General features: G+C 39.4%; 1 protein-coding gene across 4 annotated transcripts; it reads right to left on the bottom strand.

Annotated features, from left to right (window-relative positions):
• Positions 1 to 20,200: 20,200 nt before the first annotated feature.
• On the bottom strand, positions 20,201 to 38,787 carry agtr1b (angiotensin II receptor, type 1b). Of its 4 annotated transcripts, XM_081352529.1 has the most exons (12): positions 38,583 to 38,744; positions 26,394 to 26,547; positions 26,213 to 26,288; positions 25,231 to 25,355; positions 24,950 to 25,049; positions 24,740 to 24,841; positions 23,942 to 24,046; positions 23,751 to 23,861; positions 23,370 to 23,460; positions 22,736 to 22,938; positions 22,519 to 22,603; positions 20,201 to 21,203 (listed from the first exon to the last, which is right to left on the bottom strand). In XM_081352529.1, the coding sequence occupies exons 2-12, from the start codon at positions 26,456 to 26,458 to the stop codon at positions 21,016 to 21,018; spliced, it is 1,251 nt and encodes a 416-aa protein (XP_081208655.1). In that variant the 5' UTR covers positions 26,459 to 26,547; positions 38,583 to 38,744; the 3' UTR covers positions 20,201 to 21,015. The 4 variants fall into 4 exon arrangements, with proteins under 4 accessions (XP_081208655.1, XP_081208658.1, XP_081208656.1 ...); XM_081352532.1 differs by lacking the exons at positions 20,201 to 21,203; positions 22,519 to 22,603; positions 22,736 to 22,938; ... (6 more) ...; positions 26,213 to 26,288; positions 26,394 to 26,547 and adding exons at positions 28,964 to 30,559; positions 32,707 to 33,131 and having other exon boundaries at positions 38,583 to 38,787; XM_081352531.1 differs by lacking the exons at positions 20,201 to 21,203; positions 22,519 to 22,603; positions 22,736 to 22,938; ... (6 more) ...; positions 26,213 to 26,288; positions 26,394 to 26,547 and adding exons at positions 28,966 to 30,559; positions 33,061 to 33,131.
• Positions 38,788 to 72,089: the final 33,302 nt, after the last annotated feature.

Genomic DNA, 72,089 nt, shown 5'->3' on the forward strand with positions numbered 1-72,089 from the left:
AGTATAATTATAATATTTGCATTATGATTTACCGTAAAGACAAATATGTCTGTTTTTAAGACCATATTGTGACATTTTCATGTCAATTAAGCACATTTCAAGCAGACTGAAATATATACATACTTAAAAAATTGTATTTAAAAAAATTATATTTATTTTCTAAAGTAACAAACAAATGGCTTACTTATAGTTGCCTTTGCAGTATTGAGACCTAAAAATGACACACTTCATCATATTTAAATGTGACATTACTGTGCAGTATCTAAAATATACAGTATATGTTTCCATCTCATAATCTATTCTAATCCTTAACGTAAGCATTGTAGGCATGATACTGGTGTGTGTGTGTGATGGGATAAATGGGCCTATAGACAAAACCGTCTCTGTCACTGCGCCCTTGTTGGGCCCGTCAGTGTATGGCAGGGTTAACGGGCAAGTTAATGCAATGATGGCTCCCATTCGTCCCTCCATTTCCCCAACAGCTGCGCTTGATAAACCTAAGAAAACGGTAACACATGCGAGCTATTTAGTGGGCGGCACCCAACAAAGGAAGCTTTTAATATAAGGACATCCAGCGGGGCGTGTAATTGTCAGTGAATGCAGGAGCCGGGACTGTGTGTACATGCATGATTTGGGGATACTTGTGTGTGAGCAGTTTATACCCCCCCCCCCCCCCCCCAATTACGGGAAATCAACAAGCACCTCCCTTGGTCACACAATGTGCCGGGATGAGGTTGGATGGTGGACTGGCTCGAAATCAGACACAGAATTAGAAAGGGCAGTCTAGCGGATAGACGACCTTGTGATATTTTGGTTGGTAGACTTACAGGCAGTTTGGTTGGTCTTATGCAGACTTCTGTTTTAATTTGTGGCCATCCAACTGTAAACAAAGAAAGACCACATATGCATAGATCATAAAAAAAAAAAAAAAAAAAAAAAAATATATATATATATATATATATATATATATATATATATCATAAATAAATATATAGATATAAATAAATATATCATGCTTAGTTTAGTGTCAGAATGATGAAGTGAATTAACGCTTATATTGTAATGCCTGTTCTCAATAACAAATGCCTGTGCTTTAGTCTTGAAACTAAGCCAATCCATGGCAGGTCAAATAAAGGAAAATAAAAGACTTTGACCGAAAACACTTTGCTTTAAGTCTCTTTTGGCCTGTCGAAGAAAACACTGAGCAGAACATAATGATTAAAGAAAAGAATTCAAAATGAAAAATAATAACAGAGGATTAAAATAGAGCGGGTAAAAATATACGTTGGGGAAACACTACGCGCTACAGTACAAGAGACATGTAATTTTAAACGGAGGCTATGCCTATGTAAGTAATTATAGCTCTCAAATAGACAAAATGAAATGATAAAATACCACCTATGCCCGTCAAAAAAGTCTTGCTACATTTAAAAGAGTAATATGTTTGGGCACAAACGCATGCAAGTGGCCATTTTTAGACTTTCTGGGAAAGCATGAAAATTAATTAACTCTCTCACTGCCGAATTTGTACAAAGCAACAGATTGAAAAATACTTACGGTATAGAAGCTTGTTTCTGTCAAGGAATACAATACAAGGAATACATTTTTTTTTTTTTTATCTCATAATTCCGACTTTTTTCTCAGAATTACGAGTTTATACAGGATCTCACAATTCTGAGACAAAAAGAGAGAATTGTGAATTAAAAACTAAGGAATAAATGCTGAGAAATAAAGACCAAATAAAAAGGATAATTGCACTTTTTTCTCAGAATTGTGAGATATAGAAAGAGTCAGAATTGTCGTTGCAGAAACAAACTTCCATATTACGGAATAGTTCACTCAAAAAAAAACAAAAAAAAAAACAACATTTTGATACACGTTTATTTTTTGTCTATACAATGCCAGTCAATGTGGTCCATTTTGGGTCCAAAACAATTGAAAACATTTTCAAACTTCTTTTGTCTTTGAAATGGCACAAGAGTGACTAAATTATGACAGAATGATCATGTTTAGGTGAACTATCCCATTAACCAGCAAGACTTCCTTGGTCAACCAACTTCACCAGAAACATCATGTTCAATCGGCTTCTCCAGCTACGACTTGCTGGTTCATCATCTAGACCAACACTTAATAGTTCATGCCAATGAGAATATTACGTTAAGATAAGTTTGTCATAGATAGTGATCATGATCTATAGCATGAGATCAAATATGCCCCTAAATGGTCTATAATCTGTTCTCATGTTCTTTGAAAGATGGGTCAAATAAGCCCCAGCTGCGCTTGAAAATGGTGCCATAACAAGGTTAGAAGAAGATGACAGATGTCCCAAAGTGACACATGATTGAGAGCAGTGCCCAAGCCCTAGTATCAGATCAAACCGAGCTTTGATAAACCTTCTGTGATGAATTGACTGTCAACTTGAAGTCAGGGCAGTCGAATTTCCTTTAATCACGATTCTGACATTGCTATTGTAAGTACAGTGCAAGTGGCATGATGTAGGCCTGTCTTATAGACAGTGATGAAACTTAGTAATGCTGGATGACAGTTTTGTCCCATTTAGACCACTCAAATGAATCATGTTACACCCATGTCAGATTTACAAAAGTAGACAATTTATGCTTAGCATTTTAGTGGTGTAATAAATTCTCTTTGCTAAAAAAAATGAACATCATATACTTAATGTGCAATTATTTTGTGGAGTCACATATAATTACACACTGCTAAGACAAGCATCACTATTATTTTTGCTCATATTTAATTGTATACCCATAATTTGACCCATAACTAATCAATGTTCATGCTACGTACATGAATAACTAAAATTATGTGTTTTTGGTGTTGTTTTTTTTAGGATAGGTGTGCCTTGAGGAAGTGACTAAACCTAATAGGCTACATTTCTTGCAAGTATTATGTACAGATGAGCATCACTTATATTTCATTTAGAAAATGGAAAAATGTAGCTAATTAAGTAATTGATTACAGTTATTGCAAAGTTTTACCACACATAAGATGATATTTAATCAATCAATCTAAAGATACCTAGTTCATGAAACTCTAGATGGTGCAGGTTGATGGGTCTTTAACTTATTTGGTCGCAATTGCATCGTCATCTACATAGCACAGCTGTTTAGTTGATGTTGCATCAATGGCCAATGAGCTATGACTCAATATTCAAATACTGGAAGTGTCTGCTGCACACTTTCAGAAACCCTCCATCATCACCTGTATAGATCTGCTACAGGGGTTACGAATGTATGTTACTGTGCAGCAGCAGCAGCATGTCTTACATGCTCACAGCAATGTCTGATAATGTATTGGCAGTAGCAAGTCTCTGTACTTGCGCTGTAGCAGCAGATCTATTCCGCCAAGACCAAATACATTAACATTGCCATACCCATTACCATACCAATCTCTATTACCATACCAATCTCCTGAGAGCTGTCATGACAGAAATGCCTTTAAAAATGTTGCATGATTGTCTAGCTTCAATTCTATATATTCAAAAAGTTCAGTTGTCATCTTAAAGAAAAGGGACTGGATTACGGACCAGGCCATGGGGTCCTGAGATTGCCAGGGACCTCCAAATCCTGCTGAATGTGCTGAGACTGCCAAAGAAATGCTGTACGGTGTGAATAGATCACTATGGAAACAGTCACGTTTCCTCTGTCACTTCCGGGGCTTGATAAGAAGGCCTCGGGCCCAAAGGCCATGGGTTTTACCCGCTGAATACCTTGGTCCAAAGCGGGCCAACTGGGGCTTGAGGAGTTATCATGAACAATTTATCTGGGTAAAAAGCGCTGCTTCTTTTCCCTTGTTTCATATCAGACTACCAGCTAATATATTTAAGACTTTTAAAACAATTTGTGTGTAATGTTGCTGTTTGAGCATGAAAACGGTATACAAATTTACAAAGCACAAAGTCACTCCAAAGGGAGATATTCTCCATATCAGTACACACTGTTTTTGAACTCCCTTAAACGCCTCGATTGTGGTCTTAAATTACCATCTGGGAATGTACTTCTCATTTAAATAATTGCCACCCAAGGCATACGCAAAATAAAGGAGCGAGGCCTGGTTGAGTTGCGTTAGTAGCGTGTTGTTTGCCTGTCCAAGAGACACTGTTTCTTCCACCATGGATGTAACGTGGTTACAGTAAAGGGCGTGGCATTTGAAAAACGCAATCAAAGCGGTTGACCAACCACAACACACTGATCCAGCCAAACAATCAGAACAAACTGTGGTTTTCAGAAGGAAGGGCTTCATAGAGAAAGGATCTAAACAAAGCATTTCCAAAGTCCCTTTCAAGGAATGTCTGTTCACTCGGCAGCCATATTTGCAACGCCTCTGGGCAGCTATTTCGGGCATCCAAGACCAAATCTATTTGAATGGGGGAATCCTCAAATTCTAAAAACTGCTCGCTGAACTCACAATTAAATAACAAATTTCATATCAGCAACGAAATCTGACATGAACTGTCCCATGCATGTTTCATATGCTCAAATCGCAAAAAAAGAGCTTATTTTCAAACTAGACCAACCAATGCATGCGTCATCCTAAATGTGAGCCTTAGGTTTCTACAGGAACCAGAGCTTCTAACGGCAGCTGCAGTGACACAACGACTTTACCAATCAGCAATTGGCTCTTTTGCTTAGAAGGCATGTTTTTAAACATTCAAGCATTAAAACCTTTCTAGTAGCCCCCAAAACCAAATAAAGAAGTCCTACAAAACAATTTGGTTTCACTTTATTTTGATGGTCCCTTTAACACATTCTGTTGACTATAAGTAACGTTGCACCTACATGTCTACTAACTCTCATTAGAGTGTTAGTAGAGTATTAGTAGACTGGAAGGGTTGGGGTTAGAATAAGTAGACATGTAGTTGCAAATTCACTTATATTCAGTAGAATGTCTGTTGGAAGACCATCACATTAAAGAGTTATCAGATATTAAGCAGACAGTCTACTAATAGTCTAATGAGAATTAGTTGACATGTAGTTGCAAAGTTACTTATTGCCACCAGAATGTTCAAATGGGACCATCAAAATAAAGTGTTACCAACAATTTGTATTGTGCATTGTGCTACCTGCATTCCAGCTTTCAAATTCAATTAAAAACCCGCCTCTGGCTACTTTTTAAAGCGCTGATTTTAATTACACCCACATTTTGATGAAGAAATCCATTTTATATAAACAAATACAAACCTTAGACACAAACAAATGCTTGTTGTCATCGACTTGGCACCATGGATCTATACACACACCCTGTCTGGACTCACTGCGTTCAATAGGTGCAAGGCGATGTGAAAGGTGTGAGTGACATGTTTATTTTAGTTCACAATTAGTCTCACCAAACCCACAGCACTGATCTCTCGCCCAAGTCTGCCTGTTGATTGACTTGTACATGCTCCAACTGTTGCATCATTGTGGACCGATGGCCAGAGCAGACAGAAACCTACTTTACAAAGAAGAAGAAAAAAAAAAGGATTATAAAACACATAAATCTGAGTGCAAACACCAGCTTATTCTGAACTCATTTAAGGGTTGGAACTTCTAAATTTGTTTCAGGATGCCTAAAGATATCTCAAACAAGTCGGCAAGAGGATTTAATTTTAATTGCAGATTGTGGAATGGCTTATCATTGCTGAACTTTATGACACTTTTGTATCAGTTGCATCAAGCTATGTGTTGTTGAGACAACACAACCTTCTTTGCAAGCCTGTCTGAAAGAAACCATGCGTTATTCTGTGTTTCTTCAGCAAATGTTAATTGCATTTCATCCCGACTGGACCGATGTTATCGTGTCACTGCCAAAAGCACTTACTTGCATTGTGTCTGCCATGATGGATAGGTGTAGGATTCAAAATGAGGAGGGGGGGTGTATGTAATGTAACAAGACAATTGCTATGTATGTAATGTAACAAGACAAGTAACACTTTATCATAACAATATCAACAAAAGACAAATAACTGAAGAAACTGAGGGCTAAAATACACCTGGATAGCAATCAACAGAACAACAGTTGAGGACTAATCAGGAACCATAGAAACAAACAAGTGGTGGGAAACAAAGAAAACTAGATCATACCAAAACACAGGGACAAGAACTCAAGCACAACAGAACATACATGTGTCAGACTGGTCCAGCTAAACCAGAACTAAAATAAAATTAGTTACTCACCAGTTGACCAGTAAGTTTATACAGGGTAAATTGATTTATCAAGTCTAGACACAATCAATACCAACATTCTCATTCATACATTTTCGTATAATCTGGGTGTTTCCTAACAATTGTACGTTTGTATGTATGTGAATTAGATAATACAAATTCATTCGAAATCATCACCTCGTAAAAAAGTTACATTTTCCCATGAGATTGGGTCGATCAAGACACAATCCCATAGCAGGATTCTTTAATTTACAAGTGAAAGATGGAAAACACTTTTTCAGAGAAAACCTTCAAATTTATTTATTTATTTATTTACTCATTGGCGGAACTTTCTGTAATTTGTGAAACAACTACCCATGACATGCGTGGAAAAAAAATAGAAGGCTAAATCGTGCGCACGATTTACTTATTTTTTTTGCCTCGATTTATAAATTGTGCGCACAATTTACTATTTCGTTCCCTTGATTTGCTATATTGTGTGCACAAATAATTAATTTAATTTATAAATCGAGGCAACAAATTAGTGAATCATATGCACGATTAAGCAAATTGAGGGAACGAAATAGTAAATTGTGAGCACGATTTGGTAAATCGAGGGAACGAATTAGTAACAACTGACTTTTTTCTTGCACGTCATGTGCTGGGCTCCGTAGACAACACTTCCCATTCTGTCAACACGCCATTGACAGAAATTTCCGGCTTTCACTGTTATACGGTAGGGGGCGCTATTACACATCTTCTATCTCCTGATCAAAACATGGACTAAAAAAGAAGCAAAAACAAATGGTATCATATGTATGTGTAAAATAACGTGATCATCAGTATTAAACAGCATACAAATCAAAACTGTCTAATGTTCTAGAATGAATTGCTGACCCAGGAAGAGCTATAGGACTGTGAAGATTTGGGGGTGTTGATGGACTCAATCTACTCCGTCTATATTTTGATCATCGTTCTGAATTCGATCCAGACATAGTCTTTGATAAAAACACATTTTCTCAGCTTTTTGCTCAAAATGTTTCTTTTTTTAATGAAACTTAATTATATTTAAATATTAATAAAAAAGGAATGCATAATTAAACGTTTTTTTATTTGTTTGTTAACAGAGGGTCTGTTCTTTCTTTTGACATATTGCATGTTCAGATATTCATACAACATAATATTATATGGGCCATGAAAATGATAAAAAATGCAGGTGGTGGCTGGCATATTTTTTCAAAAACGCTGGTGGGGAAAGAGTTAATTATGTTGTTACATTGATTCCATCCAGGCTTTATAAATTCACCTGCCATTGACAGATGTGACAAAAAGTATTTTGGACCATTGTTAGATTGTAAACACACCATCCCCTTTTCCTGAGTCAAACTGATAAATCATGACTGACCATCTCAAGGATTCCAAGGATTGTAGCAGATCATTTTAAGATTGTTATTGCCAGCAGGTGATTAATAATACAAAAGAAACAAACCATGCCCCCTTCCCCAACTTTCTTGCTCATCCACCTTTCTCAGGGGAGATCTTTTGATTGAATATATTGATTTGCTTGAGGCCAGCTAGTAGCCTGCCACAGGGATTCAGAATAAACCTTCACATCGAATGAACACGGCAGCAAGCAGTAGAGTCCTGCATCTCAAACAGGAAGCCAACTCATCCCACCTGTTGGGACATAAACAAAACCTTGCCATTTACAAACCAAATTCAGCTCATGTTTGAGGTGAAGGAAACAAGTTAGTCCTCAAATCAATGTCAAGGCAAAATAAACAACAGATATGTCTGTTTAAATTAACGTGTTTTGTTCATGATACCCAATAAAGCTGGGATATTTGGCAGAAAAGACTGATGGATTTCTATACTTTGTTAACAAAGACTTTTCACCCTGTTCACAATGAATACACTGTGAACACACAACAGTGCACAGAGTGGTGAAATGCTTCCTCCTGGTGGACATATGTAGATATACTGTGAAGTTTTGTGGTTTTGTGACAAGAATGTCCAATCCTGCTCTTTGAGGGCCAATTTCCTTTAGTTTCAACAACACCTGTCCTGTGAAATATGAGCCACAATAAACGTGCTCAAAGACTTGAAGAAGCCAGCAAAAATGGCAAGAAAGTTTCAGCAAATGTCTTTGTATCTCATTTTTGCTTTTGTTTACAGGTTTAGATTAGGTTTTAGTGTTGGTGCAACGTTATTTTCAAACTGGATAGAGAATTAAGCACCACTCACCAGACATTTAATTTCTGAACTGCTGTGATACATGCAGTACAACAACCAACATAATGAAGCATTGCCAGATTCATAGTCATCTGTTTCGTATAAAACTGAACACACTTTTAGCAACATTTCACTTGGAAAGTTTTGTGACATATGCAAGAAGCAACATAATATAATTTTGCAGCAATGTCGCCACAGGCACATTTGGTTGTTTAGATATTTCTAACCTGACCTGACCTTTAAAATTACTTTCGGTGAATAATAATGTTTAATAACTTACAAATAATCAGATTTAAAAGAGTAGAAGAGTAAAAGAGTATGCGTATTTGACTTGGAATTCGGCCCGAACCCAGATTACACCCATATATAAATATATACAGTTGCAATCGAAATTATTCAACACTATTGTAAATTTATTGGCAAAATTTACAGACTCTTAGCTGTTTGCATTGAACAAATCATACAAAAGTAACTTAAAAATAGCTCATCACAACAATTGTTTCAAGTGGTTTCCCCAAATTCAACTGAAAATACATATTTTAATGACTTCTGCAGTCTCAAAATAATTCAACCCCCTGAATAGAATCCCTCATAACAGCACAAATCTGCAAAACAGGTGTTGTCTCAAGCACATCTGATTCAACTAATAAAGGGCTTCATTAGTTTCACCAGGAGTGTTTGAGTTAGAACATATGAAATATCTGAACTGACTAGATTTGTTGAGTCACGTTTGACTGCATGTTAGAAATATGTTGAAAGAATGGTCCAAAAAGTTAAGAGAAGAAACCATCGCCCTTTACAAACAAGGAACAGGATACAAAAAGATGGCAAAGGCACTATATGTTCTTGGAGACACTGTTGTAAGCATAGTTTGCTAGTTCAAAGTTAAAGGAACAGTGGTTAAACTACCTGGACAAGGCAGAAAAGGGAAGCTATCAACGGCTGCAACCAGATTTCTGAGAAGGCAGGTTCAGAAAAACCCATGAGTGACTGCAAAAGACCTGCAGAAAGACTTGGTAGCAACAGGCACTGAGGTTTCAGCTGCACAGTAAGGCGCGTACTAAACACATGCGGTTTCCATGCCAGAACTCCAAGACGTACAGTCTACTGACCCAAAAGCACAAGAAAAGTCGGCTCCAATTTGCTCAAAATCATTTAAATAAGCCACAGACGTTTTGGGATTCTGTTTTTGCCCCCTATAGAGCAGCGGTGTGTCTGGAGAAAGAAGAATGAAGCAAATGCTGAAAAGAACCCTCAGCCTACTTCTGACTGACTCATTTGGGAGACAACGGGTTTATCATGCTTTATGTGTGTTGTGTGCAGGGCAACACAATTTACCTTAATCAAATTAGGCAACATGTTTAAGTTAATGCTAGTTAGATGCTAACAGATGCAGAGCTAGAACTTCCACAGTTCTGTCCATTGTCAAAAGAAACTTGTTACTGGTGTGGTGATGGCTTGAAAGTGAACGTGAGGCATTTTCCCATTCCTGTTTGTTTGTTGGTGCCAACTGCAACTCTCTTGCCATTGAAGTCACTTACAGGCTGTGAGAGTAGGTACGTGTTTGGGTTAATTAACCAGGCTTGCGTTTGCCACCCTCTGCCATGCAAACGGTATGGTCCATGCTGACGTGGCAAGGGGGAGACTGAGGGTTGTCATGTTGTTCTGGGAAACCTGACTAAATATCTCACATCTGCTGAAACTTTGAGCAATGGGTTGAGTTTCTGCTTGGGTTCCAACAGGGAATCACAGGGGAACCCGAGACAGCTTGTTGCGTGCCATGGCAGACCCTGGTGGCTAAATTCAGATTGATTGCTCTCTGGGATTGGCTGAGCCATGAAGCTGGCGCATAAAGGGGGATGGAGCCTTTGGAAGCTCCACTTAATACAGTTAGCAGATACTCATGCTTGGCCATGGCTTTGCGTTATATCAACATATCTCACCCTCCCTGATGAGAGGACTCTAAATACACACTGACACACATGACACTTCACGCGCTCCTACAACCTCTCGTCGTGCCAAAGACCTGTCACGGCGAATGCGTTTAGCGTATGGTAAGTTTGACATTAACATAGGGAAGAGAGAAGGATCAAGAAAGGACAAGAAACAAGAAAGGAGTACAACTGGTGAATTGTCTTCTTGTGGAAAAGTTTCCCCCTGATGGATGGCTCTGGCGTTTTTCCAGAGAGGAAATGGTCACATTCTTCTTAAAGCCGTGCTGTGACTCTACCGGATGGAGTTCTGAAATACAGCCCAACAGAGAGCTCCGCTTATAACTGAAACACATCTACGAGCCCCATCAGTCATACTTTCAAACAGAAGCGTCGGCAGATGGAAGCGGGAAAGTGGGGGTGAGGGGGAATTCTCTCTGCCATGATGAAGTCGTTCCTTGCCTCCTTAGCCTTGACTCAAGGGCCCATTGCCAATTCTATAATCCATAGATTACTAGTTTTTAAAGATGCTGTGGGTAATTATTTCACTACTTTCTCCTAACCCAGCTTAAATAAGCAGAGGCAAATGTAAATAAACCATTTGCAGACTGAGATCACGAAAAGCGTAAACACTGTGGTGCTTTCCAAAGTTCGTTTGTTTGATCATTCTTACCTGCCTGACTCAACATTCAAGTGCTTTGTTGTCGGAAAGAACAGGAATTATGGAGTACACCAGGTGTATTCGTGCCTATTTATTGGGAAAATCTTAATAAAGCCAAAATGATATTTAGCGTCCCATTCATTGACAACCATATAAACATTCACAGCACTATCTAAAGTCTGGAATTTCAGTCAAATTTTCACTGTGTATAAAACACACGAGTCTTCAAATGATTACATGCAAATATGCACTACTTTAACGACAAGACAAGGCGATGTAGCTGTTGTGAAAAAACTAATGATGCATATATGTCACTGTCAGGGCAACAATCATTCTCCCCTCCACCATGTTTAGATTTGGTGTCCCACCCATATTGGGAACTTGGGTATCAAATTTATCCCCGAACTTCCCAGTGGAAAAAATTACTTGAGAGGGCATTCATGTACAAATTTTAACTAGGAAACACGTATCTACGATAATTCTGATAGCACGTAAAGGCAACATTAGTGTGCCCCATTGATTGTTGAAAAGAGAATGCCAAAAGTCCCCGGATCTACTTTAAGTCTGCTGCAGAGCTCACAGGCTTGCGGGCACCCTTCTAAAACCTAAAATGACAAATGGGGACACCCTATGGGACACCTCTTGTGGACTTAACGGACGGTAGCTAGCCTTGTAGACGGAAGAGTGATTTCTCTGATAGGCGGATACCTCATAGGCGGTGTTCGGGATTAGTGGGAGTGACTTGCGGAGCTGTGCAATGTGGTGCATTGTGGGAGTTGTTGTCTATACAAATGCGCCCTAAAGTTACTTTCTGTCTTTCCTCGGTCATGAAGGAACCAAATTCGAAATTGATGTTACATTTCCACTACATATATGACCCACTTTCAATAAAGATTAATGTTCCCATGGGTGAAATGCTCCTTTGACTTGTTTGTCACACTTATTTATTTATTTATTTTGTCCTGAACCTGTTGATTTATTAAAAAATATAAAAAATGCACACACACACACACACACACACACACACACACACACACACACACACATATATATATATATATATATATATATATATATATATATATATATATATATATATATATATATATAATATTGATCTTTTTATGACAAGGCAAGGTAAGTTCAGGTTGTAAAAAGTCATGAGGTGCTACTTCCCAAAAACGTAATAATATTCATGAATTAATTATTCATACATTTTTATCAAGATATTTCCTTTTCTTTATCGTGGAAACTCTTTTTTGCACCCGGAACCCGGAACATTCTTTTATGTTACAATAACTGAGGTGTTGAACAAAGTTCAGAAATGGGTTGTGCGCAGTCTGTCAACAGTTAACAGAAGGCAATTAAGTGTGCTGTGTTCAGAGTTATTTCATTAGGCAGTAACAGCTGTACAGTTAGTGAGGTAAGAATGGATTATCCCTCATACAATGAAATGTTTGTGCCACGTTCGCCTGTTCCAAAACGTCAAGGATTCAAACCAATCAAACCAGGTTTATTGGACATAACACTGAAAAATGTTCTCTTAAAGTTGAAGCTTCAAGACGAATAAATAAGTGCTTTAGTCAAGGTGAGAGCAAGATATAAATAATAGACTGGAATGGATTTTAAATTTGTCAGGCATCTTTTTTCCACTGCATTTCTAGATGATGTTTTGTTGCTCCGTGTCGGCCTCAGCAATGTTTTCCCCCCTGCACTGGGTCCAAAATATATGAAATCAACTTTCCTGCACATTCTCATTAGCCAGGAGGAAGCCTGGCCCACTGTTTGGAGCTCTGATGAAGTGGTGCTGGGAAGAGGTGAGCTTTATTCCCCATGTCTCGGGTCCTGACAGCTGGGGAGCTGACGTTGGCCCTGGCCCCCTCCGCTAAACCTCTCTGCCTCTGTAACACACTAATGAGGCCCGTAATAGCTGCTGGAGGAGAGCGGGCAGAGACTGAGGGGGGTTGGTGGAGAGAGAGAGAGAGAGAGAGAGAGAGAGAGAGAGAGAGAGAGAGAGAGAGAGAGAGAGAGAGAGAGAGAGAATATCCTGGAAAAGGAGCATGTTGCTGTGCAGAAGCTTATTGTAGGAAAAACAGCTACAGCCCGGCCCACATGAAATTTCCACAGAACTGGAATGTGCCTTTCATGATTATTAATTAAATATTTGGGGTAATTAGACATGGCTTATTGGATTGGGTGGTATGACCAAAATTTTATATCATTATATTTCTATTTTATATTTATAGTTATTTTTGCTGAAAAATGTTTATGCATTAACATTTGGCAATGGTTATTTTTGGTAATGCAATGATTGAAATATATCTACTTTTTATGCTGTTTATTTACATGACAACAGCGTTTTGGGGGCCTGTAAACTACAAAAACGAAAATTTGTGAAACCGGTGACGTCATGTGCATAAAGGCGCGTAGTGTTTCTTTACAAACTGACTCTACTAACTACTGTCCTGGCGGCAGAATACATCGTTTTTATTAGTTTTCACGGATCCGTGTGAACAACATTGTCGTCTGTGCGCGAAAATAGCAAAGGAAAGGGGGGGTTGTGAACATTTTTATTTTCCTCTCCTTTTCTGTCTTTTATAGCATGTACGTCTAAATTATTACAGAGTGAAAAATCTAGGTTCTCTGGGAATTAAAAGGGTAAACAAGGGCGGAATGAATACCGCTGAGTGGATCCAAGGTTTATAAACAGTTTTGACCTCACAAACCACTGAGGGCTGCATTCACAGGCCAACAAAAGCAGCCAAAATCTTATGTAAAGATTATTTAGCCATGGTTTATTCACTAATTAGGAGTGTATTAGAAACCACCAGCCCTGAAAAAAAAGAGAAAGTCCATTTAACCACTTCAATAAGAGCCCAATCTACTGCTCACAAAATTTATATTATCTATATTCTGCCATCAAAGGGCAGTTAAATGTAAAAATCTGTAATCCTGATACAGTATCTTACGAAAGTAATAGAAAAAAAACTTTTTAACAAGCCACACAATTTTTGGCTTTTCACATTTGTAGCATAAAACGTGGGTCATTCTAAACCCTGGGTTAAAAAGAATCCAGTGTTATCTTGTCATGTTTCACATTGCAATTTACCTGTGCTTAACAATTAATCATGGCTATTTATAAAGTGCCGTTTTACGCTCTACATTCCTAAACCCTGGATTAACGTCCTTATTTGCATATTTGCGTTGCAGAACTCAAATATTAGCTGGGTCGTTTACACGACACCGTTTTCAAGAAAAATGGTAAACCTTTTATGTGTTTTGGCTGTTCATGTACACGACAACAGCGTTTTGGGGGGCTTGAAAGCGCAAACTTTTAAAAACAGGTTTCAAAGTGGCAGTTTTTGATCATGATACCATTACTGTCTCCGTGTAAACTACAAAATCATGAATTTGTGAAAACAGTGACATCATGCGCATGCATTATTACCTGTTCAGCCTATAGGCACGTAGTTTTTCTTTACAAAAGTGACATCGACAACTACTGGCCTGGCAGCATAATTTACACAATAATTTACAAGTTTACACGACACCATTTTTAACTAAAAACGTAAAACTTGTTATCCCTTTTGGCTGTTCATTTACACGACAACAGCGTTTTTAGGTGGCTAAAAATGCAAGGTTTTGAAAACGGTCTCCGTGTAAACAACAAAAAAGTGAATCGCTGAAGAAGATGACGTCATGCACATGTATTACGTGTTCAGTCTATAGTGTTTCATCGCCATCTAATGGTCTGGTAGCACAATACAGCGTTTTTAGTCTTTTTCGCGGATCCGTGTGAATGGGGATTGTTTTGACAATGGTGTCGTCTGTACATGGAAATTTCAAAGGAAAAACTTTTTATCGTTGTCGTGTAAACGTACCCTTAGACTTTTTCGCAGATTCGTCTGAACGGGAATCATTTTGAGAACATTGACGTTTGTACGTGAAAAACAAAGGATACACTTTTTTACACCGTTTTTAGTACACCATTGTCATGTCAACGTATCAAGGCTACTGACTGTACGATCAAGTTTTCAATAATGGACTTTTCGGACTATAAAGGTAAGAATGAGCAGGGTTAAAGAACCCTACTGCTTCTAAATTACAAGTGTGTTCCTTTACCCGGGGTTAAAAGAGAGGTTTAACCTTAAATGCAGTGTGAAAAATCCTTTGAGAAATCATTCATGATTGTAACATAAATGGTGCAGGCTGAGTTGCAGAGTTTAAAATGTTAACTGATCTGGTAAGATCAAGGTAAACTGATTTCATAAAAAATACATTTCAGCCCCCTCAGAAATGTGTTGGATCCTGAACCAATACATATTTTTTTACATGTTTACATGTATTTCTAATGCTAGTTCCTTAGATAGCCTATATTTTAATATGTAAAAACACAATGGGGAGCACGAACATATTATTTTATTCCATGTGAACTTAGTTATCTGCAGAACAGTTTTGCTCTTTCTTGCATCAGCTGCTACTACAGTAGTCTACTCGGTGTGGGCATTGCTCCTGCTGAAAGCATAAATATCTAATAGATAGGTGGCCCAGACAATAATTTTGGGCAGCCATGTGCTGTTCTAACATACCTGTTAATGTGTCAGAAGTCAGGTGCAAGTCAGAGCAGAATTAATGACTGCAGAAATGAGTCATAAAGTGATATGCATCTATTCTAAATGTTATAACAAGCATACATATGTGGTGCAACTGAAATGAATAATCAGCAACGTGTTGAGAAATGGCTGACTGAAAATCAATGGAGACCGGTAATTTATTTATTGGCTTCTTTTGCTGCCTGCTGGCCAGAGGTTAGAATTGCATACATTTACATTCTACAGCAGGAATTTCAAACTCTTAAAGGGATGGTTCGGAATAAAATCAACCTAGGGGCCTTTGCACCATGACCTCAAGCCTTTCTGACCTAATAGGTTGCTCCTGTTGTACTTTTGAATTTACCTTACCATATATCTGTTATTTAAATAATTGATAAATCAAAATGTCCTTGATTTTTTGACATATAAGAGGTCATTGTACTATAAAATATCCTGTACATTTCATTACTCAAAACTTCCTTGTTAGTCCAATAACAGCTTTTAATGAAACCAAACTCCCAAAACGACTAGTTTCGGACTTTGTCACAGTATGACATCATAGCGTGCCGAAAGACCGCCTCTGCAGAAGAAGATCAGCGCCTACTTCTACATCATTGCCTCTTTAGCCCCGCCCACCGATTCGCGCATGTCAGGTAGTAGTAAATAGATGCAAACACAGCAACTCCAGCAACAAAACAATAAAAGTGCCTCTGATAATTACAAGACGTTTTGCAGTGCGAAATTGTGGAAAAACAGTCAATGCATTGCCTTCCTTGCGATCTTAAAATCAAGCAAGCAAGGGAGAACTTTATTTTTAGCAAAGTTCTGCATCGGTATGGAAGCTTGTTTCCGCCACAGAATAAAACATTTTAAAAGATAATTGCGATTTTATAACGCGCAATTCAGACTTTATATCAAGTAATTCTGCCTTTATAACACAATTGCGAGTTTATATCATGCAATTGCGACTTTATATCATGCAATTCTGAAGTCAGAATTGCGAGATGTAAACTCGCAATTGAGAGAAAAAAAGGCAGAATTGTGAGATAAAAAGTCGCAATTACCTTTTTTATTTTTTATTCTGTGGCGGAAACAAGCTTCCATACATCAGTAATACACTGTGCGTTTATTTGCTTCATTTTACGTCAGATTCATTTTTAAACAAGTTTAGAGAGTTTAGCTTTTTAGAGAGACTGAAAATAAAAGTTGATACAGTACCGACTATTGGATCCAACAGTAATGTCACAACACACAAGTGTGAGTAACAATGTTTTTACCATGTCTCACTATTGCTTTGTCTGTTACCAGAGCCAATGATTTTGTCTGAGCTATGAAAATGTTTGATTCATTTTTTAGGCTCTGCCTCAGCGGTAACAGAGACATGGCTGGTCAATATCAAAATGATCAAACATGGCCATCAAATCAAAGAAGACGGGTCGTTTTGAATTGAAAATATGCTTTCATGATTCATGTAATTCATACTGTAACTGAATATGATGAGACAAGAAATAGTTTAAATTGATTACTACATAACTACAGTTAGATTTTGTTAATGATTTTCCCATTCTTTGTTCCCTTAAATCCCTTTTAATCCATAAATTATTGAATTCCTTTACACACACACACACACACACACACAAAAGTGAAACACCGTCTATGACCCCTTTAAATCACCGCCGGGTAGACTCTAATAATATTAGATTAATTATAGATATTCTAGATTATTCTGAATTTATAAACGAAGAGGCTTTAATTTTGTTTATCGACTTCTACAAAGCATTCGATACAGTTGAGCATTCCTTTATTTTTGAAGCCCTTTCTAAGTTTGGTTTTGGTAGTTCCTTTATTAACATGATTACTCTTTATAACAGTTTTGTCTCCTCAGCTTCCGGCACTTCTCCTCGATTTTCTGTGGGTCGAGGTATTCGCCAGGGATGCCCCATAGCTTCTACGTTTGTATATAAAACACTCAAATATTGAGGGTATATTGGAGAGAATACTTTAATAATTAGTCAGTTAGCTGATACTTGTCTCTTTTTTAAAAATGATTCACAAGTCTCTGCTGCCCTAAGCAGTTTTAATATTTTCTCCAAAGCTTCTGGATTGGTGGTAAATCCCACGAAAAGTGAAATTTTGTATGTGCATGATTCAGATAAAGTTTCTGTTGATGGTATTAAAGTTAAACATCAGGTAAAATATATTGGGGTCGATATTTGCAGATCAGGTTCAGAACGTCTTCTTTACAACTTTTAACCAAGGTTAGATAAAACCAAATAAATACTACGTTGCGGGCTGCAGAGAGACTTGACACTTTATGGGAGAATCCTGCTGTCTAAGGCTGAGGGCATATCACGCCTATTTACCCTGCTCTTTCCCTATATGTTGATAAGAAAAAAAAAAAAAAAAAGAAAAAATTCTATTGACTCTGCTATTCTGCTTTATTTGGAAAAAATAAACCGGAATGTGTTCAAAGAAAATCTTTGATAAGAAGTTACATGGAAGGTGGTCTTAATGCTTTAGATTTTCAAACTAACAACCAGACATTCAAAATGAACTGGATTAAGTATTGTGTTTAATAGATTACCTGGTTTTGGATCCCTAACTTAATCTTTAAACACTGTGGTGACCTTACATTTTTATTATCTTGTAATTTTAAGTGCAGCAAATTACCTATTAAACTCTCATATTTTCATAAACAAGCTCTAGAATCCTGGACGATTGCTTTCAAACATAATCTGTCCACACACACGTGCATTATTTGGAAAAATGCAAATGTGCGGTAACAAATCACTTTTTTTCCAAAGTATGGGTGGATCAAAATATTCTTTTTGTTTCTGATTTGTTCAGTGCTCAAGGAGATCTTCTTTCATTTTCTGATTTTATGTCCCTGAAAGGCGATTTCAGTAAGAGATTTTAATAAGGTGAATAAAAGTATTCCTGTCAGTTTAAGAACCTTGATTAAAGTGCATTTAAGATACGACTGTTTAAGCAACTATATTCCTACACTTGCAATCAATGGTGTTAATGTATTAGATAAAACATGCAACAACTTCTTTATTAGAAATGCTCTTTCTTCAACTCCAAGAACCCTCCCTAAAGTATCTGTTATCCGAACTCTGATTTGAACGACTCATGGACATTTCCTCACAAACTTTTTATCCCTAATAAAATGAAAGAACATTTCAAAATTGTTCATAGATATTACCCTTGTAATTTATTTTTGAGCAGGTTTTCTGAGAATGTATCTTCTTTCCTTTTGCAATATTGAAGATTCTATCCTACATTTTTATTATCAGTGCCCATTCTCTAAATCTTTCTGGTCAGAAGTTACCTTGTTTGTTTTGTGCTGTTGTAACAAATTGTTATAAATGGTAAAATTATTATTATTTTTATTATTTGTCAGATTTTCATTCTAACGATGTTAATCTTGATTATACGGTAGTATTACTTTGTCTTCTGGGCAAGTTGCATCTTCATAAAGTCAGAACCATTAAATGTAATCCTGATTTTAGAATATTCCCCTCTGATTTAAAGTCTCTTTTTTCTTCCTTTAAGAAAATGTCAAAACCTTTAAACTCAAAGGTTTCTTAAACAAATAATATCCTTGAGTCTGTTGTAAAGAACCTTTATTTATTTTATACTGACAAGAGGTCTGTATACCCTCCTTGTTTTAATATTATTTTATTTTTTTTTCTGCTCACTGTTAATGTCTGTATCATTTCTTTTGCAATAAAAATACCTAAAAAATAACTCACCTTTTCAGGAAATGGTCAGATATGACCACTAGATGGCGTCAGAGTCATATATATCACAAGACCTGTGCATTTAAATTATATTTGCCAAATGACACAGTAAAAATGAGTGAAATCTGAGAATAGATCCTTAAAACTGATATATTTACACCCAATGGAGAAAGAGCATCTGTATCTAGGAAACAGTTGGTCAATAATAGTTGCTGCCCGTCGTGCCCGATAATGAGAAGTGGCCAGCTGCTTCAGTTCTGGCCTTCTTAAATTGATTTCCAGGGGATTTTTTTTTCTGACCTTATTAAATGTGTGAAGATAGTCCCATTTCCCAAAACGCATTTCCTAAGTAGGGCCGCGCATCCTAAAACCAGTTTCAATAACAAGGTGCCTTCACAGTTTTGGGAAACTGCTTTCAGACAGTCTTCTATCTTGAAGAGAACAAAAGCATGGCTGCGTCCAAACTCTCTTTAGTTGGTAGGCTACTTATTTTGAATAAATATTTACTTCAAAACTGATAAAAAATGACGTTCTACTATGAATGTGTAGTGTGAATGTAATCTGGTCGTTCTAGGCCTACATTCACCATGTGACCTACCAGCGTCAATTACTCGCTTTCACTGCCATTCACATATCCTCTCCCGTTGGCCTCATGGGATACTAAAGTTTCCATCATATATACACTTCAGAATCTCACTGGATTACCTTTTTGCCTACTCTTTTATGAGTACTGTGAATTCGGACATACTGTTTTTCACCTCTTATATCAAGTATGCTGTTTCGGAAAATGATTGTTGTGAAAGAGAGACATCAAGTGGTGAGACTTGTACTCAAAAAACTATCCTGAATCTGTCTTGGACTGTTCTCTCCTCAGTATTCACTCTCAGAGTACAAAATAGTGGTTACCTTAATTGGATGTGTTTACATCCAACTTTTCATTTTTGTTTTATGCCATGTAATAGATTATCAGTCACCATATATAATACCTGGCATTACAGAAAAGTGTGGCATTGAATTATGAGTGAAACAGGACGACAGTATACTGTATAAACAGCCCCAGAAATACTTGCACTCTCAAGTCGTTTAAATGTATTTGCATTATATAATAATATCAAACCATGCTTAATTTATTTTAGATACATTTAGCACAACCCAATTATTTGTATATAGTATAGATCATTGGCACAAACACACATATCATGCAAAAAATTTAGAAAAAAAAAAATAAGTTTGTTAGGTTTCAAATTATAACAATGAATGTATATTGTTCAGAATTAAGACAAAATGTAAGTTGTTAGTGGATCATGTTCATACAGCAGTTCTGAATTGTGTTTCCTCTGGACCACAGAGAACATGAGGGGAACTGACTTCATACATCCACTAAAAATAACCAAGTTATTTCTGCCAAAATATCAAGCCTCGTTTGTTTGCAAATGCGACTTTATTTTATATATATACTCTATGGCGCCATGCACTGTTTATTTTGGATGGTATAAATAGCTGTTAATTGCTTCTATCTAATTAATGTACCTATCATATTATATTTTGTATTAAATATTATTCAACAAACAGACTTTTGTGTTTTATTGCTTTACTGATCATGATATTTTGAGATTTGCAATGATTTGATGTCACAGAATGCACAGCCACGTTCCATTTTATAAGAAACAAACCCTGATGTATTCACAAGGCTTTCTACCAGACAGTTCCCTCTCAGTACAGGTTGTTGAGCACATAGCTAGCGATGTATTTGACAGCCAGCATGGTCTCCTCACAAGTGGGCTTGATCTGGGACTCGGGCAGCAGGAACCCGTAACGTCCTTCGTCGCGCAGCTCAAAGGTGTATGAATACTTCACACCCAGGTCATAAGCCCAGTCATCAGAGCCACCAGCAGCTGGGTCTGCAACGACAAAGCTCATGTTTAGGGAAGCACACGTCAGCAAAAATCCTTAACACTTAATTTTGATGGTACCTTTTGAACATTTATTTGGACTATAAGTCATTTTGCAACTACATGTCAACTAACTCTCAGAGTATCAGTAGACTGGCTGCTTAATATCTGCTAACACTTTATTGTGATGGTCAGACATTCTACTGACTATATGTAACTTTGCAACTACATGTCAACTTATTCTAACCCTAACCTTACCAGTCTACTAATACTCTACTAACACTCTAATGAGAGTTAGTAGACATGTATGTGCAGCATTACTTATAGTCAACAGAATGTTTTTAAGGGACCATCAAAATAAAGTGAAACCCAAAAATCTGCTCACTAGCTGCAAAATGGCTCCTGATCTGAAACACTGTTTTCTTGGTCAAACTGTACATGTAAATAGCACTTGCAGATTGTAGGCTACACCATGAGTACATTTTTATACTTTACTATAATATATAGGTATACTAATATAAAATGTTCATAAAACATTAAAAAATATGTAATATAATTTATTATTAATATAATATATAAGTTAAAAAATAATATAGCTTGTTTAATTTTAATATAATGAAATTAATATTATTTATAGCTTATGTTTATACTCAGGAGTACTGATGCACATAGAACGCTCGTGTTACGTATAGCTGGATGGTTTGATTTAATCAAAAATTATAAATTAAGAACCACTGTTTTAAGTTATTTTAGAGGATAAAATATAAAAATGTACATTTACATGACTATAATCTCTTTGAAAACACTGACATTCCCTGTTACAAAACCTAGTGAGCTGGGTATAGATACAGTATAGTTTATAGTTTCATTAAAAGTTATTTATCCCATATTTGTGCTTTGAAATTATTAATGCTTATAGCTTGCTATAGAGGGATGATATATTTTTAGGCCAAAAACACAAACAAAAAGTAAAGTAACACATGTTTGTGGATCAACATATTTTGTTGATCGTCCTAACCATATCTCTACCCATTAGTTATCCCTAAAATCAGAGGGAAATAATAGGTGAACAGAATCATAAACTTATGTTGGTCACATAGCTTATTTTCTGCAATGATCCAAAAGCCAATTGGAAAATCCTAGCTTAGCATTCTTAGCTTAGCAACATGCTAACATCTTTTGGAATCAACTGTGAATTGTGAGGTTCCTTTCAAGCCAGAAAATACCAATGTACATTTGTGTTAGATAGATGCCTAGATGGAAGCAGGCAGCTCACTTCATAGGTTTTGGATCAGAGCTTTTATCTTGGACTCTTTATACTCACAGATGGTCGCAGCACCAGGGCCGCTAGTGTATTTGGTTCCGTACAGGGTGCGCAAAGCTGCAATAGCTCCCTGAGACACACTCAGCTACAAGTGTGAAAGGAAAGAAAAGGCTCAGTTAAGTTAAGGCTCAGGTCAGTCAAACAAATTCTCACATTACATGAAAATATAATGGACATTTTTGTAGTGTGTTTAACGCATGTGTTTATGAACAGGTACCAGCTCCGAGTGGTCAGCAGCCAGGCCATATTTATAGGAATAGGGGAAGAGGAGCAGCTGGGAATATGAGTGGACAGTCAGGTAGGCCTTGATGATGGACTTGTTGGTGCGGATAAAGTTGGCCAAATTCTTGGACTCAATCTCAGACTCTGGGCTGCTTCCACAGTAGGTATCGCTGCAAGGGTTGCTGGAAGCTCCAGTGGCTGGAACGATAACGGCATACATTGTGTAAGGAATAATTGACAACAGCCGTGGAATTATTTGAAACATAATGATCACTCGAGGTGGTTTCTGATCATTTAATCGAGTCAAGTATTCTGCTTATACTACGGTTACCACGCATCAAGACATTGTTCAGATGTTTTTGTCTCCTCTTCTGTTTAGGACTAATTTCTATCTCGTCCCAAGCCATCTTAGACCAGTGTGGTTTGGTGCAGGTCTGGCTGGCATAGCACTGTTTTTCACCAACAAACCTTTAGCTGGTGGTCAAGCTGCATGTTCTTTGTGGTTATAATGGTAGACCAAGGAAGCCTTGCCCGTTAGGCTTGTTAAGCAATGTCATGTGGACTCTTGACTTGATTTCTAGTATACTATTAGTTAATCACAATAGCTTTAATAGGAAGCATGTACTCACTGCACCATCCAGCATTAAAGTTTCTGTTGGGGTCAGTACCGATACAGGTGGTGCCACTGTTCTTGGATCTAGTCTTTCTCCACATCCTGTTCTATATGATCAAAAAAAGAAAAGAAAAAAAAGATCATTATTTTTCACTCTTCATATATATATATATATATATATATATATATATATATATATATATATATATATATATATATTAAAAACAGCACATCTCCTAAATCAATGCACACTGATAGTACTGATAGTACTTTTAATGATAATTTTTCATTCATGAGACATACATTCAGTAACCTTTGTCTTGTAATGCCAGAGCATATATCAATTTACTGCACCATATGAATAATATATTTTGGGACACAAATGTTATGAACCTACACTGGACCAGGTGTATTCATAGCCATCAATGTTGAAGACAGGCAGAACAAAGAAGTCCATTCTATCGAGAAGGTTGGTCATCTCAGGATCACTTCCATAGGTGGACACAGCCTGACCATGAGCGAAATTAAGTTTAGATTCACAGATCTCTTGAAAGACATTAATTCAAAAACAAATGGTTTATCCTGTACCTCGTTTACAAACCACTGGCAGAAAGCATGAGTGATCCATTCTCTGGCGTGAAAGCCACAGTCCATGAAGACAGCTGGCTTAGCGGAGCCTGTCTTCTTTCCGATCTGGAAGAGAGAAATCTCAAGTGTTTTAATATTTAGTATTGAGTTTAACAGTGTTTTCATATTGTACTCAATGCAGGTAATCTCAAAATTGTCACATATCAGGTAGATGCTGACTTGATCATACCCTTGTGAAAAAGAAGTGCACTCACATAATCTTAAAAAGTACACTTTTTTGATGCATTGACAAACATAATCACATGTAAAGAACTTGATAATAGTTTAAACTGTATTGTGTTTGAAATAGTTAAGCTATTTTAAATGTACTAAATTGCAACTTCATTGTTACAAATGTGTACAAATTTAAATACATGCCATACAATTTCACACAAGAGATGACATTAAAATATATTTTAATTTACTATAAATGCTTGTCAGGACATTCGGCAGTGCACTTTAATCATATTCACATACAGTAGAAGTTACTATGAAAATACCACTACATATAAATATCTAAATCCTACTTAAGTGGGTAAAAAAAGCACTCTAAAGGTCAGCATTTGAACAACTGCATTTATTATGTTTATAATACATTTGCATGCAATTAATATGCAAACGTTACATTCAGTTCACACTTATGTGTATTATTTGAAAGTATATTATTTCCATAATAAGTATTATTTTTAAAAGTATGTGAAGTGTACTACTTTTTCACATGGGTATAACAGAGATTTGTAAAGTGATCCAAGACTTTACCGTAAGAAGGTGCATGGGGCGTCCCTCATAAGTGTTCCCAATCACCTGTCTGCTGATCAGGCTAGGATTGGCAGAGCTGATGGAGATTGCCCAATCATTAATCTGAAGGTGAGTAAAAAAAAAAAACAAATTACACAAATATAATAATTTTAAGGAAAAAAAAAAGAAAAAAAAGTTTAAGGGGATTTATGAGTGCACTGGCAGTCATACCGTCGCCCAGTTGTTGTACTTTGTGTAGTCATGGGCTTTCGTCACCCTCTTGTTGTCCAACTGATCCTCCACAGCCTCCTGAAGATTTTCAAACATGACCCTGCAAAGACCACCAGCTAATAAATCCCAAGAATATCAAAAATTACCTTATTTTGAGAGGGGAAATTACCTTGGCTTTCTTTGAAGTATGGTACATTTGAACTACCATGTCATTGTATCGTATGAAGCTGTGTTGTTAATTTCAAAGTCTAAGGCAACTTACATGTTTGCCAAATACTTACTTAGCTTCCATGTCACTCTGCTGTAAAATGGTGAAGACCATGTCAAGCTGGGCTGCGGGAACATGAATGTCAACCTTCATGCCAATGGTCACGAGGTCAGGACTGTCGGGCTTCCAGAAATCCACCTGAGGGTGCAGCATATACACTTACTCAAAATCTGGATGTTCAACCATGTGCCTTGATGAAATCCAACTACTAGTAGAGTCATTGATGATTTCATGAAAATCATTCATGATTTCAAGCAATGTCTCAAAAAAGTGCATTGTGTTAAACATTTCTCAGTAATACTGGTTTAATGTGGCATTTAGTGTCCAGATATTTTTGTTTAAATTGTATAGGGGTGAATTCAGGTTGATTGGAACACTCTTTGCCATCGAGATGACTGGGAAAAAGTGTTCCAATCAGCCTGAATTCACCCTAATGGGTACTTGCTACATGCATGGATCTCGGATCATTCTGCATGCTCTTTTTTTTTTCACAAGTAAATTGCTGCCATATTGTGACAATGGTTAGCTATCGTCTGTAGTATCAAAAGGCCATAGAGGACTTTACAATCAATAGATCTTTGTCTGTAGATCTCAAAATTCCAGAAGCCATGAACCGCAATATGAATAAATTATGTTTGTGCCTTAAATATATATATATATTTTTTTTTTTCGGGTAAGTAGAATAAGTTAACATGTTGTTGCAAATCTTGATTTAGATTTAGATTTTCAAACAGTTCTTATAGTTATATTATTCAACAATAAATCAACAGATAAAGTATCAGAAATTCACCTTTTAAGCATTAGATTTTGTGCTTGCTGATAGTGCCACCTGGTGACCAAGGTTGGTCCCACATGGTAATTTTTTAAGGACAAAAAGGTAAATTTTTTTACAGAGATTTGTTTTAATCTTGCTGTTCAGGGTGTCTGTGCAAAATATGAATAAATAAAATAAAATAAACAATATTTTCTATAATAAATAAGAGTTTACATTTTACCTGGCCTTTTTGTCCCAGTTCCTTGATGATTGTCACTTGTTCATCATTTGCAGGTGTCAGACGGATGACTTTATCGCTAGAAAAGTGTGGAGAGAGATATTCTTTACCATCTTGGATATTAGCTCCACATAGTGTAATCTTTTTTTTTTGGTTCAACAGAGAAAAATGTTCAAGAATTTACCCCACAAATCTGGTTGGCTCACAGAGAGCGACAGCCACCAATCCCAAGAGCAAAAGGATCTTCATTTTGCCTGTGTGATTTTTTGCTCCGCACACAGATCTCTTTTTATAATGTCAGGCCATCAAGGACCGCCCAATACTGACCTCCATAATGCCTTCATATGTATCAATTATTAGTCACCTGTTGCACATGCTGTTCAAGATATTTTTAGCTATATATGATTTGAGGTGACAACTGCTTCAAATGCACCTCTTTCAATCATTAACCTGTTAAAAGGCTGTCGCCTAAATGTTCACTAAGAGAAGAAAACCTTAACAGGAGAAAATAAAATAATAAAAATAATAATATAAATTTTATTTAACTGTTCCCAAACACAAATTCCCAAACACAAATGTACTGCTGTTTGAATGTGAAGACGAGTACAAAATTGTCCATGGAATGTGCATATAAAAAAAATTGAGGAAAAAAAAAAAACATTATTTCCTACAATTTTATGTACTAATGTTACAACATCAAAAATAATATTGCCAAACAAAAATATTCGACAGACAATCTGAAATGTTCAGTGTTTTCACTTTAATATCTCATAGAATTAGTAAATACCTTACAACAGTTATCAACTAATTTTCTTATCCACAAAAAAAGTGTAGAAACATTATAGTTGCAGTAAAGAAATATGGTCCCTTTATATTAGTTTTTTTGCACAGTTACACTTTATATTAGGTTCAGATTCTCACTAATATATGACTTTTGACTCAGTAAACTCCTAATTACTGCTTATCAATAGTTAGTAAGGTAGTTGCTAAGTTCAGGTATTGGGTAGGATTATTAAGGGATGTAGAATATTGTCATACAGATAAGGCATTAATATGTGCTTTATGTGAGAGATTTTTATTTATTTATTTTTTATTAACCAACTAACATTTCTTTTTCTTGCAGGTTTAACATTTAACATTTGAACACTTTAGTCAAGCTAGACAGCTATCTAAATATAATAGCCCCATGACATTGAGTAATCAACAAACTAATAATCATATGGTTTTGGTCTAGGTCTAAATATACACACAATCATATTAGAGATAAATGATGTGATGATGATGAGTAATATGTCATGTTAACTTTACTATGTTGTATTATTTTTGCTGGTGGGAGTCTCTGTGATTGATATGAGGTCCTGATCATGTGTAAAAGCATATTCGAGGGCATCGGTTGGAGTCTGTTTGGTTATTGCAGCGCAGCGGGTTGAACACTAGAGATCTTACTTCTATTTTCAAGTGATAGTGTTTAGTTGAGCACTAGAAACCTTATTCTCAAAATCGTTTCATACACAGTTAGCCATTGATTATCTCTTATGCACAACATTGTATTCATATTGTAATGCAATACACTATTGCTGCTATTGAGGTGGGATACGGTTAAGGTTAAGGACAGGTTTGGTGGTATGAATCACTTGTGAATTACAGCTTGGTGGTATAAACGAATTACAGCTGTACATGCTTACATGCAGGTATTTTTGAAATATAGGCTACAATGTGAAAACATGTACATACACAATAAGTGCATTGTATCAAATAATGAAATGAAATGGTAGTACATAATTAAAGACAATTAATATAAAGTGGGACCTCAAATATAATTTTTAATATCTCACATTACTGTTCATAAGTCATATGTTAAATATATCTTACATCTTGGTTTAAGTAAAAGACATAGACCTTATTTAAAGCAAAGAAAGCAGAGTAACCAAGATAATTATGTATATGGTATCACATATTTTTTGCAATATGCAATACCTTGTATATTATTTATTTAGTTATTTATTTTTAAGTAGTGTTTTATGTGGTCTGTTGTTGTGAAAAGAAATTATTGCAGATTTTGTTGTTGTTTTTGTTGTTGTTGTTGTTGTTGCATGAACACAAATGAAACATTGTTTGTAATATGGTCACAATTTAGTCATGAATGTGATATGGTCAGGTTTCCAGATCACTTAAAGAGATAGTTTATCCAAAAGTGAAAACAATTTAAATAAATAAATGTCATCAATTACTCGACTTCATGTCGTTACCGTTCATCTTCGAAACACAAATGAAGAAATAATAAAGAGGGAATAAGAGCCTAAATTTAATCTGTTCATCATATAAAGTGATCCAGTCTCTTCAGAAAATTTGGACTAAACCAATCGATTCATATGGATTACTTTTACGATGTCTTTATGAACTTTAAGCGTCAAATTGGTAGTTGTGTAGCTGTCAATGGAGGGACAGAAATCTCTCAGATTTCATAAAAAATATCTTCATTTGTGTTTCGATGAACGGAAGTCTTACAAGTTTGGAATGACATTAGAGTGAGTAATTGATGACCAAATACATTTTTTTGGGGTGAACTAACCCTTTAAAGAGATTATGGAGATTATGACAAAAAAAATTATATATAATATGACATACACACCAACACACACACACACACTCATATATATATATATATATATATATATATATATATATATATATATATATATATATATATATATATATATATATATATATATATTACATAGCCTACAAGTTTCAATATAAAATACATTAAAGTATATTGAAGTTTATCATATATACACTTACAGTACATTCAAAAGCACATAGCCATATTTTAACATTAGAATTTTAATTTTAATTTTACTTAATAACATGCAATTAACTGTACGAAAACATGAAATTCAGTTTGCACTGAAGTATATTCTTCTAAAATATACTATTTCTGTCATATGTATTCTAGTATGCTAATGTGTACTTATTTTTTTCACAAGGGACTACCTGCAGGATAACACATCTTTGTTAAAGGCACAGATATTTGAGCTCTATCATTCTAAGTACTGAGAACTGTTACTGATACAGTAACGTAACTAACTAGCATTGTGCTTTGGTAGTACCTTAAAATCCCCAAAACACAGATAAATACAAAATTTCAGCTATGCCTTTTCCATTTAAGATGTCTTAACAGTGGGTGTTGAATCATTCTTGGTGCTTGTTGGATTGAGCAGTCCAGAGGTACATTGGGAATGGACATTCATCTTTGAGCTAATGATAAAGTGACCGCTAGTTTGTCCAGACCCACAGCCTAGCAACCTCAGTAGGTTTTTGCGAAAGTTCTGTCCAACAAAGCTATAAAGAATGGGGTTTACACAACTGTTTAAATAGGAGATGCAGATGGTAAATGGCATGGCTGTGTCAATAACATCCAGTGTTTGGCAGTTTTCCACCACGCCAAGCATGGCCAGCAGCTCCATGAAGTGGAAAGCTTGGTGAGGAGCCCAGCAAACAAAGAAAGCTAGCACAGTAGCGGCTATCATCCGTAACGTTTCATCCTCCCGAGAGCGAACGCTTTTCCTCAACACACCCCTGGAATCCAGGAGTGCGCGACCGATAAGGCAATAGCAGGTGATTATCACAAGGAACGGCACAAGAAAGCCTAGAACGCTTTTTAGCACACTAAGAGTAACTAAGAAGTGTATCTGCTCACTGTGGTGCCACACAGCGCACAAAGTCGAGTTCCCAATGTCATACACACTCCTGCTTAACGCTGTAGGTGCACTGAGGAGCAAGGCAAACAGCCATATGAGTACACACGTGAGGTTAGCGTAGAGAAGTGTGCGCTGGCGCCTGGAGCGCACCGGATGTACGATAGCAAGATATCGGTCAATGCTAAGAGCGGTGAGGAAGAATATGCTAGTGTAGAGGTTGAAGATGACCAGTCCTGCGCTTGCCTTGCACAGAAAGGTGCCGAACGGCCAGTGGTAACCCGTGGCTGTGAAAGTGGCCCACAATGGCAGCGTAATAAGGAAGGTAAGGTCTGATATAGCTAGATTGAGCACAAAGACGTTTGCTACTGTTTTTAGCTTCATGTAGCGGTAGATGACAGCCACCACCATGCTATTACCAATGACCCCAATGACAAAATTGCATCCATAGACAACGGGAATGAAGGTGAAGATGAAGCCGTGTCTTCCAGACATACTGCAGTTCACGTGGAAGGGATCACTCATTCCTGAGGTTTTGTTCTCCATTTTTCGGTCCACTATTGTTGCTTATGTGACAAAGAATGGGTTCCGATACCTACAGGGTATGTCTTGAGTAGCCAACACCAGATTTGGGGTAAATGCCTCCTGACGCCTATAAAAGAGAGCAACGAAAACTGTCAGAGGAAGAGGCATCATTAGCACAGCCACAAGCCGTAAACATCGGCCATGAAAGAGCTCCTGCTACGCCCCCTTATTAAGCTCTGCACATTAAAACTGTCTTCACTGATCATGCTACTTCTGCTATCAAAAACAGATGCTTCATGACGACACTGATCTGACCACCTGGAACCTCTTTAAAACACTCTCTTAGTTAATGAGTGGTGACAGTGAAATTGTAATGTGTTTATCAGAAGGTTCTCAGTCATGGAAACATGAAAAAAGTTCAGGGAATCTATCTATCTATCTATCTATCTATCTATCTATCTATCTATCTATCTATCTATCTATCTATCTATCTATCTATCTATCTATCTATCTATCTTCTATCTATCGTCTTATTATCGTCGTCTTATTATCGTCTTATTATCTATCTATCCATCGTTCTATTTGCCGTTATATCTGTCTTACCATCCATCCATCCATCCATCCATCCATCCATGTATCTATATATTGTTTTATCTGTCGTACTATCTATCTAACATTCTATTGTTCTGTCTATCATTCTGTTTGCCATTCTATCTGTCGTACTATCCATCCATCCATCCATCCATCCATTGTTCTATCTATCTATCTATCTATCTATCTATCTATCTATCTATCTATCTATCTATCTATCTATCTATCTATCTATCTATCTATCTATCTATCTATCTATCTATCTATCTATCTATCTATCTATCTATCGTCTTATCGTTCTATTTGCCGTTATATCTGTCGTACCATCCATCCATCCATCCATCCATCCATCCATCCATCCATGTCTCTATATATTGTTTTATTTGTCGTACTATCTATATAACTTTCTATCGTTCTGTCTATCATTCTGTTTGCCATTCTATCTGTCGTACTATCCATCCATCCATCCATCCATCCATCCATCCATCCATCCATCCATCCATCCATCCATCCATCCATCCATCCAAAGGACTATAAACGTTTTGCAAAACTTTCAAGCCAGGCTTTGTTCTAATATTCAAACCTCCACTTTCTTCTTAAATGTTACAGTCATATGAATGTCTTTCAAATTCAATTTATTTTAATTTCTGTACATTCACATATGAAATGCAGACCTTCAAGGCTGTATTACTACGAAGTTCAGAGATATAAATTTACATTTTAGTGAAACTGCTTTTTCCATTTTCTCATAAAATTCGGGGTTTTTTTCTTCTTCTTGACTATCACTCAGTAGACTGGGTCAAGATATGACAATAATATACATTGTTATGTCAAATATTAATAAAAAAAACTGGAAAATGTAAACTTCACAATAAATGAATGAATTGAAATAGTTTAAACTTGATTTTCTGTTTTGTGTTCTGGAGTTGACAGAGTTACCACATTTTGCACATCACAGATTTATTTATATTCTGTTGTATTATGATGGTGGTTGGTTTTTAGCGTTGTATAATAATGCCACATTTAATGTGTTAAATTCATACAACAAGTTACTGTATTATAGCTACAGTCTCTGTGCTCAATGCGGTAAACATGATTTTCTGACTACAAAATTCATTAATGGAGGATATGGAAAGAGAGAGAGAAAAGTGCTTTAGAGCATTGTTGAGTTGTTATGTTCCATACACACTGTGCTGAAAGGAGCTCAGCATGAGAATTTCTAATCAGCACACACCTAAATAAACAGGTCACCAGGGGTCTAGGCTGTGGAAAGTGCCTGAGAAAATCAAACCTGTTTGCTCTTAATAAATGAGCGTGCTGCTACCAGGATAGAATGAGGAAAAATTATCCATGTTGAACATTGTATATAAATGTCCAAAGCTTTAATAAAAAATGCTCTCTACATCACAAATGTAATGTAGTCCTCAGTTTGCCACAAGGGGGCGCACTCAAGTGTTTTTCTTCATGGTTTCAGCTGCAATCTTAAAGCAAAAATCTGAATTTAGTAAAGTATGCCCTTTTAGTGATTTCAGCCCCACAGGATTGATTTCATTTTGAATCACAATGAACAGTTCTGACCACAGTTCAAATTCAGGAACTAAACTTTTAATTTAAGTTTATTTTAAATCAATTCTGAAAGAATCATCATTCTGCATGCGTCCATACAATTCTTCATTTACACACCTCACATTTTAGAGCAGTTTCATTTATATGCCAAGTGAACGTGGGTTTCTCTGGTTTCACAGGCGAGACATTTTAAAAAGTATGCATTCTTCTGTAAAAGCACCATATAAGTTACAGATGTGGTGGTGTTCATTGCTAAAGAAAGAGCACAACGTCGGGGTGCCAAGGGTAACCGGATAATGAAATATCACTCCTGCATTTCTCCTCCTCAGGCCCGCAAGATGCAATAAAGCAGTTCCGCACATGTCACCATTTGATTTAGCCCTGTTTTCTTTTTTAAATGAGTGTAACAGTAGGCGGCTCTAAGTTGACTGTACAGTGAACACATTAACTAAATGTGCAAGACTAACCCACTTTTAGTTGTGCATGTGTTGTGTTCTCATGCTGCTTCTCTGGATACAATGAAATACCCGCAACAAATATGTCTGAAAAGACAAGAGCACAAAACAGGAAAACTGATTTTGTGAAGACACAGCACCAAGCTAACTACTCTTAAGCTAGATAATAATTGCTCTTAATTGTTCCTCCCAGACAGCATTTACAGTAATTGGAGAGCAAATGGAAACTTTAAATGGAGACCATAAAAGGCAGAAATGACTTTTACATTAGTTTGCCTGATGACATTAAATATGCCATTTACTCTGAAGTGCTGTTTGGGGTACAGAAGAGCCTTGGTGTTTTCCCCATTGTACTGTACAGTTGTTACATTATGTATTTGTACATATAAAAAAAATATTTTTTCAAGTGTGTAGAGCTGAAACACTATTGTAATTGTTCAAATTTGATCGGGCAGACCAATCGGGCAGACCAAACCGTAAGTCGGAGAGACTTGAAACTTGAGGGATGATAGTACAGTACCCACCCCGTCTACGTCACCAAAGCTCGCCCCAATCGGCTGATGGTGAGGCTACAGGCATCTAAAATAATAAACTAAGTGCAATCTAGTGTTGTCAAAAATATATATATTTTTTTCGATACATATCGACACTGAAATATCTGAATAGATATAGAATACCAGCTGCGCGTTCTCACTCTCTAATCTCTCCGAAAGCAAGTTACACACAAACCCGCCTCTCCTCACTCACTCGTTTTTATTAATGCCTTAAAGCCATTGCTGCTGTACATACATATATACATTATATATATACAGTCAAACCAAAATTTATTCAGACACCTTCAACATTTCTCACATTATCACAGTTTATTCGCTATAGTTTAGAAAATGGTAATAAAATATGACAAGAACTCAAAGTTATCAAATCAGTTGATATTTCACTTTAGCCATCCTTGTTAGACTGTCTCACAAATGAATTAGGGTGAATATCTGTCAGCTGTTAAATGTAAGTACACAATTAGATAATACCAATTTAGGTAAACCAATTACCAAGCAATGCTTAGTTGTGTTCAGTCTGTGGTGTAAAAAGGTCGCATTAGCAAGAAAAAAACCCTTTAGCAAAACATGGTCAGGTCAAAGTGTCTGAATAATTTTTGGTCCAAAATCTATATCAATTCTACTGGTAGTCCACTGTATGAAGATTTTTTGGGTATAATATGTGTCACCGTTTACTTTATTTTGCTATCCTCACTTACATAAATGAACTAATTGTATCCTGCACCCACTAGTAATATATAAAAAAATATATCTGGTGTCTGAATAATTTTTAGTTAGTGTGTGTGTGTGTGTGTGTGTGTGTGTGTGTGTGTGTGTGTGTGTGTGTGTGTGTGTGTGTGTGTGTGTGTGTGTGTGTGTGTGTCCAAGGCCTAGTTCTTGTTTAGTCTAGGTGTGCCCATAATGGACACATAACTTAACGGAAAGAAGTTACACAAGGGCAGTCTTACACAAGAATAGTCAAAAGTGGAGCCTAAGAAATAACTAAATATCAACTCTGTTTAATCAGAAGTGTAGTGTGAGCACCACCATCTGGTAGAGTGTTAGACTGGCCACTAAAATCATCACTGATCTAGTTAAAGATTTACTCAGTCTGCTCTTCTCTCACTTTGGAGAGGTAGACCACCATGAGGAAATGTACCTCACCAGCACGAGTGTGGCCACTAAAAAAACAATTATCTCTCCTTTCCCGCTGGGACAGCAGAGATGGGCTTTATATATTTCTGTTGACTGGGCTTTTAAAGCAAACGGCTGTTTGAATTAGGCCTAACAGCAGATGGAGTGACACGGACATCTGTCGGACATTTTGTTTAGCAGAGCAAAATAAAAGCCCAAAGCAGTAATTTAGCTTCTGTTATCGTGTTTAAGTTCTGATCAGATAGATGCAAGTCGCCACCATGGGAGTTGTGGACAACAAATATTAGTCAGCCTTAAGACTGCAGCTCAATAAAACACTGGCTTTGTCTGAGCTCAAGAGATGTTAATGTTTTTAACAACAAGATTTTACACAATCACTCCGTTCCAAAAGAGTTGCCTGCAGAGGGAGCATTTTAATGCATCATAGTTGTGTTCCCGAGGCTGTTCTAAAAGGTAGACAGTGTAATTATGCTGCCACATTTAAAGGTGGCATCACATGTATCATTTGTGGAGGAGGAAATCCCTAAATGTACTTGTGAACCCTTGTCAAAAAGAAGTGCACTTAATTGTGCACTTGTAGTGTAATCTTAAAAGTATATATACTGTATATATATATATATATATATATATATATATATATATATATATATATATATATATATATATATATATATAAACCTGTATAAACCCTATTTGACATTACATTTTAAGTTAAGATATTTTAAATGTACTAAATTGCAACTTCATTCATTACAAATGTGTAATTACAAATATATTTAAATACATGTTTTGTTTTTACCATAAATACTTGACAGTATATTCTGCTGTACACTTTATCCATATTACAAAGATAATAGAAGCAATTATGAACTTACATATGAAGATGTTCTTAAAATAATTGGTTTTAATTTTATTTAAATTACAATACATTTTTATTTAATTGCAATTAAATTGATTTTATGAAAACATTACATTCAGTTTACGCTTAAGTATATTATTTCTGCAATTTATACTCTTTTTAAAAGTATGTCAAGGGAAATCACAATACTAAAAATTATAGTTTCACAAATTGAGTATTTTATCAATATCAGTAGTTGTGTCTGTTACCAAAGGCTGAAATTGATAATATAATAATTGAAAATGTAAAGGAAATTAAGGTATTGGGTGTGATAATAGACAATAAACTCAGTTGGAAGCCCCATATCAGACACATACAAAACAAAGTCGCCAAGAACGTTGGAATTATAAATAAAATAAAGCAATTTTTATTTTGTATTGCTCATTAGTTCTTCCATACTTCATCTATTGCATAGAGATCTGGGGAAACAATTATAAAAATTCACTATACTCACTGTCAGTATTGCAAAAAAGGGCAGTCCGTGTCATACACAAAGCTGGGTGTTTGGATCGTACAAATTTTCTGTTTTTACAATCAAAATTACTTAAACTTCAGGACCTGGTTCAATATTACACAGCACTGATCATGTTTAAAGTTAGCAAGAATTTACTACCACTCAACATCCAAAATCTTTTCAGCCAGAGAGACGGGGGTTATAATTTACGAATTTACACAAAATTTAAAATGGATCTGGTATGTGGGGTAAAACTGTGGAATGGGATGAAGGACGAACACAGGCAATCTCCTAATATACATTCTTTTAAATCATCATATAAGAATACGGTCTTTGAAAGATACAAGAATGAGGGGTTGTGATTTTCACTGATTATTGTTGTCATCATTGTTATTATACTAATTATAGTTATTGTGGTAATGGTAGTGATAATGATTAGTTATTGAAATTTTTATGATATTGATGTTTATTAATATCATTATTATTATATACATTATTATTAAATTGATAGTCTATTAATGGTGTAACTGTTATTGTTATACTAATTACTACTATTAATTATTAATCCATAGATATTGTAATATCATACAAGGTGGCAATTGTGTGTGGCAAGGGGGTGGGATTGAATAAGCGCTAGCTTCTTCCCACTCCTTTTTGAACAATGCTTCCCACTCCTTCTTTTTTTTTTTTTTTCTTTTTTTTTTTACATATCGATTTGTATCGTTTGATTGTTGTTTTTTAATTTGTCTTATTGTTCAAATAAACTTTTCAATTCAATGAAAAAAAAAAAAAAAAAAAAAGGCTGCATCCAAAATTGCATACTTCCCTACTGTAGAAAGAAAACATTATGCGACCAAATAAGTATGTCTGAATTCACAGTACTAATAAAAGTACCCGGATGACCTACTATTTCCGTTGAAATTCGGAAGTGTGCATCGGAAATTTTGCACGGGAGAGGATTTGTGAATAGCACTAAAGCAATGCAACTGATGCCGGTAGGTCACTTGAAAATGACAACATTGTGAATGTAGTAGTGTCCGGATTACATTCATACTATATAGATAGAACATACTTTTTTTTTACCAATCTCAAAGTGAGTACTCACTCAAACTAACTACCTACTCAAGAGAGTATGCCATTTCAGACGGCCATCTTGGAAATGTGAGCTATTTCCAGTCATGCAAGTAAATATCCTATGAACTTGAATGGGGAAAAAATCTGGGGGAAACCAAAGCCTTTGAAATAGTTTTTCACCAGCATCACTTCATTGTCATTCAAAAATCCTCTCCCATGGCCTCATGGGATAGTAAAGTGTCCATCGTATACTCACTTCAGAATCTCGGCAGAAGTAGTAGGCGATCCAGGAACTTTTCATCTACTGTTATATGAATACTGTTATACACTTTTCAGATAGCCAACTGTTTTTCGCTTACGATATAGTAGGGAAGTGGGCATATTTGGATGCAACCACTGGACTTTTAACAGAAAGGTGGGATTTTCAGAGCAGACAGGAAGCAATGTGACAGTCTCCAGCTCTCATTAAAATGAATGAGTGCAGGTCACTTTGTTCAGGTCCAATTGCACTTTAAAATGTCTCTGGTCCTATTTTTATACCTATTAAAGGATCATGCCATTAGCTTAGCAACATGCTAACATATAACATTATACTAAGCATGCTTTTATTATTCATAGTGAACACTATACTGTATATTTCTCTGATCCAATTTTTTTTTTCATTTATGGAGTTTATTGTTTCAGTAAAGCAATAAGATTCAAATCTAGTTCTTGTCTGTAAGGTACATTGCAGACAGTCATTTTGTTGTACAAACAACATTTTGTTCCTCTATATATGTCTACATGACTGGAGTGGCAAAAATTTGTCTTCATTTAAATAGCAAGGTAAATGTGTGTGTTAATGACAGTCTTCTTAAATGAGCCATACCGTGCCTTTACTGTTTGTGCAGAATGATGGGAACAATGCACCAGACTGAAAGTGCTATGACTGTCATAACAGGCTTTTGCTAAAATAACTTCATTTTTTTAACCATCACACCCATACAAATTTCCAAAGGAATCAATCAGCGTGACTTTTTCTTATAAGTGAACACAGTCTTGCTTGTGTTAAATATACAAAATGACTCCATATTGCAAAGTTCGAGCTATCATTCATGTCTGTTGCAGAAAGAAATCATCTAATAGTTTTAATCAATTTATATATTTTAAAGTTAATGGGCAAACCCTAAACTATAAGTACTAATAATGATAGTGATTTTTGCTTTATCGTTACAAATATACATGACTCAAAATACTGCATCTAAATCAGGATTTCATATCTGTGCTGCATGTTTGTGAATTTCAATTCTGTTTTCAGTTTACTATCCAAACACATGGAAAGGTATTCATTCTCAATAAACAGGGTTAGCCTTTAGTGCATTTGGCTTGTTCAAAATTACATTTAAATAGTATTCTATTTATCTAGAAATCAGAAAGTGTCCTACCTGATGAAGTGGATAAGAACTGCAGACCAGTGCCCTATTACTGAACTGCAAGAACAAGACTAGTCAAATTCGCCTGACACTTACACACACCTCATCGTGTACAAACACAATCCACCCCCCATTGATGAAAACATGTCTCATGTCTGTATTTCCATAGTGTGTGCTTGTTGAGACCACCACCCCCAGCATACACCCACTCGACATTAACGCTCCTCCTATCTGAGTGGTCAGTTATTTCACTCCATCCTCCCATGCCATGAATCGTGCAAAGGCAAATCATGACAACTCTAATTGGCCTCCCCCAAAGATATATTAATAGCGCCGTCTCCAACGTCAGACATTGGAGATGAAGAGGAAATTGGTTGTCTCCTGTTCCTCTTAAATCCTTCACGATCAAATGTGACTTTTCCATTCCACTTTGCTATCAGTCAAATAAAAATATTTGAGTACAAACACTGCACTCTGTGGCGGTTGCGTCACTGGTTGAGGCGCACACCACTTGACGTACTCAGTGTACAAACTTGTGGGGTTGCTGCTCAGAGGTCTGACATCTGAGACTGAGAAGGATAGGAAAGGAAAACAAAGTAGGGAAGCAGAGGTCTGGATGGGTAGGTTGGAGCCGGCAGTGCGTAGACATGAGAAAGAACATGGAGAACTTGTTTTTCAGAAAGCTTTATGGTCTGACCTGTGAGGTCAGGTCACCTGATCCGTTTCTGCAATCGGTGGATGTTCTTTCATGCTGGTTCAAATGCAGTTTACCTCTATGTTTGCATGACCAATAGGGGTATAAAGCTCTGGGTCCTCTGATTTATGATCAGTGAACCCAAACATATACCAACTATTTTTTAGATGGTTCTTTTGGGCACACTGGAGTTTCTCGTGTGACTCTCCTGAAGTTTTTGCATTAGTAGATTGCGTTATTACATTTGTAGATTGAGACCATTCCAAGAATATTCTTATTTTACAATTACCGCCGTTTGTTCTTCATACCTTAGGGTGAAAGGAATAAACATAAAACTTAAATAAGCATTCTCCATAGTGAAGTAAGAACTCGTTTACTCTCTCTTATGTTGCTCCAAAACAAAGAGGACTTTCGTTCATATTTGAAACGTGAATGAAGCATATTTTTATAATATTCCCTATTTGTGGTCTATTAGAATAGGTATTAGAACTTTTTTTGTGTGTATTTTTGTTGCACAAGACAATTTTCACAATTGTTTTCACTTGCTGCACCATTTGCATTTGTTGTTTGTTCAGATTGATTGTATGCAGGGTGCATTAGTGGATAACTTTATGAATTATGAACTTTAGTGAAACAATATTAATCCATTTTTACATTTTAATTCATCAAGTACAACTTGATTTTCACTCTTGTGTCTTGTCCTTTCCTCATTAGGAAGCGCTCATACACAAACATCCAGGTTTGAGCAGATTACATCTGTACCTCTGGGGTGCGTTTCCCGAAAGCATCGTTGGCCAACTATGGTCGCAAGTTCCGTTGTTACCAATAGAGTTCAATGGACATTGCGATGAACTTGCGACCATAGTTGGCCAACGATGCTTTCGGGAAACGCACCCCTGGTTGGTTTCATATGGATTAATTTCACATTTCAGGCTTGCTATAGATATATTTATTATTGTGACTTATACATATAAGGGGGCATGTACAGCAGATATTTTCTGGTACCCAAAAAAGACGGGGGTCTCAGACCCAATTTAAATCTAAGACAGCTGGACAAAGCACTTCTGAAACGACGGTTCAGAATGCTCACAACCAGGAAAATCCTCTCGCAAATTCGCCAAGGAGACTGGTTTATGTCAATAGATCTGAAAGACGCTTATTTCCAAATACAAATAGCGTCACGTCACAGGCGATTTTTGAGATTCGTCTTCGAGGACCAGGCATATCAATACACAGTCCTGCCGTTTAGCCTGTACCTAGCACCTCGTACATTCACGATGTGCATGGATGCAGCGCTCGCACCCCTGAAACTCCGGGGCATCGATCTGGGCTCAGCACAATCTGCGCTCGCTGAGAGCAGCGCACGTGCCAGGTCACCTGAATGTAGGACCAGACAGACTGTCCAGGAACAATGTTCCGGCAGTAGAATGGTCTTTACATCCGCAGACAGCCCAACTGCTGTGGAAAACCTTCGGCAGAGCGAAGGTAGACCTATTCAAGAAAACGCTCACTGTCCAGAGTTTATCTCCATGTCTGACCCTGCTGCCCGCTCTATGCTTTTCCCCCCGTCATGCTCTTACCCCAGGTATTAGAGCGAATCAGGGAAAACGGATGCTCAGTGCTACTCGTGGCCCCGTTCTGGACGAACCAAGCCTGGTTCCCAGTTCTGATGCAGCTGACGAGTACCGCCCCATGGCTGATACCAGTGAGGAGGGATCTCCTCTCGTGGGCCAATGGCTCGATCTGGCATCCTCGCCCGGAGCTTTGGTCCCTACATGCGTGGGCCATCAACAGGTACCCGTTAACCTCCCAGCGGGAGTGTTAAACACGATCACGCAGGCTAGAGCCCCGTCTACTAGGCGGCTCTATTCCTCGAAATGGTCTGTGTTCTCTAGCTGGTGCACAGCTCGTGACATATCACCCTCAGACTGTGGGGTGTCGGAGGTTATTTTCCTTTCTGCAAAAGCTACTGGATAAGGGCAGAACCCCATCCACACTCAAAGTTTACGTGGCGGCCATAGCAGCGTTCACTGAACTGACGCTTGACCAGTCACTAGGAAGGAACGATCTGGTCATTCGCTTCCTTAGAGGAGCTAAGAGGCTGAATCCTCCCAGACCTCCCTCAGTTCCCATTTGGGACCTTTCTACGGTTTTGGAAGCCATGAAAGGCGCCCCATTCGAGCCAATTCAGTCAATAGACCTCAAACACTTATCTTTCTAGACAGTGTTTCTTCTGTCTCTCGCTACAGTAAAGCGCATAGGGGACTTGCAAGCGCTCTGAGTGAGCGCGACGTGTATGGAGTTTGGGCCTAATGACTCAAAAGCCATACTCAAACCAAGGCACGGGTACGTTCCTAAATCCCTCAACACACCGTTTAGGGCACAGGTGATTTCCCTGTCGGCGGCCCTGCAGGTCTCTGAAGAGGAAGGGGACGAGGGCTTCCTTTGCCCAGTCAGGGCGTTAAGAGCCTTCAGTATGTATCCCGCTCATCTGTTTTAGACAGACGGAGCAGCTATATGTTTTTGTTCAGCGGACGTTCTAAGGGACTAGCTCCGTCAAAACAGAGTCTATCCAGGTAGATAGTTGATGCTATAGCGCTAGCCTATACATTTAAGGGCCTGCAAAGCCAGTTAGGTGTCAAAGCGCACTCCACGAGAGGCATGGCCTCGTCGTGTGCTTGGTCTAGTGGGATTGCCTTACAAGATACCTAGAGGTTCCCGCTCTGCAGGCTAAGCTGCTCTCGGTCTAATAAATCAGTACTGTCTGCCCGATGCTATCGGCTCAGGATGCTGAAACTGCTTGAGCGCCGCTTGCTGATCGACTATATACCTCTGTGGGCAGTGTGTAAGACCCATAATATTCATCAGACCAGGCCGAGTTCGCTCTGGCTGTGTGGAACACTTGATATAATCTGCTCTTAATAGAGCACTGCTTTCTACAGGAATGATGCTATTCTAGCCCCTCTTCCTGGATTCTCTGTGAGTCCCTTAAGATTATGCACTGTATGAGCCCAGGGCACCTTCCCTTGCACGGCGTTTTACACTGTGTTCCCCTAGTGTAAGCTATTACGCAGTACGAGAGACCTCTCGTAAGAGAACATACTCGGTTACTAACGTAACCTCGGTTCTCTCTAGAAGAGGGAACGAGAACTGCGTATCTTGCCGTGCATGCAACACGCCCTGGTTCGCTTCAGCGATAAAAAAACAGCTAGACCAGCCTCTCGAGGCTATATTTATAGCCCAAGGCCCCGCCCATGTCGGCGGGACGTGACGCAGCGCCCTCATTGGATTTGAAGTCATGAGGGGCCTCTCTCGATAGGCTGCTGCAGTTGTCGCAGAGCAGCCAATGGGCGCGCGAGCCGCCTCACCTATGTCTGCATGCTGCCGCAACGTGTTTTACAATATTACAAAATTAAGGATAATTTTTGGCTTCAATATCTCGTGGAAAAGAGTTTTTCCCCTAGCGTAAGCTATTACGCAGTACTCGTTCCCTCTTCTAGAGAGAACCGAGGTTTCGGTTAATTTTTGTGACGCACTCCAGAAAGGAGAAAGAGACGGCAAAGCACATCCTATTCTCATTATTATTATCATATAAAAATGTTTCTATTTACTTTACTTCCTGAAAGGTTTTTTTGGACACATCTACATTGTAAGTAAATAATAAAATAGTAAAAAAAAATAAAAATCAGTTCCCTTTCAGTCGCTCACGTTCGACGTAACGTCGACGTGACGACGTAATTGGGATCACTTCAGAGAGCCCTATCAACTTCGAGTATCTACAGAACAAGCCAATGAACGTTGGCGTGCGTGAACGCGTCACGCGCCCCCGCCCCGCCGCGCGGGTATAAACAGGAAGCAGGCGCACGCACACATTGTCTTTCACTTCGGAGCCGAGCTTTTGCTTTCACTTCCGAACTCTACAGGAAAAGACTGCCTTTGAAAACGAGAAAGGACTCTCCTTGTGTTGGTGTGACGGCGCGATCAGCGGTGGCCACGAGCATTGCAGCTCACAACTGCTGTTTTCACAGCACTATTGTTCTGTGTTTGTGTGTGTGTGTGTCGGTTCGGTGGGCGTTTCCCCGTGTGTTCATTCACACCGCGGCTACCCCTGGGTGCCTCAGCACTGAGAGAGTTATTTTTCTATTTTTTTGTTTTCACTAAAAGAGCAACGCAAGCGTGACCCTGCGTCTTTTTCAAGATGTCATTCCGCTTGTGCGTTTCTGGATGCCGTCGTTCCCTGGCGCCAGCAGATGGCCACAGTAGTTGCCTCTCGTGTTTGGGCATTCAACACGCTGAGGCAGCTTTTGTGGATAGTTCATGTTCCCATTGCGGGAATATGACTATCGCAGCGCTTAGATCGAGACTCGCTTACCTCAAGGGAGGTGCAGTCCCCTCGCCTATGCCCCGATCTAGTGTCTATTCTGCCCCGCAGAATAGACCTACTTCGGTGCATGACCAGGGTGATCTGAGGATTACCGTGAGGGCTTCCCCGTCGAGTCATCCTCCGCGGGCCCCTCACGCCTCACAAGCGCTGTCGCCATTGGGGCTCCTTAGTGAACGTCTTGGTCCTTCTCCGGAACGGCCAACCGTTTCCTTTGGGGCTCCAGCTGACAATCAGATGTCGATCGCAGCATCGGAGGGGGAGCTGTCCTCTGGAAATGACGACTCGGCTGCGTTGCCCCCCTCGGGGTGTGTAGCGTTGTCCGAGCCGGATCCAGAATGGACTGCTATGCTTTCCCGGGCCGCCGAGAAGGTCGGGCTTGCGTGGAATCCTCCACCACTTCCCGAACCTTCTCGGTTGGACGATTGGTTTCTCGGGGCGGGCCGTGCTGGTTCTCAGTGCGCCGCCCCGGTACCTTTCTTTCCGGAAGTGCATGAGGAGCTTTCTAGGACGTCTAGGACGTATAGTGCCCGAAGCCGTTCTAGTGGCTCCTCACCCCTCGCCACCCTCGACGGCGGGGCAGCTAAGTGGTATGTGGATATCCCCCCAGTGGAGCGGGCCGTCGCGATGCAGCTGTGTCCGGCGTCCGCTTCCTCTTGGCGGGGTAATCCACGCCTCCCGTCCAAGGCCTGTAAGTTTTCGTCCGGTCTAACGGCGAAGGCTTACAAGGCCTGTGGACAGGCTGCTTCCGCCCTCCATGCCATGGCGCTCTTGCAGGTCCACCAGGCCCAGGCGCTCATGGACATGAACGAGGGTGGTTCTGACCCAGAGCTCCTCCGGGAGCTCCGTGTGGCAACCGACCTCGCCCTCCGGGCGACGAAGGAAACCGCACGTTCGGTTGGTCAGGCGATGTCCACTCTGGTGGTCCAGGAACGCCCGTCTCAACCTGGCGGATATGAGGGACACCGATAAATATCGGTTCCTGGATGCCCCTCTTTCCCAGGTTGGGTTGTTCGGCGACGCGGTCGAGAGCTTTGCCCAACAGTTCTCGGCCGCACAGAAGCAGACGGAGGCCATCCGGCACATCCTGCCCCGGCGGACCCCTGCTGCTCCCACCCGTCCGCCGGCCGCAGACCCTCCGTCTACTCGTCACCGTGGTCTGCCTTCTGCGGCGTCCTCCGCTCCCGCTAAGCCCCAGCAGCAGCAGCCATCATCCAGGCCTCAGCGTGGAGCAAGCCGCAGGAAGCCGACCCCGCCCGTCCAGGCCGCTGCCAAACCAGGAGGCAAGCGACGGTGCAAACGACCCTGAGACGGGCGGCCCAGAGGTGGATCAAGTTGACCCACGGGTCAGTGGTACCCACATTTTAAAAAAAAGAGCAATTTCTGAAACCTCTGGGCCCCAAGAGGGCGCGCTTGGCAGTCGACGACGCCGCCATGCCTTGTCACTCCCGAGCCCCTCTTCCATCGCCAGCGAGCAGCAGTGGCTGTGTTCCGGACGTGCTGTCGCCTCCTCACACTCACTCTGCCCTTCGTCGGAAGCAGGTATGTGTTGCACCACACACTCAGACCCCACTTCGGGCCGCTGTGCCGTCCGAGTCGGGTCCCTGCATTCCGCCGCGCTGCCCCACCCCGGGTACGTCTGTGGTGCCGTTAGTCCCGCTTGCTCGGTCTCTGGGAGCCTGGTTAACGCTTCCCAGCCCGTCTCGCTGGCTCATCCGTACCATCAGACTCGGCTATGCGATTCAGTTCGCCCGGCGCCCCCCTGCTTTCAGGGGCATCCTGTTCACCCGTGTTCTGGCGGACAATGCCCCGGTGCTCAGGGCGGAGATCGCAGTCTTACTGACGTAACGTCCCGTCGCCACCGTTGCTGACCATCGCTGCATGGCCGTCACAAATCTCGGCTCCTCAGCGAAAAACAATGTGTGCGTGCGCCCGCTTCCTGTTTATACCCGCACGGCGGGGCGGGGGCGCGTGACGCGTTCACGCACGCCAACGTTCATTGGCTTGTTCTGTAGATACTCGAAGTTGATAGGGCTCTCTGAAGTGATCCCAATTACGTCGTCACGTCGACGTTACGTCTCCCGTTCCCTCCTTCAGGGAACGAGGGTTACATCAGTTTTCACCGAAAAGCACCTATAACAATGCTGTAATAAATAGCTATAACATGTGTAGGTATTATTACATGGACACAATTTCATTTGGAAGTCTAGAACATCCAAGTAGGCCCTTCTAAAGGAAATAAATCCAAACTTCAGGAGGTTCTGTTTGAGTTCACAGTAAAACATAATAATACTAATAATAATACTAATAATAATAAAAACATTTTGCTTCCATTTTTCTTAAATCTGGTAAATTCATCCAGTCTCAGACAAAATAGCCTACATGTAAAAGTGGGACTTTAAATGAGCTTGATTGAAACTTCAAGTTCTCTTGTTTAAAATGAAATAGCTATGGTGCTTGAAGCTACTGCTATAATGGCTTAGAAAAACAAAGAAAAGTACAGGGTCAGGTGCCCCAAAAAATGTTCTAGGTCTTTTCCAAAGCACAGCAACCGTTCAAATTACAAAAGATATGATATCTTCTGACTCATAAACACTTCCCACAATAGACTTTTATAGGTACATCAACAGTGAAAATGGCAAATCTTGAGAAAAGACAGCTTCATATTACAAACAATTGCATTTTGGGAGACTGGTGCTTTGCATTAAACCCAGCCAAGGAAAATTCTGCTGTGAAGGTTGGTTTTATCACCTTTCCAAACATTTTTTCACACCACCTCATGAGAATGCAAACTTATCTCTCTCAGATTGTCTGTGTGGTGTGGGTTTACTTGATAACATATAAGACAAAAGGAAACAAGCAATGAGGTCAGTTTCTCAAACAATAAGAACAAGTTTACTTAACATTGAGATTTGATAAGACACTTGCTTATATTAGCCAAGACATGTAAATAGTAAGACTAATCCATTTTTTCACCTTTGTTTGTTTGTTTGACACTCCATTCACCTTTGAAGTGTTGTTCAACACTTTAGCTATTTTAGCTATTTCTACTTAAGGCAGTGGCACATCTCAGTAATGGACTTCAATTTTTACCGATATACATTGACTGGCTTTTATTTTTTAAAGAAATAAAGGCCCCCATAGCAAACATAAAATCGTAACACATGCATGACATAATTTGGACATTATCTACATTATTGTGGGCAGAGAAGTATGCTCTCATATTCCTTTTCCTCCAATTTTTAATGTACATTGTATTTTTCAAGTTAATCCCTGCTACTAAAGTTATTATAAGAACAATAATTTAAAAACATTTATTCTCCTTTATTCATGAGAAATATCAATTTATATTGTTCCCTTTCAGTCGCTCACGTTCGACGTAACGTCGATGTGACGACGTAATTGGGATCACTTCAGGGAGCCCTATCAACTTCGAGTGTCTACAGAACATGGCAATGAACGTTGGCGTGCGTGAATCCGCCCTGCAGCGCGGGTATAAACAGGAAGCGGGCGCACGCACACATTGTCTTTCACTTCGAAGCCGAGCTTTTGCTTTCACTTCCGAACTCTACAGGAAAAGACTGCCTTTGAGAACGAAAAGAGGACTCTCCTTTGTGTTGGTGTGACAGCGTGATCAGCGGTGGTCGCGAGCATTGCAGCTCACAACTGCTGTTTTCACAGCACTATTGTTCTGTGTCTGTGTGTGTCGGTTCGGTGGGCGTTTCCCTGTGTGTTTATTCACACCGCGGCTACCCCTGGGTGCCTCAGCACTGAGAGAGTTATTTTTCTATTTTTTGGTTTTCACTAAAAGAGCAATACAAGCGTGACCCTGCTTCTTTTTCAAGATGTCATTCCGCTTGTGCGTTTCTGGATTGCCTCTCGTGTTTGGGCATTCAACACGCTGAGGCAGCTTTTGTGGATAGTTCATGTTTCTCAGCGCTTAGATCGAGACTCGCTTACCTCAAGGGAGGTGCAGTCCCCTCGCCTATGCCCCGATCTAGTGTTTATTCTGCCCCGCAGAATAGACCTACTTCGGCGCATGACCAGGGTGATCTGAGGATTACCGTGAGGGGTTCCCCGTCGAGTCAACCTCCGTGGGCCTCTCACGCCTCACAAGCGCTGTTGCCTTTGGAGTCCCTTAGCCGTTTCCTTTGGGGCTCCTCCTGATGACCAAATGTCGATAGCAGCATCGGAGGGGGAGCTTCAGTCCTCTGGAGATGACGACTCAGCTGTGTTACCCCCCCTCGGGGCGTGTAGCGTTGTCCGAGACCGATCCAGAATGGGCGGTTATGCTTTCCCGGGCCGCCGAGAAGGTTGGGCTTGCGTGGAACCCTCCATCACATCCCGAACCTTCTCGGTTGGACAATTGGTTTCTCGGGGCGGGCCGTGCTGGTTCTCAGTGCGCCGCCCCGGTACCTTTCTTTCCGGAGGTGCATGAGGAGCTTTCTAGGACGTGGAAGGCACCGTATAGTGCCTGAAGCCGTTCTAGTGGCTCCTCCCCCCTCGCCACCCTCGACGGCGGGGCAGCTAAGGGGTATGTGGATATCCCCCAGTGGAGTGGGCCGTCGCGATGCAACTGTATCCGGCGTCCGCCTCCTCTTGGCGGGGTAATCCACGCCTCCCGTCAAATTTTGTTCGGCGACGTGGTCGAGAGCTTTGCCCAGCAGTTCTCGGCCCCACAGAAGCAGACGGAGGCCATCCAGCACATCCTGTCCTGGCGGACCGCTGCTGCTCCCACCTGTCCGCCAGCTGCAGACCCTCCGTCTACTCGTCGCCGAGGTCGGCCTCCTGCGGCGTCCTCCGCTCCTGCTAAGCCCCAGCAGCAGCAACCATCCAGGTCTCAGCGTGAAGCAAGCCGTAGGAAGCCGACCCCGCCCGTCCAGGCCGCTGCCAAACCAAGAGGCAAGCGTCGGTGCAAATGACCCTGAGACGGGAGGCCCAGAGTTGATCAAGTTACTCTTCAGGAGATGGCGAACGCACCACTCCTTCCCCCTGTGGAGGGCCGGGCGGAGAATATTTTGTTTCCTTTTCTTTTTGTACCCACCTTTTCAAAAAAAGAGCAATTTCTGAAACCTCTGGGCCCCAAGAGGGCGCACTTGGCAGTCGACGACGCCATGCCTTGTCACTCCCGAGCCCCTCTTTCATCGCCAGCGGGCAGCAGTGGCTGTGTCCTGGACACTCTGACGCCTCCAAAACACTCACTCTGCCCTTTGACGGAAGCAGGTATGTGCTGCACCTTACACTCAGATCCCACTTCGGGCCGCTGTGCTGTGTCGGGTCCCTGCATTCCGCCGCGCTGCCCCACCCCGTCTGTACGTCTCTGGTGCCGTTGGTCCTGCTTGCTCGGCCTCTGGGAGCCTGGTTTACACTTCCCAGCCCGTCTCGCTGGCTCATCCGTACCATCAGGCTCGGCTATGCGATTCAGTTCGCCCGGCGCCCCCCTGCTTTCAAGGGCATTCTGTTCACCCGTGTTCTGGCGGACAATGCCCCTGTGCTCAGGGCAGAGATCGCAGTCCTACTGGCGAAGGATGCGATTGAGCCGGTCCCTCCAGCCAATATGAAGACCGGCTTCTACAGCCCGTACTTCATTGTATGACAGCTTCAACATGACAGCGTGCCTCACCGAGGCCCATGTCCAGTCAGTGTTGAACTGCGTGAGCACGCTCAGACGCAGAACAGCGGCACCACTGAAACTTTTTCAAGAGGCTCCTGGGGCATATGGCATCTCGGTTACGCCACTCGGATTGCTTCATATGAGGCCGCTCCAACACTGGCTCCACGATCGAGTCCTGAGATGGGCGTAGCAGAGCGGCTCATGCCGGGTCCAAGTGACTCTGCACTGTCGCCAAACTCTCAGCTTGTGGTCGGACCCTTCGTTCCTGCGGGCAGGTGTTCCCCTGGAACAAGTGTCCAGGCACTCTGTGGTCGCCGGGAGAATGGCGACTCCATCCCCAGGTGGCCCAGCTGATTTTCAGGCGCTTCGGGACTGCACAGGTAGATCTGTTTGCCGCCCCGAACACGTCTCACTGCCAATTGTTCTATTCCCTGACCGATGGGACCCTCGGCATGGATGCTCTGGCACACAGCTGGCCCCGGGGCCAACGCAAGTATGCATTTCCCCCAGTGAGCCTTCTTGCACAGACCTTGTGCAAAGTCAGGGAGGACAAGGAGCAGGTCTTGCTAGTTGCACCGTATTGGCCCAACCGGACCTGGTTCCCGGAACTAGTGCTCCTCGCGACAGCCCCTCCCTGGCCCATTCCTCTGAGAGAGGACCTGCTCTCTCAGAGACGGGGCGCCCTATGGCACCCGCGTCCAGACCTCTGGAAACTCCATGTCTGGTCCCTGGATGGGATGCGGAGGTTCTAGGTGACCTACCCCCTGCAGTAGTTGACACCATCACTTATGCCTTAAAGTTGGCGCCTCTATGCGTTGAAGTGGAACCTGTTCGTTGACTGGTGCTCCTCTCACGAGGAGAACCCCCGATCTTGCTTGATCAGAGCCGTGCTTTCCTTCCTGCAAGAAGGGCTGGAGTGAAGGCTGTCTCCCTCCACCCTTAAAGTGTATGTTGCCGCTATTGCCACACATCACGATGCTGTTGATGGTAAGTCTTTGGGAAGGCACGACCTTATCGTCAGGTTCCTGAGGGGAGCGAGGAGACTGAATCCTCCTCGCCCACTCTCTATACCCTCTTGGGACTTGTCTCTGGTCCTTTCGGCACTTCAGAGACCACCCTTTGAGCCTCTGCAATCAGCTGAGTTAAAAATCCTGTCCTGTAAGACAGTACTCCTGGTTGCACTGGCCTCTATCAAGAGGGGGACCTGCATGCATTTTCGGTCGACGAATCGTGCCTAGAATTCGGCCCGGATAACTCTCACGTGATCCTGAGACCCCGGCCCGGATACGTGCCCAAGGTTCCTACCACTCCCTTCCGGGACCAGGTAGTGAACCTGCAAGCGCTGCCTTCGGAGGAGGCAGACCCAGCCCTGGCTTTTCTCTGTCCCGTTCGCACTCTGCGTCTGTACGTGGACAGAACGCAAAGCTTCAGAACCTCAGATCAGGTCTTTGTCTGTTACGGAGGCCAGCAGAAGGGAAAGGCTGTCTCCAAGCAGAGGATGGCCCACTGGATAGTGGATGCCATCGCCTTGGCTTACGAAGCCAAGGCTTTACGAAGCTTACGAAGCCAAGGCGTGCCCTGCCCGCCCGGGTTGAAAGCCCACTCCACTAGGGGTGTCGCTTCTTCCTGGGCGCTTGCACACGGCGCCTTGCTGACAGACATCTGTAGAGCTGCGGGCTGGGCGACACCTAACACGTTCGCTAGGTTTTATAGCCTACGTGTTGAGCCGGTTTCTTCCTGTGTGCTCGCTTCAACTAGCCGGTAACACCGAAGTTCCCGCTCTAGTGTCGGCTTGCTGCGCCACTCCCTTCCTAGGAATGGATACGTGCGCTTTTTGCTCCAGTCGAGTTCCCCAATTGGCGAACCCTGTGAGTTCCTCCGAACCCCTTCGGCAGTCGGACGTTGCAGAGCGTCCGACGCCAGGCCTAATGCTCGTATGCTTGTGTAACTTGTGCTAGGCTGGGTTCCATATGTGGTGATCCTTGCAGCGATCCCATATGTGTATTCTTCCATGACCAGCTCCCTGCGGTGAGCCCGTGTCTTTCCCTCGGCAGAGTCTGCTCTGCCGTCACTGCCTGTCCCCCTTCGGGTGGAGCCACTCCAGTGACATTCCATATGTTGCACTGCCCCTTCGGCCAGTACATATGTGTATTCTCCACATGTTACCTCCCTTCGGGCAGGATGTGGCTCTCCCTCTATGCAGGTCTTCCGCCCCAGCAGTTGGGGGTCTGAGAGTCTTGCGTAGGGCGATGGATGTGGCAGCAACCGTGGCGTTTTCCATGGGATCCCAATTACGTTGTCACGTCGATGTTACGTCGAACATGAGCGACTGAAAGGGAACGTCTCAGTTACTGATGTAACCCTCGTTCCCTGAAGGAGGGAACATGAGACGTAACGTCCCGTCGCCACCGTTGCTGACCATCGCTGCATGGCCGTCAAAAATCTCGGCTCCTCAGCGAAAAACAATGTGTGCGTGCACCCGCTTCCTGTTTATACCCCCGCTGCGGGGCGGGGGCGCGTGACGCGATTCACACACGCCAACGTTCATTGGCTCGTTCTGTAGACACTCGAAGTTGATAGGGCTCCCTGAAGTGATCCTAATTACGTTGTCATGTCGACGTTACGTCTCCCGTCCCCTCCTTCATGGAACGAGGGTTACATCAGTAACCGAGACAATTTTGAATATGAATTTATATGTAAGTTTATCAGTATGTGGTCCAAAGCTAGTAGTAATAGCATAATTTAGGCTAAATTTGCAACCCTACTCATTTTACTGTTGCAAGTTCTCAAATAAATCGCAACAAAAACAGTATTTTGACTTGTCATGTGATAAGGATCGGCTCGACGACTCACCAGTGGACCATTTCGTTGCACATCATCTCAAATGTTGAATTGATCATTCTGAAATGTTGGAGCCAAATTTTGTCATCGAAATGGTTGGGTATAACTCCCAGAAGTGTCTTCCATTACCAAACACCATCCGCCTCCGAATACAGGTTAACATGACACTGACAGTTTTTTTTGCTTTTCATCTGCGCGCTCAGAGGTACAAGTCATTTATGATGTAGGAAAAAAGAGCCAGTGACTTCCCCGATTGCAGCAACTTCCATTTTAATTTGGAAACTCTGGATGGAAAAATCTTGTTGAAAAAAAAAAAAGTTTTCAAAAGTAATTTTTTCTAAAGTTGCAAGTCTCAATTTACAGAAAGTGCCATAGGAGGTGATATTTAAAGGGATAGTTCACTTTGAAATAAAATTTTGGTATGTTTTAGCTTACCTCAAGGGCATCCAAGATGTAGGTGTCTTTTTTTTCCGCAGTAGTTTCAATTTTGATATTTTTAGGTCAAACCGTTCTTGTCTCTCAGTCATTTGATGCAGGTCTATGGATACTTTCTCAAAGAGCATGCACAGAGTCCAAATTAAAACAATTCCCCATCGTCCAAATTAAACAATTCCCCATCGTAAGTACACATTGATGGCCTAAGACACGAAACGAGCGGTTTGTGTGAGAAAACGAACAGTATTTATATCGTTTTGACCTCTTATACACAGCACACGTCCAAGTGATCTGAGGGCGCGAGCGCATCCTGCTGTGAGACGTGTGCGCAGACTGGTGCATAGATATATACACTAGATGTCGCCTTGTCTATGGCAGTTCATTGGAACGAATGTCTTTAAGGCGACATCTAGTGTATATATATATATATATATATCTATACTGCGCCCTCAGATCAGATCACTTGGACGTGTGCTGTGTATAAGAGGTCAAAACGATATAAATACTGTTCGTTTTCTCACACAAACCGCTCGTTTCGTGTCTTAGGGCATCAATGTGTACTTACGATGGGGAATTGTTTAATTTGGACGATGGGGAATTGTTTTAATTTGGACTCGGTGCATGCTCTTTGAGAAAGTATCCATAGACCTGCATCAAATGACTGAGAGACAAGAACGGTTTGACCTAAAAATATCAAAATTGAAACTACTGCGGAAAAAAAGACACCTACATCTTGGATGCCCTTGAGGTAAGCTAAAACATACCAAAATTTAATTTCAAAGTGAACTATCCCTTTAATGTGTCATCTTATACTTTCCTATTGAAATAGGAAATTGTAGATGGGAAGCATTTATATGCTATCAAATTATGAAAGCTTTCTGTTTAGTGGCAATAACTTTTGGAAATCTTCCATAGTGACTTTTGCATCTGTTATGTTAATGACCAAGGACACATCCTTTGCTCTGTCCTTTTCCAGCCACCAAGGTTTAGAAAATATTTACAGCCACTTTCACAAGGGGCACCCACGAGGTTGTTAGCTTAGCTGTTGCTGCCTGACTTTTTATCTCTAATGGATAGTAACTGAAATGTTTTATTGGGTTGTGTGACTATGATAGTGATGCGTTCGCTTCGGATGGTTCATATCAAGCCAAGTGTTACGACCCATAAACCAACATGAAAGGCAAGCGGAGACCAAATCCCAGGTCCACAGATCTTCAAAGAAAGGGATTGTGTATTTGTGTGGCCTTCCTAATAATCACTGAGGGTTGAAAAAAAGTGACATTTGAAATATATTACATCAAATATCCCATACTTTTGCCATTTATAGCACACTTTAGGGTCATTATTTGGAAACAGTCTGTGGAATAGGCGGAAAGCTGTCTGATAGTTTATGGAAATTGCTGACTAAAGATTAAAACAAATGTTTCTAACACACTTCAGTTTGTCAGAGACAGTCTCCCGAATGTCCCAAACAGGAAATGGAGATTGGGGAAATGGTGGGAAAGAAACTACAAAGAAGGGGAAAATTAACCACTACTTTCTCTAGTTCTTTTCAAATGAATTATATTCATTTGGTGTGATGGATGTTGAGGTTTTCTAATTCATGCATATATTTATAGATAATCCATGTGGTTCACTGAACTGAAAAATGATTGATATGACAATTTAGAATGTAATTTCACTATGTTTAGCATTGTGTTTCATGTTGTGCCATGACAAATATAACTAAATATGTCACATTTTATGTGTAATTTGTTGTGGCAAGGCTAAATCTGAGAAAATAAGGATTTTGTTAATCTACATTACTATAGATGCCCATGCCCTAAGACTTGATACTTTTCAAATAATTTTAGTAGTATGGATAAGTATGGGCTAGTTGGGTCATTCATTTTTTATGTGGCGCCTTTTTGCCATTGTGATATTTGTTCAATTTTGCCATGGTAATGTATGAATGATACATTTGTGTGCAGTGTTTTAAATCTCAAAAATATTGTATAAAATAAGTAAACTGCTTCTTTTTTTTTTTACTCTGGAGATGTGGGCAGTCAATGGGACGCTGTGTTGCTAAAATCTTAGTATGTGTTTGTTTTTCCCAACCTGTTTTAAAGTCTGTCCAGCGTAGAGTCAAGAGCTTGAAGAGAGCAGGACAGTGGGGTCATTGAATTTGTTCTCTCAGCCATGACCACCAGTGGACATTCTCTTCAGCCTGATGACCAACTCTGGGCCAAGTTTACTTCACAGCTGAATCAACAGAACCCAACCGGTATACAGTCGATCAGAGGGAACATGCATCTCCATGTTTTGTTTTGTATTTTCACTATGGGCAGAGAGTGATAAGCCTGACTTGAAAGAAAAACAACTTATTCTCATGCCACTGAGAAGAGCTAAAATACTATTTCAAAGAATGACTGAACAAACAGTTATCTTACACATGTTGAAATATAAATTTGGCTAGCAGGAGAACAAAAATCCTATCAATCAGTTCATCTATCCATCCATCCATCTGATGGACAGTTGTTTGAAAATGTGAGGGATTTGAAAATCCAACCAGCTCCAGCAAACTTGCCTAGAAGTTTCTGGTAATCCTGAAGACCTTGATTAGCTGATTCATAGTTATGAAACACTATCTATTTTGAAAAGTGCTGTAAAGAAACATTGAAATGGTTTTTGTTTGTTGCAAAGGCACAAAAAGACATTGTGCCTTAGATGTTCAGACTGATATTGAGCGATCAACATCTACATCTACAGTATGGTCAGTAACGGAAAACAAACATAATGACATATGAAACAAACAATGAAATAAACATGAACGTGATATATGTCTTCACTCTATGAGGACACTTGGAATTTTGCCAAAAGAAAACTTTCAAGTGTAGCTTTTAAGACTAACTATTTCTGTCCCATGTCCTGTTGACAACACGTCCATTGTCATTCTAGTACATTCTTTCAATGTTGTTATGGTTATTGTTATGGATTAGTGTCTTTGGTGATGGTGACCTTCTACAAAAGTTACAGAGATGCATGAGAATCCAAACATTTCATTTGTGGACAACAGATATTCTGTTAAATGAATTGTTGGATACAGTTCGGTGCCCACTTTCTCAAGAATGGAGAAGGATGTTATCCCATTTCCTGTTTGTAGGAGGGTCTATGAAGCCCTGCTGAAAGGAGACAATGGGAAAGATTAGTCAGGAAATCTCACAGAACCACACAGTGCAACATGCCAATCAAACATTGAGGGTCATAACATTAACCTGGCCTCACTCTCTTACAGGACTGATAATACTGCGAAGTTTACTGATTAACTCACATATCATAATATTGTGAATAACATTTTTGTCACACTTTAGACTAAGGTCCAATTCTCACTATTAACTAAGTATTAACTACGACTTTTGCCTCAATAAACTTCTTATTACTGCTTATTAATACACATCCGATTTCTTTCTCAACTGGTTACGTTAATTTAAGACATAACCGACTGTTTTTGAGAATACTTGTTGAGACTGGTATTTTTGACTGGTATTGTATATGTCCTTTCAAGCGCATGGAGATGCGAAAGAGGATCGCATGCCAAACTGGGCTTCCTGGTCCGTATGGATCAACTACTATCCATTTAACCCCTAAAAAGTCGTATATATATTTTTAGTAATGTAGTAGGCTACTTTAGGTCATGTTGTATGTTTTTTTTTTGTCCATAGATGCCCAAGATTATATTTACAGAGCCTTCTATTGAAAACCCTGCTAATTCTTCGAACTGAGGTTTGTCCTTGAACACACCAATAGCTTGCATATTCCTACCATTTAAGGTTGGCATGGCAAAATAATGGCGAGAGGGTGTTTGGTGGCACATTTAATGAATCTCAAGCAGTCCACTCAAGTAAATATTATCACCCCCTCCCTTTCCAGGCTCACTTTTCCCTAATTAACCACATACAAACACTAAGGAAGTGTCATCCCAGGACAGCAGTGAGAGGACACCAGGGGAGGACTGCTGTTCTCCTGATCAACACCCTCCCTCAGACATTGCACACAGTCAGTGAAGCCCAGCAGAGAACTTCAATGAGCTGAAACAGGGTCAAAGGTCAAACACCAGAGAGATTGTTTTGTATCTACTCTTTGCAGATTTTCAAGCAACCGTATAATTGCATGCCAGACTAGAAATCAACCGTAAATCTCATCATAAGCTATTGGAGACATGGCCACGGACGTATTATACATGTTGGTCATGCCTGGGTTGTGTAATTTTCTGATTTCTTAGCATCGCTGCCACAATGCTATAGAGTGATGTTGATTGACAGAATGTTGTTATGGTTGCTAAGTGGTTGTTAGCATAGGCGCTGAAAACACTAAATACTCTCCATTCATTTTATCTAATTGAGATTCGGGAACCTCTCTGATTGGTGGATCTCACATAGGGGTTCCAGCGGGTCGTATATACACACAATTTTGCCATTATATTTAGCATTACAACATAACAACCTGACACAAAATGTTGTCCTTTCTATTTTTTGTGCAAGATGATAAATTGCATTTCGCATAATTAACTCAAAATCATCAGGTAGATCAGTGAGAGAGCGACTCGCAAAAACACTCAAGGAAAGAATGTGTGTTTTAGTTTGGTTGGTAATCATAGGCGGAGGGTTAATCAACTCCAGGAAAGGCTAGGAAGATGTGCTAAAAAATAGTTTTAAATATGGATTTTTTTCTTCTTACACAAATGCATCGCTTTGCTTATAAGAAGGCCTTAATTAACCCCTAGGATGGCTTGAGGGTGAGTAAATCATGGGCTAATAACTGAACTATTCCTTTAAGCGTGTTATTTCTGTAATAAGTACTCTTTTAAAAATATACTAAAGTGCACTTCTTTTTCACAAGGGGTAACAAACACCATGTTTATGCACTTTATATAACAAGTTCAAAGAAAAGATTCAGAGATGGTTTGAAGCATCTCTGGTCTTGTCTTTACTTCCTGCCAGCTTAAAGGTCAATTATGTAATTTTAGCTTTCACATATATGTGAAAATAATGTCACCTAATTGTCTTACAGGAGTTTGAGCTTACTAACTAGATCCAAATCCTATATAAAGCACTTGACCTGTCATGAAACCTTTAAAAGACTTTCTGAATAGAAGAAGCATTATCACATATGCTACCATTTATTATTATCTGTACATGCCATACTTTAAAAAACAGTTTGTTTGTTTTTCCATCAGTCAGACACAAATTTGTTTAAGATAAAAATATGGAAGCATTGGAAATGTTGTTGTGAACAGGCTTCAGATAAATGTCCAGTCTTTAAATTAAATCACAGACACTTTGCCTGCTGGGATGGCTGCAGGGCAAGCACACATGGCTATCTGTGAAGAAGAAAGCCATGTGGAAATCTGATTACTTTACACGTCAACATGCTGAGCACTTTACCATTGCCAGATCTCTCTTCTCGACACCAGAAAGTCCTAACAATATTTAAACAACATATTCATTTGTCAAACACCTGAAGGCTGAACTTGTTTGTTTTGTACTGATCTCCTCTTTAAAAAATGTTGACAATGAGTAACAGTGGTGAACCTAACTTCAAAGAATGCCATAGAAAAACTTTTGATGTATTTCTCTCCTCAGAGAGGTTCCATTTCCTCTCAGTTTTCATCAAAACAGAGAAATTGGAACGCTGATGGAAATTACATACGCGATTCATTTGGCTTGAGCTGGGCTGCGTTTCCCAAAAGCATTGTAAGCCAAAGTTGATCGTATAGAACAATTGCCACCAATGGTCTCTATGATCAACTTAGGTTTACAAAGCTTTTGGGAAATGCAGCCCAGCTCAAGGCAAAGACAGTGATTGACTTAACACGTCTCAATTAGAAGCTCTTGATATGAACAAAGTCTCAGTAGAGTGTGTCCTTCATCATCCTTCTGGCTGATGCATGTGTGTTTTCAGAAGGCACAGTTCCTCTTGATACCTGTCTGAGAGGCTGCAACTTTGTTTTGGCTCGAGACATCCATTCCATTTATCAAATTAGATTTTCTTTACAGGAATGAACTTGAAATCAAGCCGATGTCGACAACAGAACGCTGGGACATAAAATACCAGATCTCCGGATCCAGACCAAAACCTGTCCAAGAGAGTAAAGTTGTCCAGTTGTTGTTTGTCAAGAGTATTATTTAATACATTAAAACACAATGAAAGTGTAACATATCAACATTTGATACATTTTCTGAGAAAATACACAATCAGTTTTTTTCACTGATAAAAAAAATACAAGAAATTCACAGTTTGTTAAACTATATTTCCCACTGTTAATATTTACATTCTGATCTTTCTAACATATTTCAGTAATTATAGTGTACCTATAAAGTACTTACATGTGAGTATAAGGGAACAATATACAAAGTTTGGGGAATAAAGGGGTAACAACCAGCAGAATTAACAAAATATTTATACTGTAAGTATTATAGAACTAAGGGGTACTTATTCTACTATTATGATACAACAATCTTACATTTGGGAGCAATTTAGCAAGAGTATACACTGCATACCTTTTTGTAATAATGTATACCAATACATACTGTATAGCTTTTTCAAAAATTACAGGGTACATATACAGTAATCTTTTTAACAAAAGTGCACTGAAAACTAAAACTATAGCAACTTTTGCTTCAAATATTGGGAAAAGATACTCGTTTCAAGTGGTGCTTGTTACCCTTGTTCCATGTAGTTACAGGGGAAGTACAATAAAAATACATATACAATCTCACTGACTCGGTAACCTTTATTCAAAACAGATTTACAACACTTCTTTTACGTTTAAAACTGCTTTTTTTAATCAACAATTCATTTCAAATGCTCAAGTCTTGACAGAAAGTAGCATGTTTTGTCCCCCCTTTTTTCTCTTGCTTGGCTTCTTCCTTTTGTTCCTCTTCTTCCTTTTCTTTCTTTCCACTGAATGATCTGAATAAGAAATCATGTCTCTTGCTATTCTGTATTCTGTATTAAAAGAAAATGCAGAACATCCAAAAATACATCCTCACCATTTACTCATCTTTTACTCTCATGCCATTCGAGATGTATACAACTTTCCTTCTTCAGATTAACACAATTTGATTTTTAGAAAAATAAAAAATACATCTCTGGGAATAGATAATGCAAGCTCATGTGTTCCTAAAAGTTGGAGCATCAAACAGCACATACTGCAATAACTGTAGTAATCCAATGGATGGATCAATGTCTTCTGAAGTGAAACAACAAGTGTTTGTAAGAAAAAGTACAATATTTTAAACTTTTTAAACTGTAGACTATTGCTTCAGACCAACAGTATTAAGTTGTTTTTCAAATAAAGGTTTCTGAGTCAGTGATATTAGATTGTGAGTATGTATTTTTATTGTACTTACACTGTAACTACATGGAACAAGAGGGTAACAGGCACCACTTTAATGTATGGCCTGCAATGTCACACTTACTCTGTAACTACATGGATCAAAAAAAAATTGCAATAGTTTTATTGTACTTGCCTTGAAACATGTAAGCCCAAACTTAAACATCTGCACTTTTGCTATAAAAAAAAAACCTTTAACAATGCATAGAAATTTGAATTTTTAAAAAGCTATACAGTATGTATTGGTACACCATTATTACAAAAAGGTATGCAGTGTATTTTCTCGCTAAATTGCTCCCAAATGTAGATTGTTGTATCATAATAGTAGAATAAGAACCCCTTAGTTCTAAAATACTAACAGTATAAATATATATATGTTTAATTATCGTGGTTGTTACCCCTTTATTCCCTAAACTTTACATATTGTTCTCTTATGCTTACATGTAAGTACTTTAGAGGTACACTATAATTACCAAAAGTTACGCTGTAAATTCGTCTTAATTACACAGTACTTTCCGGGCTGTAATCTAAAGGGTTACCGTTATGAGAAAAACACATTGTTTTTTTTTTTTTACAAAACATTTATTTTACAGTTTTTGTTGCCAAAAAATATATAAAGAAACTGAAATAATGTAGTGTAATATTTGCTACTTTGCACAGCCATTTTGCACTGACATTCAACCTTCAAATATTTAGATTGTAATTGAATGTAAAAGCAAAATAAATGTGTAATTATTAAAGGAACACTCCATCGTTTTTTGAAATAGGGCTTATTCACCGTCTTTCCTACATTTAGATAGGTGGGCAAACACATTTTGTCTCAGTGCATGCATTGTTTTAGTTTGGCAGCGCCGCCAATAGCTTAGCTTAGCATAATGAATGGAATCCTTTGTTGCCAGCTAGCATGTCATAAGTAAATGTGATAAAAAATAAAAAAAAATAATTACTTCTTGTGGCCTGCGTATTCACAACGAGTACAAATAGCAATGCAGATTAAGACTAGGCGATTTCCTAGGCAGATATTGACATGGGACTATATTGGAAGCACAGGCGAAGCACTGCTACTTGGGCGCAGAGATATCACACAACACCTGAAATCCCCCAACTTCCGTCACCATACCAGCGTGAATAGTAGCCGGCTATTTTTCCTACAGTAGACATAGTGAATGGCAATGAACATGGCTGATTTTGTGAGAGACGAGGAGGGTGACTTCTCAGACAGTCAAGATCCAGAACCATACCTCTATGAACCAGAGTTTTTAGAAGAGGAGCTGCGTGCTTTGGAAATAGAACGACAGGAGGAAGAGGTTGCGATATCTCAACAGCCTAATGGTGCGTTCACACCGGACGCGTTTAGCGCGTCAGGCGCGAGTCATTTCAATGTTAAGTCAATGCAAAGACGCGTTACGCGCGTAAAAAATTCCTGCGGCGCGAATGAGGCGTTTAGCGCGGCGCGGTAGACGCGAATGCGTTAAGCGCGTTTCGCGCGAATGATTTTATTAGTGCTATTTGTGCATTCACGCGTTTGACGCGAAATCGCGTCTGCCGCCCGAGTTGAAAAATCTGAACTTCTGCGTCAATTCGCGCCGCGTTAACCAATCAGGAGCCTGCTTGCATGCTGCTGTCACGTGGTGAAGTGACAGTTTATAATGTTATTTTATGTTTGGCCTCAATAAATTATTTTGTAATATGACTAAAATGCACAATAAAGCAAATAAAAACATAAAACTCGATTTCAATATATGAGAGATACTAATTTTGTATTGAATGCTATTTATTCCATATCTATTCTAGATTATATGAAACATTATTAATCTAATGTAAAGACAACAAACACAATTTAGTGTATAAAAAAAAAATCACAGGACAGGTTTCATTTTTGAAGGCTGCTGCAGCTCCATTTATTATCAAAACAAAAATAAATCACAGATTAGGTGCGGGCGAGGGTGAACCTCACGCCGGGCTGTACAGCGCGGGCTCGTCAGGCAGCGACCACCACTCGAGGCCGAGGCTTATACGGCCTACGCTTTCCTCGTCAGCGTCCTCACCGTTAGGTCCACCAAACCTACCTCCTGGAGCAAATTGTGAAACCCCTGAAACCCTCCGGAGGGTTTGGTGGACCCGAGAACAGCGACGATGTCCACTACGCTGCTGTTTCTGCTCTCCAGAGCATATACGAGCGGTGACTCTCTCGATTAATGCTAATGCTCGATAAACATCTAAAAAAAGATGGCCGCCAACAGGTTTCGAAACTTTCGCCTCTGACGCGCGTAAATTTCTATTCAAACTTTTGATTCTACACGCGTCAATTTCGCTCTTGACACGCGAATGCACACAAAGTGGTCAAGCGTATAACTAGACGCGGCAGGTGCGAATTTTGGCGCATTTTCGCGTCCGGTGTGAACGCACAGTAAGGATGTGAGGATGAGAGTCAACACGAACTGGTGGTGAGTGTGATATCTCGCCTGTGCTTCACCCCAATATAGTGCCATGTCAATATCTGCCTAGGAAATCGCCTAGTCCTAATCTGCATAGCTTTGTACTCGTTGTGAATACGCAGGCCACAAGAAGTAATTCGTTTTTTTTTTTGTTTTTTGTTTTATTACTTTTACTCATGACATGCTAGTTCGCAACAAAGGATTCCATTCATTATGCTAAGCTATCGGTGGCACTTCCAAACTAAAACAATGCATTCACTGAGACAAAATGTGTTTGCCCACCTATCTAAATGTAGGAAAGATGGTGAATAAGCCCTACTCCCCAAAAAACGGTGGAGTGTTCCTTTAAGTTATGCTGCTAGAATTTATACAGTATACTGTATTTTTTAGTTTATATGAATTCTAAACATGGAATAATGTAGTGTTTTAGGGTTGATAACTATGGAAACTTTGCAAGGCTGCAATCACATATTTATGATTGTTGGTAATAATTTAAAAGCTAGAGCGGTTTTATGATTTCTAATCATCCCATTCCATTTCTTGATGGGTACACGATTTGATTAGAGAGCAAAGATTTTGCTGTTTGCACTGTATAGTATTGATTCACTCCATAATTCCTTAATAATATTGGTTTGTTCTGACATGTCATGTATTAAATCTCTGATCACATCACAATTCTATGCTTTCACGTGATAATCACATGGTATTTTACTGGTCATTGTGTGTTCTCTTTATAATGTAAATACCACATAAGACTACTTCATCTTAAAATACACCAATCACATGGTATGGATTTTTGAGAATACAACTTATTTAAAGTTATTCAGTGAAATTTAGTTTGGGTCATACTGTGCAACATTTCCCGGATACACTGGTTTTTATTCATACAATTTTCCACACAGAACAGCCAGATTATCCCCAAAGATGGATGTTATGGCAAGAAGGTTAATTAGTAGTTTACTATATAGATATTATGAATAGATGTACTCAAGTACTGTAAGAGGGTGCACGCTTCGCCATTTTCTCAGGCTCCTCCACAAGCTTCCTGGCAATCCCACCCAGTGATGTGAACCAGAGCAGTTTCAATGACATGTCACGGTGAACATTTAAAATGCAAGATGAATGATTTATATATGTTATTAGCCCCCGGTTTCACAGACAAGGCTTAAAGGGTTAGTTCACCCAAAAATGAAAATTATGTCAGTAATTACTCACCCTCATGTTATTCCAACTGACAGTATGCTTTCACAGGCCTTAGAAAGCGCTCCACGGATGGCACCGTCTTTTAGAACAACTATTCGCTGTATCGCTGCTATAGTTTGAGCAAACTCCCCACAATCATTCCTCTTAAATAGACTCCTAAGCCTTTACTGCCTAATGGTTTTCCAGCTGGTGTACCTTTGGATAATATAATTAAAAATCTAACAACAATCAGTGTAATGACAATTTTATTATTTCCATTAAAACACTTGAATTAGCCTAATTGAACACTGGGTGTAATACGACTTCAGAATTATCTTCCTATAGACTGTCAACAGTGATAAGGTGTAGCTAAAACTGGTCCAGACCCACCTTCCGAACAGACTGATTTACAGAAGGTATACTTAACTAAGAACGTTTTGGGGAACACGTAATAACGATAAGGTACAGCTTAAGGTATAACTTAAGAACGACGTAGCGTCAAGAAGGTTTCGGTAAATTCAGCCCATGTCCCTTAGGGGCTCCGTACTTTGGAAATGAAAAGTTTCTCCGGGGAATGCAAAACATTTTGGCATTTAAATAATATCTCTTTCCATTACCATATCAGTACACAAAGTGGAAACTTGGATGCTATAGAAACACATAAAACACACACATAAAAAAACAAAAAAAAAAAACTTTACATTTTTACATTTATGGCCAGATTTACTAAAAGCTTGTTCCAGCGCAAACCGTCTTTTGGCACAAAAAAGCTATACTGTCAGGATTTACTAAAGACATGCAGTGAAACATTAGTGCTGAAAATGTGTGGACAGTTATTTTTGCGGCTGACCAGCAACGTTTATGGGAGGATATTATTTAAATGAACCATGCAAGGTGATTTACTAATGTTTGCACTTGTCAATTTACTGGTATTTGCGCCATTATTTAACACCCAAAAGAAGCATGTTTTAAACCAGACACTAATTTGAGCTGCTCTTAGTAAATTGTGTTGGTCATTATGGAAATGATCTGACTGCGTCTGTTTTTTAATTTGCGTGTCGTCCATAGATCACATGCAGAACTTTCCACTCCCATCAACGCTTTTATGGGATTGTTTTCATATGCTAATTTGCCATCGTCCTTGTAAATCATGCTAGGAACTAGAAATCCACTGTTTAGTTCCAGATGGAAACACATTCTTTTTTTTTAAATGTAAGTGGAGCGGACATAATGAAATTGAGTAAATTGAAGAAGCATCAAAAGAAAAGAAAAAGTGTGCATCCTGTAATGAGATTAATAGTAAGTCATTGGGACCGATATAGCACGCAAATGGCACTGTTTTCTGAGACTTATCAAGAGAGATCAAGAGGGTTCAGTACAACTCCAACTCTCTGAAGAAAAAAAGAGAGAAACAACAGCCTGCTAGGTCTGAGGATGAGCATGCATTTATCTTGAGGGGTTTTATTTCAGTGGAACAATTTACTAGAGGGAAATGTGAATACTGGGATTTATTTACTGACATATAGTATACAGTGGAATATACAACGTTAATGATTCAAGAACTGAACCGTATGGGACTGCGTAAAAAACACCACTGAGAGAAATTTGTGTCTGGCAGCAAGATAAGATTAAATGAGAGTACATTACCACTCACACAAACACCAGAGTTTATCTCTGAGTCAGTAAGACCTGCTGTATCAGTTACAGAGCTCAAACAAGAACACTGCTTGGAAACAAGGGAAATGTGATAAAAAAACATTTAATAGTGCTGCTTCTGGGACAGGCAGATGGAAAAAACAGGAATTAACTGGACAAATGCAATTTGTGATGTGAAAGCTGCAATGCAAATAGACAATTTTTACTGGGTGAAAAGTGTGAAACAACATGTCTCGTTGCAGAGAAGAACAATCATTGCTGGCTCCTGCTAGCTCTTAGTGTAGGTAATGAATTAAACTTGAATCCTACAGTGCACTTTACCCTTGTTAAAAAGAAGAGTGCTTATGTGTTTCTGTCATGACAACTCTCTGAAGAGGTTAGCATGGTAACAGATATGACAATGTTAGTGTATTTGGTATTGGCGGAATGATGTTAAGCTGCTGCTGCTGCAGAGCAAGTACAGGGCCTTGCCACTGCCAATGCATATGGACACACTGCTGTGAGCATGTAAGACATGCTGATACTGCACAAATAGCATATATAAAAATTCCCCGTAGCAGACCTATACAGGTGGAGCTGGGGAGGGTAGAGGGTTTCTGAGGAACTTTTAAAGCACTGCAAACTGCTACAGCAAACACTGACCAACTATTTTAATGTAGAGCAGCAAGCTCATTGGCTGCAAATGCACAATGAACCAATCAGCTTGTGACTCCACCATGGGCCATCGTTCTGGCTGCTCTCAGGATCCCTGTCGGGCTACTCCTGCATCTGGCTCCACCCATCATCATCGGGGCCCTGTCAGTCCCTCTGTCATGTCCCCCAGGCTCCTGCACTTCGCATGCTCTGTGCACTCCTCCAGAGCCTAACCATGTTGACTAACATACTAATGCACTTGTAAAGAACTTGATTATAATTATAATTTTAGTGTTATACAATATTATATTTAAAGGGGTCATATAATGCCATTTTTGTACAATCTAATATGATTCTTTAGGGTCTAAATTAAAAGTTTGTAATATACTTTCATTAAAAAATCTCATTAGTATTGTAAGAAAACACTCATTTTACCTGGTCAAAAACAGCTCTGTTTTCAGCACACCGTTTCAGTGCATGTGTCTTTAAATGATAATGAGCTTTGCTCACCCCGCCCCTCTGTTCTGTGCATACACCGTTTCTAACACAATAACCACGTGTTGTTCATTATAAACGTGGGATTATGAATTATATTGAGAACGTCGTACATAGAAAACATGCCATAAATGTACCCTGAGTGTAAACCTTAGACGCATTCATCGTGAAGCCTGCAGCAAGGTTTGCAAATTTCGCAAAGATTAATATAAATACTAATATAAAGGTTATTAAAACATTACACTCACATCTTCTGGAGGTTCAGCAGGAACACGTTGGTACCGATTCGTTTTTTCTCGTTTGTAAAGCTGTCTGGTGTGAAATGATTCGCGCAAACATGAAAGCATGGACGATCGTGGGGAATCCCCGTGAGGGAATCCCCGCGTCAATCCTTTGGGCATATCGCTTTAAAAACAAAACTCAGCCACTGCATCTTCAACGGCTCGGATTTAGGAACATCCAAATGACTGCTGTGTTTCTTATTACATCTAAGAACAGAACACCACAATCGCTTAGACGCCATTCTGCTCCAGCATAACAACAATGGCGGACTACTATGACGACAGCTGTCACAGCTCGCTCAGGGCGGGTCTTGTGTTGAAACACGGCTGTCACTCAGCAATCGCGGGAGGGGCATTGGATATTATGACGTCACAATATCGAACGGCTTGATTTCAGAGAGGGTCAAACAAAGGAGATTTTTATCATGATAGGATGGTTGTGTACAGGCACTGCCAACAGACATTTCAGTGCAATCAACTTGTAAAAGTGCATGTACCATTATATGACCCCTTTAACATTAATATATTTTAAATGTACTGAATTGCAACTTTATAATCACAAATATGTAAGTTTATAATAATAAATTACATACATAAATTATATATTACATATAAATATGCTTACTATATAAAAATGTTGTAATACTTAAATACTACTAATAGTATTTTACAAGTCACATGTAGTTACTACAACTATATAACTATAAATTATGCATTACATGCAACTTAATGTACATGTACTTAAAAGTACAATTACACTGTAACAAGGACACCTCAAAGGGGTCATATAATGGCACATGCACTTTTACAAGTTGATTGTACTGAAATGTGTGTTGGCAATGCCTGTACACAACCATCATAAAATGATAAAAATCCATCCAGTGGTCTTTTTTTAATCTCCTTATATATTTTCCTTGTCTCAAATCAAGCCGTCTGACCGTGACATCACACGGTCGGACGCCCCTCCCACGATTGTTAATTGACAGCAGCGTTTCAACACAGACCCGCCCTCGCTCGTGAGCGCGCTGTCATCATAGTCCACATTGTTGATACGCTGGAGAAGAATGGCGTCTAACGATTGTGGTGTTCTGTTCTTGGGTGTAATAAGGAACACAGAAGTCATTTTGATGTTGCTAAATCCGAACCGCTGAAGACGCAGTGGCTGAGTTTGTTTTCGAAGGGAATATTCCCCACGATCAACGTCAATGCTGTCATGTTTGCGCGAATCATTTCACCAGACTGCTTTACAAACGAGGGTCAGTATAAAGCTGTTTTTCTTACAATACTAATGAGAATTTTAATTAAAGTGTATTACAAACTTTTCTGAATCATAATAACTTGTACAAAAATGGCATTATATGATCCCTTTAAAATAACGTGTAACCAAAGATACTTGTATAAAAATACTTAAGTCCTACGTCAGAAAAAGTACTGCAAATTCAGCTAATTGCATTTAATATTTTAACTGCATTTAACATGCAAATAAGCATCTGAAAACATTTTGTCAGCAAATTTTATTCTTCAAAAGTATATTATTTGTAAGCAGTACTTTTTGAAAAATGCACGGTCACATATAAAACTTTCCGAGTGCCACTTAAATAAATAATAAAATATCAAAAGTGACAACTGTAAACAAATGATGTGCAAGCTTTTCACAGTTTTTTTTTTTTATGCAGTGACATTCAGACATTTTTTGGGGGTCTTAAATGTACAAATAGTTTTGGAGCCATTGTATGACGCAAACATATCCACAATATGCCGTCATATGCAGACAGTCCTAGTTGACAAGCCAACAGTTGCAGTGGTTATTGTATCTTATCCCCCTGTGATCAGATCAGAGAGGATGTTTATCAGTTGTATACTCGCCTCTTGGTCTCCACTGATGCAATTTCTACAAACTCCCACCCAGCACAGTCAAGTTAAACAAACACAAACGAAACAAACACTCCGAAGACTTATTGTACCATTGCAGAGTCCTTTCACTGACCTTAAATAGCACAGGATGTAGCCAGAAGATCTTGGCCAATCTTAAAAAAGGGAACAAGGTTTTGCTGGTTAGCTCATTAGAGGCTGTATATACATACATATATACAATGTATATACAGTATATATACAATATTCAATAAACATATACCGTTCAAAATGTACAGTAGGTGTTGTGGGATTTTATGTTTTTAAATCTTTTATGCTCAGTAATCTTTGTTGCATTATTTTCCTGTTATCTCTGTAAAGCTGCTTTAAAACAATCCGTATTGTTAAAAGCGCTATATAATAAATGTGACTTGACTTAAAATTTTGCAATATTATTAATTTATATTATTTTATTATAACGATTTAAAATAACTGAATAACAAAGCTGAATTTTCGGATCATTACTCCAGTCTCCAGTGTCACATGATCCTTCAGAAATCATTATAATATGCTGATTTGGTGCTCAAGAATCATTTCTTATTATTATCAATGTTGAAAACAGTTGTACTGCTTCAAATTGTGGTGGAAAACATTAGCCTATACTTTTTTTTTTCTTTGATTAATAAAAAATTGAAATATATATATATATATTTTTTAACATTAAAAAAGGTTTTTACTGACTATTTTGAACAATTTAATGAATCCTTGCTGAACAAAACTGCTGTATTTATGTATGAGTAAATGAATGGATGAGCAGGGGAGGAAGTAAAATCTGCAGGCCAGTTGCCCTCCAGGCGCAGACTTGACACCCCTTTTCTAGAGTGCTGACTGCTGCCATCTAGTGCTTTAAACAACGGTGTGAAGGATCATGTGTTCATATTGCAGTCAGTATGAAACACCTCCATAGACAAAAGCATTTGTTAAAATGTCTCATATGAAGCATTAATATTTTGTATAGATATAGGTAATGAAGAAAACGTGCCTATGCTAAACAGTCTGCCACGATGATAGGATGTTTTTGATGGCAACCAACCAGAGCATTGCTATGTGGTTTCTAAGGTGCTATGAGGGTTTTTTCACATTTGTTTATGGATGTTAGGGTGTTTGCTTACTGTGCCAAAAGGGTCCACCCACAAGTCTCAGTATGATATTCTGTTTCCTATTGGGTCCCTTCTATATTTTACGCAAATCTGATTTCAAATCTTTGTATTTTTGTTCAATGTACCTTGGTGAGCACAAGAGACGGTCACACATTATATTTGGTGTCTTCAACTACTATGCATTTACTTAAAATAATAATAATTGTTAGGTAAAATGTACTTGGTTACAATTATATAGTGTTCATGTTATATTGCAAAACACTTGCTGCTATTGAGGTGGGATACAAGTAAAGTTACCAAAATGGTGGGTAAATGGAATAGTTCACCCAAAAATGAAAATGATCCCATAATTCACCCTCAAGCTATCCTGTGTATGACTTTCTTCTTTCAGCAGAACAAAATCAGTGTTAAATATTAAATCATATCCTGGCTCTTCTCAGCTTTGTAATGACAGGAAATAATGCCTGAGTTTTTGAAGCTCCAAAAAGTGAATCCATCCATCATAAAAGTAATCCATACGACTCCAGTGGGTTAATAAATGCCTTCTGAAGTGAAGCGGTGGGTTTTTGTAAGAAATAGTATCCATATTTAAAACTTTATATACTATAATCACTGGCTTCAGCATGTTCATGAGAGAGTCGAGTTCTGGTGGAAGGATGACCTCTGACACGACGTATGATGTAGGATGTATCTCCTCTTCGTTTTTATCGAAAACCTCCAACATTTTTCTTTAAAACTTCTCGTTTTAGACTCCTAAATCGTGACCGGCGTTTTGTTTTTCTCTATCCTCAGCACTTCAACTTTCATCAATTCTCACCTACGTCGGGTCAGAGGTCAGTGATTATAGTTTATAAAGTTTTAAATATGAATATTTTTTTCTTACAAAGTCAATTGGGGGTGCTGCACAGAGGGTGTAATTTGCCTTTAAAGGAGAACTCCGGTCAATTCTAACATTGAGCTCATTTTTTTGTACATTTGGAGTGCTGTCAGTACAGAGAACAACGACAAAAATCGGTGTTGCCTACACCGTGTTATCCTCTTTTTAAAATTTGCACCCTGTTGACTTCAATGGGGCAAGTTTTAAACCAGCTTTTAGCCTCTTAACATCCTTGATGTGTCATTACAAGTGCACAGCCATTGTGAGTGATTCCTTCAGAGTGATCATGGGTGAATCTGACTGCAGTAGATGTGAAAGATATTAATAAAAGTGATGTTATTTCAGCCAGCGCACATACTTGTATTTTCTTCCTGTTTTCGGTCGAAGTCCATAGTAATCGATTGTCGAGTTCGCGCGCGTGATCATAGGTAACTAAGCCTATGCGTGTGAACTCGACAATCGATTACTATGGACTTCGACTGAAAACAGGATGTAAATACAGGTATGTGCGCTGGCTGAAATAACATCATTTTTTTATATCTTTCACATCTACTGCAGTCAGATTCACCCGTGTTCACTCTGAAGGAATCACTCACATGGCTGGGCACTTGTAATGACACATCAAGGATGTTAAGAGCCTAAAAGCAGGTTTAAAACTTGCCCCATTGAAGTCAACAGGGTGCAAATTTTAAAAAGAGGATAACACGGTATAGGCAACACTGATTTTTGTCGTTGTTCTCTGTACTGACAGCACTCCAAATTTTACAAAAAAATGAGCTCAATGTTAGAATTGACCGGAGTTCTCCTTTAAATATGTCACTTCCTATGAGTGGAATGGTTGCAGTACCTGAATAGGCTCTATGCACGATCACTTCCGCGTTTTGTCTCAGCCCGCCCAGTTTCATCCGGTGCTGCGTCAGAAGCCGTTTTTGTATTTGGTGGAGATAATGGTAAATTACACTCGCTGTTTACAAGAACTTCCAGCAGACAATATTGTGAGGCAGTTAGCTGTCACACCTAAGAGTAAAAAGAGAAGGGCTTAAATTATATATTTCGAGCTACATCGACAACTTTGAGGGTGAGTATTCTCTCATATCATGTGAAATCCGACTAGCGAATCAGTTTCTAAAATCGTTGTCTCTGTTTCTGAGAAAATTAATCTTATGGAAGTTTTGCCACTAGTACACTTCGCTATAGAACGCGCTATACGGAAGTAAAGACGCTGACTGAGATTCTACCGGAAATACGTCAGTAGCGTTCGTGCATAGAGCGTATTGTTTGGCATGGTCGCTGGAAGAACAAGCTCTGTTGGTTTGTTTTAGACGTGTGGTCTAAATGCCCTATGCTGGTAACATTTGGATATTCACTCTGATTCATACAAGTGCGGTGTGGAAAGTTTTTGTGTGTATTTAGTGTGGTGTGTTGAAAATTTGTCATTTCTTTTGTAATTTATTGTATTTATTCATTTGTTGTGTGCATTTTCTTTTGAAGTGTTATGTTACCCTCCACAGTTACTTGTACTGCCATCTTTCAAGAGTAAATTTGGCCAGATTTTGAGTGAAATCAAGTGAGACAAGAATCCATGTATTTAATAAAAGTGATGCTT

The sequence above is a fragment of the Scardinius erythrophthalmus genome (assembly GCF_964197995.2).
Source record: "Scardinius erythrophthalmus genome assembly, chromosome: 22".
In the NCBI taxonomy this organism is placed as follows: domain Eukaryota; kingdom Metazoa; phylum Chordata; class Actinopteri; order Cypriniformes; family Leuciscidae; genus Scardinius; species Scardinius erythrophthalmus.

What these genes read in the sequence shown, in the direction of transcription:
- agtr1b (XM_081352529.1), bottom strand. Translation starts at nt 26,458, where the DNA reads ATGAAGATCCTTTTGCTCTTGGGATTGGTGGCTGTCGCTCTCTGTGAG. An exon ending in GAGCCAACCAGATTTGTGGG is followed by an intron (nt 26,289 to 26,393) that starts GTAAATTCTTGA and finishes ACACTTTTCTAG; the next exon opens with CGATAAAGTCATCCGTCTGA. An exon ending in CTTTAATGCTGGATGGTGCA is followed by an intron (nt 22,939 to 23,369) that starts GTGAGTACATGC and finishes TTATCGTTCCAG; the next exon opens with CCACTGGAGCTTCCAGCAAC.